Raw genomic sequence first — 72,089 nt, 5'->3', positions numbered from 1 at the left:
GATTGGAAGGAGAGTGGAAAGAGGGGTGGGGAGGGAGCATGGTGAAATGTTATACTCAGCGATGGTTTTGGGCCACACTAACCTGTGGGCCTCGTATCCCATGGGTTCTGTAGATTGTACTTCTTGTGTGTTTTTTTTTAGAAGGAAAATGATTTTTATACCGACTTGTTATAATGAATTGCTACACCTACTATTTTTAATTGATCATTTATTTCATAAATAAATGAATGAGACCCTCCACTTACTTGTATTTTGCATGATCAAGTAATTCACTCAAATCTTCAATGTGAGTAATACTACTCTAAATATCTAATTGTTTTATCTTGTTTTGTTTTAAAACTTATTGCTGAATTTATTATAAAATCGGTATGTACATCAAAATGATTTGTAGGTAAAATTAAATTTGGCACGTAGGCTGTCCTGAAGTCTTTGAATCACAATCATTAAGAAAATGCCTGAAATTGTATGTTTTTTTTTTTTTTTTTATTGGGGAAATCAATTTGTATGTTGTAACTTATGATATCTGCGATTTGATCCATGATCAATGTAATGGATTCTGAATCCAAATGGATTAGAATATTTCTTTTTTACATATACTAAGTCTGTTGTATCCGGATCAATACTGATTGAGAATTTCAGTCGTCAAAACATGGCATAGATAAGAATGTTATAAATTTTAAGGACTTCATTTGCATAATTAATTCTATCTAAGAGTAATTATAAGCATGATTTATCTGCAAAAATGTAAATTGCATGTTAATGATGATCATGGAATTAACGAAATCGGTTCCATCAAATAATTATATAACCAAGAATTTTGTACAACAACATTAAACAGTTCTTTTAAGTATAGACATGCTTTATTTATATATATATTTATTGACAAGAAACTCACACACCCATTTACTCTTATGGAGATACAACTAGACTACCTAACCCTCGGTAATAACAGAAACCACAATTAATATACTTGCTGCCAAAAATTAGTTGCTCCTAAATTACCTCAATAACAAAGGTCAAATGGCTTCTGTCTCACTAATTACAAATGCTTAATTTATGACGAATAAAAATCCCTGTAAATGAAAACAAATACCAACCTCCAGTATCTGGTGCCAACCCCTGACCATGTAAATCGACAACTGGAGCATATATTTTCAAGCAGCCAAACATGCCCAAATGAGAAATTAAGATTAGTGAAAACAAAATTAAATTATTTTTTATTTTATTTTTATTATTATTATTATTTATTTTTGGTGAGATGTAAATTTGTATTGATGTGTTAAAAAATATATATACAAAAATCAGGGGCATTCATTTCCCAGCAAACAACTTAGGTAAACACAAATCTTGGACTGCTTCCAACAGACCCCATACAGGTACGGGTGCAACTTGGCGAACCAACCCAACTCAAAAATTTTGAAATCTCAAATTGGGTTGGAATTACTCAAAACCCAGGCATGTTCAGGTTGGCATCAGGCTCAACCCGAACCCAACTCAACCCAACCCAACCCAACCCAAAACCCAAAAAAAAAAAAAAAAAAAAAAAAAAAAAAAAAAATTTCCAATATTTTTTATTTGGGTAAAGTACAGCCACACCCCCTGAGGTTTAGCAAAAGGACACTCAGATGAAACTTATCTGTTTTTTGGACAAAAATACCCCCTGAAGGTTCAAAAATGGACAAAGACACCCCTTTACATGAAAAATTGACCAAATTACCCTTTGACCGTTTAGGAGACTTTTTTAACTTTACAATTTAATAAATTGGACCAATCTACCCTCATAAACAATTTATGCATAAAAAAAAAAAAAAAAAAAAAAAAAGTAACAAACAAAAAAAAAAAAACTTTATATTGTTCACTTTTTTTTTTTTTTTTTGTTATTTACTTTATAAATGTCCCAACTTCTTAAAAAATATAAACGTCTAAAATGATATTTTAATCCAATACATATATTTCAATTAAATTATATTTTGTTATTCCTTCTTTTCTTTTTTATTTTTATTTTTAAATTAAGATGCTTAATTCTTTCATCTAAAAAAATTAAACCAATCTCTTTTTCTTAAAAATAAAAAATATGATACCAGTATAACTTTATGCATCTTAAATTATATATCAAATATTATGCATTTCCCAACATAAAAGGGAAAAAAAATTAATAATAAAACAAAGGGAAAAAAATAATAAAACAAAGGAAAAAAAAAAAAAAAACAAAGGCATGCATAAAGTTGAGATGCATAAAATTATATTGGTACCTATTTTCTTTTATATTGGGAAATGCATAATATTTGATATATAATTTAAAATGCATAAAGTTATATTGGTATCATATTTTTTTATTTTTAAGGAAAAGATATTGGTTTAATTTTTTTAGATGAAAGAATTAAGCATCTTAATTTAAAAATACAAAAGAAAAAGAAAAGAAGTAATAACAAAATATAATTTATTTAAAATATATGTATTGAATCAAAAAATCATTTTAGACGTCTACATTTTTAAGAAGTTGGGACATTTATAAAGTAAATAACTAAAAAAAAAAAAAGTGAACAATATAAAGTTTTTTTTTTTTACTTTTTTTTATGCATAAATTATTCATGAGGGTAAATTGGTCCAATTTATTAAATTGTAAAGTTAAAAAAGTCTCCTAAACGGGCAAAGGGTAGTTTAGTCAATTTTTCATATAAAGGGGTGTCTTTGTCCATTTTTGAACCTTCAGGGAGTGTTTTTGTCCAAAAAACAGGTAAGTTTCATCTGAGTGTCCTTTTTGTCAAACCTCAGGGGGTGTGGCTGTACTTTACCCTTTTTATTTTTTACCTTCCAAATCTTTGATATATATATATATATATATATATATATATATATATATATATATGAAGTGTTATATCCTAATTGATCTTTAATACATAAATATAAATATATATAACCCGAGCCAAAACCAAAACCTAAAATTTAAAAAAGCTTCTAATATTTTATATTTTTTTACCTATATATATATATATATGTGAAGTGTTGTATCCTAATTGGTCTTTAATATATGTATATATATATAGGGTAATGCTATTGTGAAAGCGCGCTCGCAACAGCAGCAGTTGCATATGAACCGCACGATTGATCAGGAAAAAAATGAAGGAAAAATAAAAGAAAAGAGAGCGTGAAATCAGAGAGGATGTGCTTGAGCTCAACGCCATACCGCTGCCCGCAGGAGGTACATAACTGGAATTTTCGTTGCCGATAAACACTCCTGTTTTTCCCTCAGCCCCGTCGGCCGGTTTCACGTCGATGGTGGTGGTCGTTCGCCATAAATCCCTCAAAGAAGATGGGCTAGAGCTTAGCGCGAGCGGCGTAGTTGGCCAGTGTCGATGATACAGAGGCGGATCCTCTCTCTCCTTCGCCTGTAAGAAGAAAAATTGAAGGGAAAAAAAAAAAGGGGAGAGAGAGAGAGATAAGAGAAAGAGGAGAGAGAAGAGAGACAAAAAATAATAATTTTATGAGTAAAAAAAAAGGCCTGGTCCGTTCGACCCGAAAATATTTTGGTTCGAGTTATTAACATTGTTCAGTTTTTTATGAAATCGGACCAGCTCAGCCTAATCCAACTTCGGGTCGAAATTGGGTTGGGACCGAGCTAGGCTGAGTCTGCCAAACTTGCAACCCTACCATACAAGATACAAGCCAAGAAGCAAGTCTAGATGCAGCCAAACCAGCATCAAGGCATATATGATTTTGCAAACTAGTGGTTATATGCAAAAAAGCCTCTTGAACTGCTTCAAAATTCTCACACTCTCAATTGAGAAATGAAATTCGCTAGAAATATCAAAATGTGGTGCCCATGCATAGGAATTAATTCAGAAAAATTATGTTGTTATGGTAAGTTTAACATTGAAGAAATTTGTATCAAAGTCCTATGAACAAAATCGTGCATAGTGATAACTAAACAAATCCTAAACTTTAAAACCTATATATTTTTTTTTTAGCATATGTATCAGTCCTATAGCACACGCACCATTTAAGTCAGGAGTGCAGTTCGAAAACAAGATCTCCACTTTAACGCAACCAAGGGATAAGAGAAAGGACTTACCTCCCGAATCTCTGTCAATGCCACTATGCCCCTAGAGGCAACCACACGCTTGAACTACTTCATTTTTTGAAGCACACCTTGGGATTTGATTCTTCCCCAATATAGGAATATAATAACACCACGGACCCTTGCCAAGGAGCCAACACATCAAATTTCAAGATACAAGAAGTTGCTACCACGGTTTTCTCCTTGCTTTAGCCCAAGTTGTCCTGGGATGAACACAAATGATTGTGTGCCAAGTCGGGAAAAATTCACAATTGCAATAGCATATTTCATTTGACGCAACCTTAATTATGTCAGTTACACCACAAAGAAGTTTCATGCATCCGAAAGTACGTTGACTTTAATTTCTAGTTTTTGGTTCAAATCAATTACAAATATTGCATGTGAATTAAATCTCGTGCACTCTCAACTCTCAAGAACTTTAATCTCACAATCCATCTCGTGCTGAAGTGTTTTAATTGTTGTTCCTCATGGCAAAGAAAAAAAATAAAAAGTTCTTCATCGCTTTCAAATTATACTTCCGATCTTCTCATCATAATCCGAGTAGAATGGCAACAAGGGTGACTTATCGACCAACTTTTCTACTATCACTCTCAAAAAATTAAACTCTGGCTTAGGTAAAGTTGTTAATATACGAGTGAATTTGTACCCTCTAACAAATTAAGTTTTCAGAACTAGTTAACATAATATTAGAATAAAAAATTTCGAGTTCAAATCCCATACTCATCTTAAGAGGAGCTAGGAATGAGCAAAGCATAGAATTATACTTTAACGAAAATTGACTTGGCAATCTAATGTTCATCAACCAGGCATCTTGAAAATCTCAATTACATTTGCATCTGAAAGCTCATTGCCTTAAAGCTTAGCTCTGCTCTCCCCTCTCTAATTAGCCTTTCCTAGAATGCTTTTGTTAAAGGAAGGAACATTTCTGATAATGTTATCATGGCACATGCAATATATTAAATCTATATGCAAAATCAAAAAATCATTAAATTGATAATGCAACGCTTAATTAATTGGATATTTTGTTAAGGAACATCAAATCAACGCTTCAATTCTAAATTCAAAGATAATAGCATCAATGAACTTTGATGTTTGATTTTGAAACAATTACGGCTCTAACCCAAAATGTTGCTAGTAAAAGACCCTACTTAGTTCTGGTTAGACCCGTGGCACCCGCTAAAACCGCCTTAAACACATTGCATTGACCCATACTTTATCTATACAAATATTTAATAGAACGAAGTACAGAAAATCCCTCTCAAGTAGTAACCTTAATTTTCAAATAAACTTCCTTATCTAATTTTTTACTAAAGAACCCCCTCAATTATTCAAGGGGGATAAAAGAGTGAATATTTGGACCAAAATATTTTTTTATTTAAATCATAATTCGCCCGAACTTCAAAAATTCATCTCTCATAAACCTTACATTAAAAAATTGTAAATAATATAAGCACGAAAAGTTAATGAAATAATGATTCCAAAAACATAAGATTTGTACAACAAACCTCCATAACCAGAGAAATAAGTAATCTAAAAATCTGCTCCAACAATCTTATCTTATTTTTTAAAAATTAAAAACTCCGGATATTTGCAAGAACGTTTTAAGACTTATTCATTTACATATGGAACATAACATATAAAAAATTTAGCTTCAACAGACACCGATTTCATGAGATATCATATTATGCGTCAAAGTATTTTCACTTTTTTATATACTCACCATTTAAAAAAACTAATAATATCAAAATGAATATTCGGTCTCTGTTGGAACTAATTTTTTTATATGTTATGTTTTATATGCAAATGAATAATTCTGAAAATTTTCTTACAAATATCCCAAGTATTTAAATATAAAAAAATTATTGCAGTAAATTCTTAGATTTTCTGTTGCTCTCTGGTATAGTGTTTTGTTGAACAAATCTTATATTTCTAGTATCCTTGTTTTTTTTTTTTTTTTTTTTTGGTTGGCACTAGAACTCACCTGGGCAGGGCCCCTTCCGGGCCCACCACAGGCTACAAACCGGGGATGTTGTCGACGGCCCCACACCTCAGCAATAATTTCAGTCGAGGGTTATAATGGCGATGGACGGGTTCGAACCTGGGACATGAGCGTTCCCAAGTCATTACCTTACCAACTTCTAGTATCCTTGTTTCATAAGCTTTCCATGCATATAATATTTGCAATATTTCAATGTACAGTTTGTGAGATATAAATTTTTGGAGTTCAAACAAATTAGAATTTATATAAAAGGCATTTTGGTACAAGAATCTACTCTTTTACCCACCTCAAATAGTTGAGGGAGTTCTTTGGTAAAAAATTAAATAAAAGAGATTTATTGAAAAAAGTTACAAGTCGAGGGGAGTTTTTATACTTTGCTCTATTTAATACACTAACAAAAAAAAAGTGCAAGTATATTTTTTTTCGATATATAGGTTAAAAAATAAAAAATAAAAAAAGAAATTCCTTAGGTCATGCAAGTATATTAAATCCATATGCAACATGAAAAAATAATTAAATTGATGATACAACACTTCGTTAATTTGATATTGCCTTAAGAGCATCAAATCAGGGCTTCAATTTTATACTAAAGCATCATTTGGGTGCTTTCATACATAGCATGACTATTTTTTTTTCCTTAATTTTGTGAGTGACATCATTATCATTCTCACTCCCATGGCATGCTTGACTTTCATGCCACTATTCTTAATTTAATAGAATTATATCATAATTTAATATTATTGTTGTGCTTCAATTTAATTGATGGTAGAACACGGAAGTGTAACCTTTGGGTTGATTTATTTTATTTTATTTTATTATTATTTTCCCCCCTAAGGATCAAAGATGGAAGCATAATGCAATGTGTTAATCAATTAAGCTTTCTAGCGAGGACCATTTTACCCTTAGCTTTCGCATATTGACTGTTTTGACCATAATTTTCGCATTTGAGGCAGATGCAGAGCAGGAGGAGCGCTTGGACGGAGCTGAAGCTGGCTCCTCAGGCTCCTCTATTCGCTGCCGGATCCTACGTGTGTGTATGTATCTGTGTGTATAAAATTCACGCCCTAGCGCCTTCCTTTCGTATCCTTCTGTCAATTTCACAGGTAATCGTCTCTTCTTTTGTGGGCCCATTATGTATATACAGGTACAAGGTATCTCTATCTCTCTCTTTCCCACTTGTAACAGACCCTCCGAAAGAATTCCTCAAAATTTCCTAAAATTCAAATTAGCATCTCCATTTTTTCCTCGTCAAGAGATTCAAACATCCTTTGATAATATTAGTATTTGTTGATAATTTTATAAAAAATTCCTGTGAAGGGTTTCATTAATGCATAATTTATGTCGAGCTAGTAGATCTTCTTGTTGTAAGAATTCTTAATTCATGAGTTATAGGAAGGGATTTATGTCACCACAAACAGAGACTAAAGCAAGTGTTGGATTCAAAGTTGGAGTTAAAAGTACAAATTGACTTATTATACTCCTGCCAATGAAACCAAAGATACTAGAGTTCAAACAACTATTACATACGTGTGTATATGTATCTGTGTGTATAAAATTCACGCCCTAACACCTTCCTTTCGCATTTCTGTCAATTCTTTTGTGGGCCCATTATGTATATACAGGTACAAGGTATCTCTCTCTCTCTCTTTCCCACTTGTAACAGACTCTCCGAAAGAATTCCTCAAAATTTCCTAAAAATCAAATTAGCCTCTCCATTTTTTCCTCGTCGAGAGATTCAAACATCCTTTGTTGATATGCTCTTGTTTTAAGGATTATGTCATTCTCTTTGAACTAAATTTTTATTAGGTTTTCTTTCCCCCAGGGGGCGGTAAATAACAAAATTCTCTTTAATAAATGATTAGGGCTTTCATTCTTCAATATACAATCATAAATACATACACACACACACACACGTGTGTGTGTGTGTGTGTGTATAGTTGTTTGAACTTAGGAATGAAGTTGAAGGAGGAAATAAATTTAGTGTAAGAATGAGGAAAGGAGAGAAGAAGAGATGGGTTTGCAGATTTCTATGGTTGGAAGAGGGTTTCCACAAGCAATGATAGCTATTGTAGTTGGTTATGCTCTTACATACAAGAAGACCAAGACCTTCTTGCAGCCCAACCTTAGGCCAGGTGATTTATCCATCACAAAACCCTAATTGGTTTGCAGATTTCTATGGTTGGAAGAGGGTTTCCACAAGACCTTCTTGCAGCCCAAGCTTAGGCCAGGTGATTTATCCATCACTACACCCTAATTGAATTTTTTTTTTTTTGGATATGTATTGACTCTCATTGTTTGTATTCTATTTTTTGGACACGTATTGACTCTCATTGTTTGAGAATGTATATGCACTTATAAATGCGTATATAGTTCTTTTGGACAAAAGTTGGGAGATTGTAATTTGTTGAAGTTTAGAGATGCTAGTCGAGTCTCTTCTTTCTATTTTTTTTTCCACTTTTTCCTTGTATGTTTACACACGCACACATACATTTTAGCTTGTGTGTGTGTTTCTTTTGGTTCTATGAAAGAATTTGTTTATCTTGTTCATAATTGTGTGCTGATATTCTTGGTGATTATTAAAGTGTCTTTAGCTGTAAGGAGAATATTGATTGAATTTGAAGTCCTTAGTTGTAATGGTTGATGGCAAATTGATGCATGTATGAGATATCTAAGATGTTTGCGTGGTGATTGCTATATCCTATTACATTTTTTATTTTTATTTTTCTTTCTTTTTTGTTGACAATATAATTATAAAACAATATGAAACCCAAACAAGGCGGCTCAATATAATTTGAGGTATTAGGCAGAAAACAGAAATAAATAAAGTGACATTTTAATAGAATTTACCCATGTTTTTGTTAGTAACATACTCATTAGTTGCTTCGTGAATTTTAAACATAGCATTGAGGTAACCAATTTCAATTTCAAAGCTCCAATTCCATGCAGCTGAATATAACCAAAGAATTTTTCAGTTTCTAATTCCCTAATTGACTTCTACAACAACTCGCAACAAAAACAAAACACTCTATTTAATTCTTTTGAATACATGAGCCAACATAATATGTAGCGAAAAAATGCGCAAAATTTTTATCTTTAGAAAAAATAAAATCATTAAGGGTGTTTGGCTACATACATGGAATTGTAGAAAATTTTGATTCAATTTTTTTAGTTGTTTTACTCCAATTCCATCAATTCTAATTCCAAGGCTCCAATTTCATTTAGTCAAACACTGCCTAAATCTAATTGGACCATTTGTATACTAATAAATTTCCTATTTTTTACAAATTAGGGTTGGTGTAATAAGGAGAAGAAAGAAAAAGAAAAAAAAAAATGAGACAAATTTGTAGGGAGGTTATTATATATAGAGAAAAAAAAATTGGGGCCGAAAAAAATAAAGGTGAGAAAGTATAGAATCATTTAAACCCACTAGTAAATATCTCTATTTGTTGAGGTTTAATAGTATAACAAAATAAAATTTTTACAAAGATTATAATATATAAGAAAATAAAAAAATTTGGTTCAAAAAAAAAAACAGGAAAGTGAAAGGATAATTTTTTTTGAGCCCACTATTAAATCTCTATATTCGTTGAGGTTTAAGAATAGAGAAACTAAAGTTATTTCTTTATAATATATAAAGAAATAAAACATTTTTGAGAGCGGTGGAATTTCAGCATATATACGTTGGGTCATCGTTCATTATTATTCCTATTACTTGAACACGAGCCAAAACTTGAAAAGACTCTTAAGCAAATTAGAAGAACATCTATGGACTCTAAATTGTTGAGGGAATCATCTAATAAAAATATGGATGAAAACACTAAAAATCGAGCTTTGGAAGATGCAAATGCACCGGCACCACCACCGATGCTTTTGTGTGATTATTACACTTTAACTACATACACATCTCCCTCATACCTTAGATTCTCGGATGCTAATGCAACCAATTTTGAGATCAAACATAGTATAATCTAAATGCTTCCTTCTTATTATGGGTGTGCCAATGAAGATCCATATAAGCATCTTGATGACTTTATAGAAATCTGTTCAACTATACTAAGTTGAACACTTTCTTCAATAATTCTTTTAGGATGCGTCTCTTTCAATTCTATCTAAAAGACAAAGCCAAGTATTGGTTAAATTCCCTTCCAAATAACTCAATCACTTCATGGGCTCAATTGCAACAAGAGTTCTTGAAGGAATACTTTCCTGTGCAGAAAAGCAATAAATTGAGGAGAGAAATCATCGCGTTCTCCCAAATCCCGGGGGAACAAATACATGAAATATGGGAAAAACTCAATGATCTTCTTCGAAAATGTCAATACCATTACATCCCACGATGGCAATTGGTGAAAGTGTTCTATGATGGTTTAATTGAGTAAGACTCATAAATAAATGGTTGATGCCTCTTATGGTGGCACATTCTTACTAAAGAGTGAGGATGAAACATTGAAACTCTTTAAAAATTTGAGCCAAAATTCTATTCAGTATGCTTCTACTTTTTATTTTAGGACTTCTACGTACCCCTAGTGTTCATCGAGTTAAAAGTCTCTTTGAAGTTGAGAATTTTAGAGAATTGTCCATCCAAGTGGAAACACTTACTCAAAGACTTGACGAAGTCTTAGCTTCCGGGTGTGTTCCTATTCCTTCTTCTCATTCAGTCATACCACTTGAGGTGTGTACAATTTGCTTTAACCCTTCTCATCTCATCAAAGATTGCCCTCTAACGAGACAATCTTATAAAATTTCTCAAAAGCAAGCGAATACAACTGTTGTGTTATATTGTTTGTGTTGTGCTTATGTTTATATTGTGTTCTATTGTGTTATGTTTGTGTTTGTGTTGTGTTGTGTTTGTGTTTGTGTTTCGTTGTGTTGTGTTGTGTTGTGTTTGTGTTTTGTGGTTGTGTTTGTGATTGTGTGTGTGTGTGTGTGTGTTTGTGTGTTGTGTTCTGTTTGTTTTTATGTTTTGTTGTTTTGTGTGTTGTGTTTTGTGTTGTATTTGTTTTTGTGTTTGTATTTGTGTTTATGTTTGTGTTTGTGTTTGTGTTTGAGTTTGTGGTTATTGTTGTGTTTGTGTTTGTGTTTGTGTTTGTGTTTGTATTTGTGTTGTGTTGTGTTTGTATTTGTGTTCTATTTTTGTTATGTTGTGTTTGTGTTTGTGTTTGTGTTTGTGTTTGTGTTGTATTGTGTTGTGTTTAGGTTTTTGTTTCTGTTTTTTTTATGTTATGTTGTGTTACATTACGTTTGTATTTGTATTGTATTGTGTTTGTGTAAATATATGTGTTTGTGTTGTGTTATGTTATGTTGTGTTTGCGTTGTATTTGTGTTTATATTTGTGTTGTGTTATGTTGTGTTTATGTTTATATTTGTGTTTGTGTTTGTATTTGTATTGTGTTGTATTGTGTTTATGTTTATGTTTATTATATTTGTATTTGTGTTGTGTTGTGTTGTGTTGTGTAGTGTAATGTTTGTGTTTGTATGTAGTGTTGTGTTGATTTTGTGTTTGTGTTGTGTTGTGTATCTGTTTCTGTTTGTATTGTGTTGTGTTGTGTTGTGTTGTGTTTGTGTTTGTGTTTGTGTTTTGTTGTGTAGTTTTGTGTTCTGTTTATTTTTGTGTTTTGTGGTTGAGTTTTGTTGTGTTGTGTTTGTCTGTGTGTGTTTGTTTGTTGTATTGTGTGGTATTGTTTTGTATTCTATTTGTGTTTGCTTTGTGTTGTATTGTGTTTATATTTGTATTGTGTTGTGTTTGTATTTCTGTTTGTGTTGTATTGTGTTGTGTTTCTATTTGTATTATGTTATGTTGTGTTGTGATGTGTTTCTGTTTGTATTATGTTATGTTGTGTTATGTTTATGTTATGCTGTGTTGTTTTTGTGTTACGTTGTTTAGTGTTCTATTTGTTTTTGTGTTTTGAGAATGTATTTTGTTGCGTTGTATTTTGTGTGTTATGTTTTGTGTTGTGTTTTGTGGTTATGTTGTGTTTGTATGTATGTGCATTTTTGTGTGTTGTGATGTGTTGTTTTCTGTTCTGTTTATTTTTGTGTTTTGTGGTTGTGGTTTCTGTGTTGTGTTTGTGGTTGTGTTTTCTAATTGTATTTGTGTTTGTGTTTGTGATGTATTTGTGTTTATGTTTATACTGTGTTTTGTGTGTTTGTGTTTGTGTTTGTTTTTGTTGTGTTGTGTTGGGTCATGTTTGTGTTGTGTTTCTGTTTCTAATTCCATTTTTGTTATGTTTTGTTGTGTTAATGTTTATGTTTGTTTTGTGTTTGTGTTGTGTTAAGTTTGTGTTTGTGTTAGTGTTAGTGTTATTTTTGTGTTTGTGTTGTGTTGTGTTTGTGTTTGTGTTTGTGTTTCTTTTTCTGTTTCTGTTTGTGTTGTGTTTGCGTTTGTTGTGGTTGTGGTTGTATTTGTGTTTTTGTTTCTGTTTCTGTTTCTGTTTCTGTTTCTATTTATGTTGTGTTGAGTTGTATTTGTTTTGTGTTTTGTTGTGTTTGTGTTGTATTGTGTTTGTGTTTGTATTTAGTTGTGTTTTGTTATGTTATGTTTGTATTTTGTAGTTGTATTTGTGTTTGTGTTTGCTTATGTGTGTTGTACTGTGTTGTTTTGTGTTCAGTTTGTTTGTATTTTGTAGTTGTGTTTATGTTTTTGTTGTTTGGTATGATGTGCATTATTGTTTGTTTTTGTGTTTTGTGGTTGTGGTTGTGTTTGTGTGGTGTGTGTCTGTGTTTGCGTGTGTATGTGTTTGTGTTTGCGTGTTGTGTTTGTGTTTTACGATTGTCTTTTTAGTTGTGGTTATGTTTATATTTGTGTTTCTATTTATTGTGTTGTGTTATATTATGTTGTGTTTGCATTATCTTTTGTTTATGTTTATGTCTTTGTTATGTTGTGTTTGTGTTTATGCTATGTTGTATTGTGTTATATTTTATGCTATTTTTGTATTCTGTTGTGTTTTTGTTTCTTTTCTTTTTTCTTTTTTTTTTTGTATTTCTATTTATGTTTCGTTTTGTGGTTGTATTTGTACTTGTGTTATGTTGTGTTGTGTTTTTGTTTGTGTTGTGTTATTTGTTATTTGTGTTGTGTTTTTTTATTTGTGTTGTATTTGTATTTGTATTTGTGTTGTGTTTATATTTGTGTTGTATTTGTCTTTGTATTTTGTGGTTCTATTTGTGTTTGTTATGTTGTGTTGTATTTGTTATGTTATATTGTGTTTGTGTTGTATTAATGTTATGTTGTGTTTCTGTTTCTTTTTGTATTATGTTGTGCATGTGTTTGTATTTGTATTGTGTTGCGTTGCGTTGTGTTGTGTTTGTGTTATATTGTGTTTCTATTTTTGTTTCTAATTGTGTTTTTATTTGTGTTTGTTGTTTTGCTTGTATTTGTGTTATGTTATGTTGTGTTATGGTTGCGTTTTTGTTTGTATTTATGTTGTGTTGTGTTATGTTTGTATTGCATTGTGTTTTTGTTTCTTTGTGCTTTTGTTTGTGTTTATACTTGTGTTTGTGTTTGTATTTCGTTATTTTGTGTGTTGTGTTTATATTTTGTTGTTACGTTTGTGGTTGTGGTTGTGGTTGTGGTTGTGTTTCTGTTTGTATTTGTGTTTGTATTTGTGTTTGAGTTGTGTTGTGTTATTTTGTTTCTGTTTTGTGTTGTGTTAAGTAGATGACCCTGAGTTAAAAACCTTATATCTTAAAAAACTTAAGGTATTATTGGAAAACTCAGAAACTGAACCCCCAACAGTTAGTAAACCTAATTTTAGCCTATATAAAACATTAGAAAGGTTTAATAACCAGCCTAAAGATATCACCATTCAGGACCTTCAAGCAAAAATTAACATAATCAAAACCGAAATTAAAAATCTCAAGTTAGAAAACCAAGAATTTCCCTTTTTTCATTCCTTACTTTATCACAAGAATTTGGGCGACCTTGCTTCTAAAGCCCCGAACGCTACGACGATGAGTTACTTACAATTCTTCAAAAAACCCTATTTTGGTGGTGATGATTAAGATGGTAGGGCCCCTAGTGTAGATGTTAATGCCGATATTGGAAAGAGAAAAAAGTCCCCCTTTTTTTGGAATAGGTCTGTAACCCCCTTCTTCAAAACGTCAGAAAATTGACGCCGTTGGGGCGGAAAGTAAAAAAGGTAGGGATATAGTGGCCGTTGTGGGAGAGGAGTCTATGCTTTTGAATTTTGTCTCGAAGAAGGCTATCAGGTGGAATCCGAAGTTCAAGAAGCCAGATGGTGAGTTCGTCCCCATCGAGGATTTGATTGGGGATGACCTTACGGTTAACTTGGCGATAACGAGGAGTGTGTAGACTCCTAAGGTTGAAATGTTATAAAGGGTTGTTGACAGAGGCACTCTAAGTGCTCATGCATCTGTGTATACTATGCAAGTACCTTTGGTTTGACTTTGTGTTGGATGTTGTTATTGTATACTTTATTACTTGAGTTCCAACCCTTCTTATTTTACTGCAGAGCTTGTTATGTGTCAGTGCTTTGTGCAAAACTATGCAAGTTGATAGCTTCAAGCTTGAAAAAACGGAGAAGGAACTTGAAAAGGCTAAATAGACCAAGGACCATTATTTAGCCCTTAAGATATCGACCGCTTTAAATTCATAAAGAGTGAAGGCCGAAGCTGCTGAGAGGGAGTTAAAAGAGTTGAAGGCTGGTGCATCTACAAAGTTGGTCAAGTGCAGGATTCTTGGCTTTCATATGAAAAGTTGGTTCTTAAGGATTCTCAATACCAGGTGTGCCGAAGCTTATAGGTAAGGCCATAATGACACTCTGGAGCCCAACGAGAAGAAGAGATTGGTAAAAGATTCGGACACATATAAAGAAACCAGTCTCATTTCCTTACGAGGAGGATCCTAAGCCTAGTCCTCAGGAGGCGGTTTTCCAGAAGTTTCTTGACGTTGTTCTTCCCAAAACCCCTTCTGCAGACTCTTTAAATGTCGTTTCTTCTGGGGCTCCATCCCCCAACATTGTGAATTCCTTTGAATCTACCCCCAAGGAGGGGTAATTTGAACAATTTGTAACTTAAGTATTTTTGGTAAACAATGGGGGTTCATAGTACTCTAAACATTTTTTTTTGTATCGATGTTTGGTTTACTTGCTGCAATCTATCTTGCTTTGTTCGAATTTTTCTTTATTCTAATATCTTATGTTAATTTTTTTTTTTTTTATCAAGTCCTGGCGGTGGGCCTATGGTGCCACTTGCCATTTGGACTTGATGATTTTTCTTGCCTTTGGTGATCGGCTCTTGGAGCCACTTGCTACTTTATAATGACCCGAACCCGGGGGTTCGAATCATTATCTGGGTCCTTACCAGAAACCGAGGTCATCTAAGGGTATTAAGGTCATTCCCAATGTCAATACATAATTTATACATCATTATATGCCTTGAAGTACATCATAACATTATTATTTAAAAGGGTCACAAGGGTGGATGGGCCGAACTGTGTCGATTAGTTGACAGCTTTGTGTCGGCCGGCCGAAATAGTGAGGTCGGTTGGCTGACAGTGTTGGTTAGCCAGCCGAAAAGATGATTCTAGAAACCCACCTCTTTGTCTATAATCGAAATGCACTGTCGGTCGGTTGGCTTGTCTCGCCGGCCGGTCGACATGCCCTGGAAGCTGAAAAAAAATTATACAGGTTTTAGTATCGAAAGTCCCAAATGTAACCGAGCTCATTTGTGAGCCAAATCATGATATAATATAACCGTCTCACAATCTTAAACATCAACATCGGCAATAAGATAGTCCATATTTTATTCATCCTTAACCTTAAAACAAATGAGTCCCCATCCATAACACACATCTCTTGAAATATACATGTACATGTCTCAAAGAACATAGTTATATTTACAAAGCCACAATTTACAAAGCTTATACATTTTATGTGCCAAGGCTTTACAAAAAAGTAATTTTGATTACAAAAGATGTCAAAAATAATCCTTTAGTACCAACTAAGCTTGTGGAGGAACGTCGTCCACCACTTCTTTTTTTGTGACCTGAAAATAGTAACAAAGGGATGAGCACAACGGCTCAGTAGAAGGCACCTAAAACACACATCTTGATGACCCCGTGAATCCAATCAAAGCATAGAAAATAGGGAATACAGTTTCTTTTACTTTCTGGTACATAAAGGCAATCTTCTAATAATAAACTGCTACCATTTATTTTTAAAATAACCAATCCTACTGATATTGCTGCTACCTTTGCTTGTGAATCAAGTTGAAGATAAATCTCCCCATCACTCAGCTTTCTGGTTTCCTAGAACCCTTGCAATTAATTGCAAACATGATTAGTGGTTCCAGAATCTACACACCAGGTATCTGTAGATCCCGCCACATAACATGTCTTAGTAACAAGTGAATGAAAAATATCTTTAGGGTGCTTCTTAACAAGATATACCGAATTATTCATTTTCTTGTGTCCTTCCTTGCCACAATGGAAACAATTCCCTTTGGACTTATCCTGCTTCTTGCCCTTAACCTTGACAACCCTAGCATTTGAATCAATTTCTTTGTGCTCCTGGATGTCATTAGGGCTAAGCGCAAGAGGGCACTCTTGAGTGAGCACAGTGTGAAGATTTCTCTTCAGTTAACATAGTTCGACCTGGTTAATTTGTTGTCCTTAAGTATGGAAGTAAGCGGGTTGAAAATATTCGACACCTGAAATATAGACATTCATACATAAATAAAATGGCATACATTCAGAAACAAAAAAATAAACTTTAGCTTTCATATAGATTCTCTGTGGGTCTTTCTAAACCACTGATGTAGTGAAAACATCGGTAATCATAATCCCTGTAGGTATTCACTCGTTTCTTTTAGGGGACAATATGAACATGGCACTACCAAGAGATCATGTCACTACCTTGATTAGACGGAAACAATTTCCACCATACCCGACTATCTAGACATCTCATGCCTAATGAAATATGGCAACTAATTTAACCTTGGTCTCTAAGTGAAAATACCCTTTAAGGTGAAGCGTATTTCCACTTAGTCAAGTGTACACCATTGTTTAGAAGTTGTGCAATTAAATGAGATCCATCTCCTAGTGGTGATCATCCCCATTTACCTGCCGCTAGTTCTATCATGTGAAATCTATATCTGGTAACCATTGAAACAAATACCTTCCGGAGGAGCACCCAAGATTGGTGGCAAGGTACTTGTTACTCCTTGCAACAAATCAACAATGGAAGACTGTGGAATTTAAGATTAAATCCCGTTTTTACCTGATTATTCTGAAATTATAGAGTTTTCTTTAAATTTTAAACCTCTCGTGCATTATACCATCATGTTAAAATATGAATTTTAATCTAAATAATATTGGAATCATTTAAAAAATTACTTAAGGCCCAATGAGCCTAAACCATTTGGGTCAACCTAGCTCAATTTCTTAAGCTTTACTATAGACTAATATTACACTTTCCACAAATTTTAATTGAAAATAAATTTTTAATTTTCAGAAAAACATATTTTTTGAAAATATTTTGAAATATGTTAATTTTTTCAAAACTACCCAAATAAATCATTCCAATTTTATTTAGTTTAAAATTAACCAATAAATAAAAAGAGCTATTCATGGATAAAATAAGGCATTCAAGCATATAACCATCACATGAATATAAGCACAACAAATAAAAAATATATTACACCAAAAAAGTGATAATCCACTCTCATGGCTAGTTAGATATCATCTCATGATCGTCTTGTGCTTCTAAGTCCTTTATTGGAAGTCTTAACTCTTTATCTTGTCTGAGTATGTTCTTAAACTTTTCAAAAACTACAACCCTAAATTTAAAAAATATAGTAGAAGGCTTTGTCCTATACCCAATTTAGGGCTTACAAAAATTCTAAATAAGATAAAATAAAATAAGCTTATTTGGCTAGAAAAAACCAATCCTTATTAGATCAATCTTTTAAAATGTCACTTCTATTAATTAATTACATCACATATAATTAAATAACAAATTAGCCGAACCATGAGAGAGATTAAATTAATTAATTCATACCTGCAATAAAGCATTGATATAGATACAAATACATGTATTATTGAAAAATATAATAAAATTAATTACAACAACAACAGCAGTAACACCACCACCACCACCACCAACAGCAGCAAAAACATCATCAACAATACCAACAACAGTAGCAATAACAACAACAACAACAACAACAGCAACAGCAGCAACAACAACAACAACATCAGCAACAGCAACAACAAAAACAACATCATCAACAACAACAACAACAGAAACAAAAAGTAACAACAACATTAACAACAATAACAATAACAACAACAAACAACAATAGTAACAACAGCATCAACAACAACAACAACATCATCATCATCAACAATACCAACAACAGTAACAACAATAACAATAACAACAACAACAGAAACAACAAGCAACAACAATAGCAATAACAATAACAACAGCAGTAGCAGCAGCAACAACAGCAACAACAACAACAATAACATCAACAACAACAGGAACAACAACAGCAGCAACAACAGTAATACCACCAACAACACAAACACAAACACAACACAACAAAACACAATAGAATAAATCACAACACAACAAAACACAACACGAACATCACACCAACAAACACAACACAACACAAACAAAAAAAAGAACATAAACACAAACACAACACAACCCAACAGAAACACAAACACAAACACAAACACAAACACAAATACAAACATAACCCAACGCAACACAAAAATAAACACAACACAACACAACAAACATTAACATAAACAACAACACAACACAAACACAACACAACACAATAACCATAAAACACAAACATAAGTAGCTGCAACAACAACAATAGCAATAACAACAACAACAACAATAAATAAAAAAAAACAGCAACAACAACAACAATAGTAGTAAAAACAGTAGTAGCAACAACAACAACAGCAGTAATAACAGCAACAACAATAACAAAAGTATCAACAACAACAAAAACAACAACAACAACATCAAATCAACAGCAACAGCAACAACAGCAATATCAACAACAACAATAAACATTATTAACAGCAGCAACAACAACAACAAAAATAACAACAAAAACAGGAACAACAGGAGCATCAACAACAACAACAACAGTAGCAACATCAACAAAAAGCAACAACAAACAACAACAGCAATAAACACAACACAACATAACACAACCAAAAAACAAAACACAACCATAATCGTAAACACAAACACACATTGACACACACACACACAAACAAAACACAATATCAGCAGCAAAAATAACAGCAGCAACATCAACAGGAACAATAGCAACAACAACAAGCAACAGCAGTAGAAGCAACAATATAACACAACACAACACAATATAACCACAACACACAACAATACAACCACAAAGCACAAACATAACACAACAACAGCAACAAGGAACAACAACAACAATAACAGCAACAGCAGCAACAATAACAACAACAACAATAAGGAACAACAACAACAACAGTAGTAGCAGCAACAACAACAACAAACAACAATAACAATAGCAACAACAACAACTGTAATGACCCAGTCATTTTCATTCCTTTCCTTTTCTCAGATTTTTACGGATATTTTTTTTCCGTTGATCTTTTCCTTTCTGAGTTCGGTTTCTCGTCACTTAGTGTCATTTTGAGTGCTTGGGAATGGTTTCCGAGATTCTTTCTTTTGAATTGACAACTTCCTTAAATGATTGCGTTATTTTCATATTTTCACTTTTTGAACACTATTTACTTTTCGTCTTTTTCCTCGTTTGTCACTTTGTTGGCATAACCTCACTTTTTGTATTCAGAGTTGGTTTTTGACTTCACGTGCCTTTATTATAAGTGGTTTCCACGAAATACGTATCTTTACTTTTGGAGAAAAGTACTTTGGTTGCTCCCTGTGTCCATAGGGGCATGGATGCATAGTTCTTCAGAAATATTCTACTTTCTTGGGGTGTTTTTCATAAATATTTTTTGAAGATATTTTATTTTAGGGGTTTTTAAGAAAATATCTTTTGGAAGATATTTTCATTCTGGGCCAGTTTTGCAGTTATCACTTTTGTGGGGCCATTGTGCAATTAATGAAAGTTATTGTAACGTGCCTCATTTTGAGCCTGGATCCCTGTACGGGATTCATTTTTACTTTTTGTCGAGTCGCGTACTCTTAGAATTGTCTTCTGGTCGTTTACTCCAGTTTTATGGTTTCTGACCCCGGTTGCCGCCAAACTTGTTTGGGGGCATATCTTTCTCCTTAAGACTCAGTTTTCGACACCATTTCTTCTTTTGTTCATTTTATCTTATTTTAGTTTTTTTTCGTTCACGGTGTTTTACCGTTTGAACGTGTTTGCTCAAATTCCACTTTTCCGGACCTAGTGGGGCCTGTTCGGGGCACTTTTTGAGTTTTTCTATAAATAGGGTGACTTAAGATGAAAAGTCAGATATTGTCACCTTTTTCCCCTCTCTTGGCCGACAGCCATGGCAGCCAAGGGGCTGCCACCATTCTTCTTCTTTTTTCGGCCACTTCCCTTTAGTAAAAAGTCGTAGTGCCTTAGTGTTTAATGTTCGCCTTGGCGAGGCGGTTCTTTCCCCCTTATTAGAATCTATTTTCGACCATTTTTAAGTTCAAGTTTGAGTTCAAGTTTGGATTTTCATGGTACCTCCTTGGTGTTTAATGTTCACCTCGTTGTTCTCAACATAACCTAAGAGTATCGTCGAATTCAGATCACTTTTCTTTCGGTGGGAATTTGAGATTTACTCTCAAATGGAGGTAGGGGTGTTATAGGTTTATATTTTTATTGTCTTGCATGCTATTGATGCTTATACAACTTGTATGCATGCTTTTGTTCTTAATCTAGAGTTTAATTTAATTATTTTATTTGTTCCATGGATTTTAATTATGTTGTAGAAGTTGTTTATATATTTAAATCATGGATTTGGACTTGTTTATATATTTTTTTTGAGATAGTGCGCACTAGGGTGGTCATCCCAGCGGGTTAATGCCCGGAATAACTGTTTTGTTCTTGGTTTATTCCGAGACGTGATGTCCAAGTCATCCACTATTTGATTTCGCATTCAATTCCAAGTTGACAACCAATGTTTAATTGTGACTTGTGGTTTTGGTTATTGAAGATTTAATGTTGTTAAGTACATTTATGCATTGTGATTTTTAATGAATCATTACAATTTTGATGTTGTTTAGTACATTTATGCTATATTGTTCAAATGTAACTTAGGAATGATCCTATAGATTCATTTGGAATATAGACTTTAAGTGGCATGACTCACTTTAATTGTTTTAGCATTTTAGATTTCAAGTTGATAACTTTGAGAATCTATGTCTTGATGCCTTGTATAACATGTTTCTATGTTATTTAAATTGCATAAAAATGTGGTTTATGCTAGCAATGTCTCATGGTAGCTTAGGATACTCCCTGGGTCTCACTCTTGACATAGATGCTAGGTGGAATGAACCACAATGATTAAATATGCAAATTTGTCAAACGTTAGGTCCTTGCATGCTCATCTCATACGAGTAGCTTTATGTTATTCACCCTAAAGTTACCGGAGTTATTTTTCAGGTACATGATTCAAGATTTGGGGATTTGCATTTGCCTTGGGTGATTTATAGATTTAAAGTTCCTTTAAATGTATTCTTGTTCACATGCAAGTATTATCATGTTTAAATTTTGATTATAAAGATGTAATTCTTAATTAGGTTCAATTATACCGTTTTTGCCTTATGATATGTAAAGTGTATTTAGATACACTATTTGTAACCTATTTGATATGTATGATTTGAGGCCAAAGGCCACAAACTTTTAAGTTCAAGTGTATGCATTTAAATTCCAAATTTTGCCTTTGAAATGTAATTTTTCTAACTTGGAGGTTTGGCATGTGATTTGGTGTAAATGATATGTAATGAGGCCATGGGGCATTATAACATACTTCAATATGTAAAGTACATTTATTGACATGCTTACATAGCTTAAAATCTTATTTTTGGACCAAATTCATGTTGGGGTTCGAGGCTTGGGTGAAGCCTCAACATTTCTTGTGCATAACAGGTCCTTCAGCACCATTTCGAGTCATTTCAGCCAACCGAAATGTTATTTCGGTCGATCGATGGCTTTTGGATTTCAATTGCATAGTAAATCTCGCTTTCCAGTAGCCAAATGTACAGTTTGGGTTCATTTCAGTCAACCGATTCTTTATTTCGGCTTACCGAAGTGACTTTTTCCTTACAATTCAGTTTTTTGTCAATTCTAGGTTCATTTCGGTCTACCTAAATAGCTTTTACACAAATGTCTTCTAGCTTTGTTTCAACTTTGTTTCTCTAACTTCAGATGGTCATATCTCCTTCATTTCTAATCCAAATGGGGTAATTCTTGAGCCTAAATTCAAGGATTTTGAGTCAACTTCCCAATGGTACCAATTCCATTCTCAGATTCAAATCATAGTGGGAGTTATTCATATTTTAGTGAGATAGTGTCAGTTTTTACTTAAATTGGGAATGGGCGTTTTGTGGGATTCTTGGTCAAAATTCTTAGAACCTCTTGAAATATTGTGAAATGATTAGTTTAGGTTGTGTAGACCTCATTTGACTTGCTTAGAGTCAAATCTCCCTTCTCATTTGCAAATTGACCATTTTGCCCTTAATTAATGATTTTTTCCCGTTTCAACTCTCGTTTGCTCATTCGCTTTTCTTTGAGTTCCGTGACTTCATGGAAGGTTACATTGGCGTCTTGGGGATGATTTATATCTCTATAGACTTTGGTTTTATCTTTCAATTTCGCATTTCGGATCCGTTATCAGGTTAACTTTCGGTTCATCACTGACGCACCAAGTTGCAAAACTTGGGCCGTCACAATAACAACAACAACTGCAACAACAGCAGCAGCAACAATAACAACAACAACAACAACAATAGAAAAAGCAGCTGTAACAACAACAACAAAAAAGCAGCAACAACAATTGCAACAACAACAGCAACAGTAAACAACAGTTGTAGCAATAACAACAACAACAACAAAAACAACAACAGCAACAGTAATAATTGCAGCAACAACAGAAACAACAGCAGCAACAACATCAATACCAAAAAAAAGCAGTAGCAACAACAAGCAACAACAGCAGCAACAACAACAGCAACAGTAACAATTGCAGCAACTGCAGCATTAACAATGGCAGTAGCAATAGTAACATCAACGACATCAGAAACAACAGCAACAACAACAACAAAAATAGCAACAGCAGCAACAACAACAGTAACAACAACAACAACTACAACAGCAACAACAATAGCAAACACAAACACAAATACAAACACAAACAACTACAACAGCAACAGCAATAACAAACACAAACATAAACACACCCACAACACAATACCGAACACAAACACAACACAACCACAAAAAAATAAACACAAATACAATACAACCCAAACATAGACCCAAACACAACATAACACAACACAACAAAAAAAAAAAAAATACAAACACACAACACACACGCAAACACTAACACAAACACAAACACAACAACAAATACAAACACAAACAACAAATACAAACACAAACACAAGCACAACACAACACAAAACACAAACACAAACACAAACACACAAACACAAATACAAACACGGCCATAAAACAAAACACAACACAAAACACAAACACAACCACCAAAAACAAAAAAAAAAAGAAGAGAACATAACAGAACACAAAACAACACAACACACACAATTTCTTAAGCATTACTATGGGCTAATATTACATTTTCCACAAATTTTAATTGAAAATAAATTTTTAATATTTAGAAAAACATATTTTTTGAAAATATTCCAAAAAATTTTAATTTTTCCAGAATCACCCAAATAAATCATTCCAATTTTATTTAGTTTAAAATTAACCAATAAATAAAAAGAGCTATTCATGGATAAAATAAGGCATTCAAGCATATAACAATCACATAAATATAAGCACAACAAATAAAAAGCATATTGCACCAAAAAAGTGCTAATCCCCTCTCATGGCCGGTTAGATATCATCTCATGATTAGAAGTCTTAACTCTTTATCTTGTTTGAGTATGTTCTTGAACTCTTCAAAAACTACAACCTTAAATTTAAAAAATATAGTAGAAGGCTTTGTCTTGTACCCAATTTAGGGCTTACAAAAATTCAAAATAAGATAAAATAAAATAAGCTTATTTGGTTAGGAAAAATCAATCCTTATTAGATTAGCCCTTTAAAATGTCGCTTCTATTAATTAATTATATCACATATAATTAAATAACAAATTAGCCGGACCATGAGAGAGATTAAATTAATGAATCCGCACCTGCAATAAAGCATTGATATAGATACAAACACAAGCATGTATAATTGAAAAATATAATAAAATTGATCGCAACAACAACAGCAGCAACACCATCACCACCACCACCACAACCGTCACCATTACCACCACCACCAACAACAATAGCATCAGCGACAACAACAACAACAACAACAACAATAGCATCATTAACAATAACAACAACAACAACAATAACAATAACAATAACAACATCATCAACAACACCAACAACAGTAATAAACACAACAACAACAACAAACAACAATAAACAATAACAGCAACATCAGCAGCAGCAACAACAACAACATCAACAACAGCCACAACAAAAACAACAACAACAACAGAAACAACAAGCAACAACAACAGGAATAATAATAACAATAGCAACAACAGAAAAAACGACAACAGCAACAACAACAATAATATCAACAACAATAGCAGCAACAACACAACACAAACACAACACAACACAACATAACAAAATACAACAAAAATACAACACCAACAAACACAACACAAACAAAAAAAAACGGACATAAACACAAACCACAACACACAACAACACACAAACACAAACACAAACCCAACACAATAAAAAACACAACAAACAAAATACAAGCACAAACACAAACATAAGTACAACTATAACCCAACAAAATACAAAAACAAATATAACACAACACAACAAACACGAACACAAACAACAACACAACACAACACAATACAACACAACAACCACAAAACACAAACATAAGCAACTGCAATAACAACAACAATAACAGCAACAATAGCAGCACAAACAACTATAAAAACAATAACAACAACAGCAACAACAACAACAACAACAGCTGTAGAAATAACAGCACCAGCAACAACACAGTAAAAACAACAGCAACGACAATAGCAACAACAACAACAATATCAACAGCAGCAATAACATCAGATCAGCAACAACAGCAATATCAACAACAACAAACAACATCAACAGCAGCAGCAACAACAACAAGAACAATAACAAAAAAACAAAAAAAAACAAAAAAAACAAAAAACAAAAAACAAAACAGGAACAACAAGAACATCAACAATAGCAACAATAATAGCAGTAACATCAACAAAAAGTAACAACAAACAACAACAGTAGCAAACACAACATAAATACAATACAACATAATAAAACACAAGTATAAACACAACATAATATAACCAAGAAACAAAACACAACCATAATCGCAAACACAAACACAAACACACACGGACATAAAAAAAAATATATATATATATATATATATATATATATATATATATATATATCAGCAGCGAAAATAACAACAGCAACAACAACTAGCAACAGCAGTAGAAGTAACAATACAACACAACACAATACAACCACAACACAAAACAACACAACCACAAAGCATAAACATAACACGACACAACAGCCACAACATATAAACACAAGCAACAACAAAAACAACAATAGCAGCATCAACAAAGCAACAATAGCAGCAACAACAGCAATAATGAACAACAATAACAACAGCAACAACAAAACAACAACAAGGAACAACAACAATAGCAGCAACAATAGCAGTAGTAGCAGCAACAACAACAACAATAACAACAGCAGTAACAACAACAACAGCAGCAGCAACAACAACAACAAATAACAATAAACATAACAGAAACAATAAACAATAACAACAACAACAATAGCAACAGCAACAGTAACAGCAGAGCAACAACAACAATAGAAAAAGTAGCAGCTACAACAACAACAACAGTAAACAACAGCAGTAACAACAACAACAACAACAATAGAAACAGTAGCAGCAGCAACAACAACAACAATAGTAGTAACAGCATTAACAATAACAACATCAATAGCAACAAAAGCAGTAGTAACAACAAGCAAAACAACCACAGCAACGACAACATCAACTGCAGCAGCAACAATAGCAGCAGCAGCAACAACAACAACAACAACAACAATAACAACAACAACAATAGGAGCAGCAACAACAACAACACCAGCAACAACAGCAGACACAACATCAACAATAATAACAAAAATAGCAGTAACAATAACTACAACAGCTACAACAATAGCAAACATAAAGACAAAGACAAAGATAAACACATGCACAACACAATACTAAATACAAACACAACACAACCACAAAAAAATAAATACAAACATAACACAAAACAAAGACAAACAGAAACAGAAACATAAACACAGCCACAAAACACAAATACAAAAACAAACATAACACAAAACACAAACACAACCATAAAAAAAATAATAATAATAAAAAAATAAAAACAAAATATAAAACAACATTAAACAGTACAATACACAAAAAAACATACACAAACACAAACAGAAATACAAACACAACCACAAGAAATAAAAACAAACACAACACAGCACGGTACAAACACAAATACAAACATAACACAACACAAACATAAACACAACACAAGACAAACACAACACAACACAAAAAAAAAAATACAAAAACAAACAAAACATAACACAACGTAACAAAACATAACAGAACCACAAACATAACAACAAATACAAAAAGAAAAAGAAACACAACATAACAAAACATAACACAACACAAACAACACTACACAACATAACATAACACAAACATAAACATAATATAGCACAAACACAACACAACAAACACAACTACAATCACAAACACAACACAACAAACATAACAACAAAACACAAACACTAACAGAAAAAGAAACACAAACACAAACACAACCACAAACACAATAGCAAAACACAGACACAAAAATAAATATAACATAAAACACACAACACACAAAACAACAAAACACAAACACAACCACAAAATACAAAAACAAACAGAACACAATACAACACAACACACAAACATTAAAACAAACACAACACAAAACACAACAAAACATAAACACAAACACAAACACAAATACAGTAAAAATACAATACAAGCACGACACAACACAAACATAAACACAAACACAACACAAACATAAACACAAACACAACACAAATAACATAACATAACACAACACAAACACCACAATACAAACACAAATATAAACACAATACAACACAACACATCATAACAAAAACAGAAACAGAAACATAAACACAACGCATTACAAATACAAATGCAGAACACAACACAAATATAAACACAACGCAAATAACACAATACGAACAATACACAAACACAACATAACATAACATAACATAACATAACATAACTTTGCTAATTAAATCAATAAGTAGATGCTCTTGTTCATCAGTTTTTGTGAGAACATTAAGTGACTTATTGGGATTACAGCAACTATCTTTACATCCTAATGTAATGTTGGGAGAACTAGGAGAATTATCAGATGACTGGGAGGAAGAACTGACTTCTGGGTCACTACTACTATCATCAGTGTCTCTTAACTGGAGTATTTGGTAGATAGAGTCTTTGATTTCATCAGAAATATGCAACTGACTGATCTTCTTTTTCGCATAACAGTCTTTTGCAAAGTGACCTAGTCGACCACATTTGTAACATTTAATTTTGCTAACATCTTTGGTATCTTTGTTATCTTTTTGTCTAGTAGTGTTTTTTCGGAATTTCTTTTTAGGTCTAGGCTTTTCTTTAGAATAGTATTCATTTTTGGGGAATACTGATTTTCTATTCTTGTAATTCCTACGATAACCTTTGTGATTGTTGTAGGTTTTCTTGGAGTTTTGTCTTGAGGGAGCTATAGGAGGAAGACCATATTGTTCGTTTCCTATCATCTTGTAACTGGTTACTGATTTTCATATCAATACACATCCTTAACCTTTCTTTTTGGATTAAGCTAATGATATTGCCATAAGTGAGGTTATCATAATCAATGTTACATGTGGCTTTGCTGAGAGTATCTCTAATTTTGTGGGCAAAGAGATTGGGCAGGCCATTAATGAATTTTTCTTTCCAAAATGGTTTATTACTATCATCTCTAAGCATGACTCTGGAAAGGAATACATCTTTATACCACCTAAAATCACTCATGGTTGGACAAGTAAGGTTGGTAAGATGGTCATGTATTCTGGAAGTGATGTTACTTGGAGTGCCTATGAAGTGTTCAACTATGGTATAGATTAGTGTGTTAACTCTATCAGGAATACCTCGTCCTATGATTTCATCAAAGATGGGAAGTCTATTGTTGTCTTTTTGGACAGCATTTTTAATCTTTTCACGAGAATCTTCAGTGAGATGTTTTTCCCACCATGATTTTAACATTCCTGAAAATCCCGAAGTAAGTAAATCAACTATTTCCGGCTGACTAAGGTTATGTGAAGTAACATAATTGTTGGCTACCATGGATATATGACTGAGTTTATTGAGAATTTCTTATTCAGACAAACCATCTATATTCCATTCATAAAGTTTATCCGAAAAGATGGAAAATTGATTTTGGATATTTCGTTCTTCATATTGGAGATCAAGAGGCGTCGGTCTTAGGTACCAATTTTTGGTAAAACTAGTAGGGTTGACTCGTTTGTTAGTTAAACGATTTAGTTCTAGGTTAGAGAAAGCATTCTCAATCTTTTGGATGTCAGAGGGGTAACTAGAATTATCAGAGGAGAAACTATCAGAATTATCAGTATTATTGATTACAGTGATAATTTTTTCGTCTTTGACTTGGGATTTACCTTTTTCGAGGGTTTTGAGGATGGTCTCAATCTTTAGGATAACAGAAGGATCTGGCAAGGCTTTTGGAAAACCTTTTCTCTGTGTAGGCGTAGAAATAATGGGTGTTTTCATGGAAGAAGTAGTAGGGGTTTTTACTGGAAAATTGGGAGGTTGGGCTAACGAGAGCTCAGTTTTGTCTAATTGGGTACCAAGAGTATGTAAATACTGGTTAGTGAAGTTATTTTGTTCAATTATTTGCATCAACATCAGTTGTGGTACTGACTTTTAAGGGAGAGGCAGTAATTTCAGCTCCCATGTGATCAAGAATCACGTTTTCCAGGGGAGGATGGGAAGAGGAGATTGTTGTTGTATCAGAGGTTTTCCAATTAACTTTAGTTAGGACATTGACTTTGTTATGACAGTTTTCTAGATAATCAAAAAAATTGATTTCGAGTTGGTGTTCTATCATGAATGTTTGCCAATGACGGAGAATTTTATTTTGTTCTCTTTCAGTATGGGTTTTACAAAAAGATTTTCGCTTTTCTTTGTTACTTGGGGATGAGTAGTCATCATGTAATTTTGAAAGATTATACTTAAAAGGTTTACGAATATTATTTAATTGAGGGTTTAGGGCATTAAGGTTTGCAATAAAATCAAAAGGTGTAGGAGAGGTAGGTATAGATCTAGATTTGTTAGATGTGGGAGTAACATAACAAGAGTGAGTAACCTGTTCTTCTATTTGAATACCTTTTAACTTAGTATCTTTTGGCGGGGGACAAAAATGAGGATTTTTCCTATCTAGAGGAGGAGCTTCACTTTCCTTGTCTAATAAACTACCATCTGGTTTATCCAAGGAAGTAGAAGGACGTGAGCGAGTCAGAAGGCATTATTCATCAAAGCTTATTCTGACTGTTCCATCAAGAAATTCCTGCACTCTATCAAGATTACTAATATCATTATTTATTTTGACTGGGTGATTTTCATTCTCAAGAACCTATTCATTGGGTAGTGAAATATCTTTCCAAGCAATAGTTTTCTTTATTTGAATATTAGCATCAGGGGTACTGCTCTCAATCAGTAGGGTATAACCTTTTATATCTTTCTTAATGGCTTTGACATTAAGATTAGTTTTCCTTGTTTTATAATAAATCTTATAGATCAAACCTAAAGGTTGTGATCCTGGAAACATAGGATAACCTGATGTTTTAACATTAAGGGTTAAAGCTTTCAATAGATGAGGATCACTTAAACTAAGAGTTAAATCTGGGTAACAATTAAAATGAACTGGGCCATTACAAAGACTAGTTTCAGCTACTCCTAAGAGACTAGTTTTATAGTCAAAAAACCTAGCATCTTGGAGGGCTAAAAACATAGAGGCATTAAGTCCTGTATTGGTAAATGGTTTGACTGCTACTTGAACTAGACCTATATGAATGAAGTTGTATCCATGATCTCTATGACTTTGGATTGACTTAACTGTGAGTAACTGGCATTTTTCATGTTCTCTAGACAGGGAATAAATTTGTTCAACTGTCTTGACTGTGTAATCACTAAGAAAGGTAGACTTAAAGAAACTGGTTTTGTAGAATTCTCTAGTTGGAACTCTAGGAATATTCCAATCACTAAAGTCTAAATTAGTATCTTCAATTCGATACTCTTCTTCATTGACTATGTTTGGAATTGGAGGAGGTAGACTAGTACTGGCTCTGGATCTAGAGCTTATTGAAGAGGAAGATCTAAATAACCTATTCATTATTGATGGACTCAAACTAATCACGTTGGCTGGTTAAAACATACTATGGTCATGATTCTCTCAAAGTAGTATCTATATCTTATCCACGCTCTCATCCGCTCATGCCGCACCGCTCAGGCCCTTTCTTGGGTCTTACTGTTTGGATTTAGGACTTACTGTTTGGATCTGGACTCACAGGAAGAAGGTAGAGTACTACAAGCTAAGAATCAATCAAGCTGAGAATCAATTAGCCTATATATATATATATATATATTAGTCTATTAGAAGGGACTGATTTTACGTGAGTGTTAGAGAGAGAGTAGAGGGGAGCCGAGAGTTTGGGAGAAGGAAGAAGGAGGCCGCGAGGAGGAAGGAAAGCCAAACCCTAAGATGAAGCAAGGAACTGTTCATGTGTGTGTGAACCAGACCTACAAAGGACGACAACGGCATTCAGAGGCTGTCGGTATTGAGGTTTTGGCCGGAAAAGAAGAAGTTTAAGATCTTCAATCCGAAACCTTGAAGGCAAGTTCTTCTTCTAACTCCTCCCCTTTGGTCATGTGTTCTATACATGCCTAGGTTGATTATAGGATGATTAAGCAGTAAAATCGAACTTGTTTGCATGCTTAAACGGATTATGAGTATGATTATGTATTGATATTTGCTTAATCTTGAATTATAATGACCCTGGATTTTTCAACCCAGTGTGTTCTGTGATGACCCTAACCGGATCCGAGATGTGGAAGCGAAAGAAACAAAATGTCCTCAAGAGATGTACGTCATCCCTAAGGCACCAAGATGACTTCCCAAGAAGCCATGGAACTCAAATGAGCCAAGCAAATGAAGCAAGAATGCCTAACCCGAAAAGAAATGAACCAAGAGTAAAATGGTCATTTCACACTGAAATGGGTGCCACCGTGTACACCATTGGAAAGACAACAAAAAATGAACAAAGTTAGACTCAAGAATCGCCTGATTCTGAGTCCAGACGAAAAAGTTATGAATTTAAAACAAAGTGGCCTTCTCCGTTTAAGAGTTACTACGACCCTATCTTACTGAAACTATAATAGCTTACACTATAGATGGAGTTTTGATGAGTGGTTATTACCAATGGAAAGCTAACTTTAAGCTCTTGAACTTAGACTCAAGAATGACCAGGCTTGGATTTAAAATGAAAGAGATGTGACCCTCTGAAGATGATAGAAGAAAACTGTCCAAGAGAAGTTGAAAAGATAGGGTTCCAGGGAGGATCGGTCGACCGACGGCAAGGATCAGCCCATCGAAAGTGCATCATCAGCCAGCCGAACCCCCATGGTCAGCCAACCGAAACGCCATTTTTCATAAAAAGGCTACTAGAATGGTCTCGAGGGAATCGTCAGCCGACCAATGGAGCTTCGTCAGCCGACCAATGGAGCTTCATCAGCCGACCGACACTTCTGCTGCTGCTATGAAAAGCTGCTGCAATGGTGTGTGTGATACTAGGTTCGATTCTAAGGCTTTCTATGCTTTCTACATGATCCAGACATGTTTCAAAACATTCCCTAGCGTCATACAAGCATCCAAAACATGACAAAACCAAGAAGAACCTAAAATGATACCCCAATGCATGAATTTTTCATAAAAATTCAAAAAATCACCCAAAAATAAGTCAAAAGTTGAAACCTAAGAGTTTTGTGAAATGTGGACATGCACGCAAACGTAAAAAGACATTTAAGATGCATCCCAATGGTCCACGGCTTCAAAATAACCCAAATGCAAAATATAACCTCTCAACGGCCAAAAATGCCTAAAAATGCTATAAATGAAACTAAAATGCGAAACCTAGAATGAAATGGTGTTTGGCCATTGGCCACACCTCATACATGACCATAGGAACCCTATAAAAGAAAAGGAATGGAATTCCCACACCCAATACAGAAGTTATGAAGCAATGACTTAGCATTTTTTAATATTTTCATAGTATTTCATGAAGTTAAAACTATATAGGATACAAGATACATGTTATTGGCCTCCAGCCTCATCTTATACATATCAAATACAATGAAAAGAGTGTACTTATGTACACTTTACATATATGGAATCAAATAATACAAGTTTTGATACACAAGGCTATAAAATAATATTTCATGCTAACATTTGCATGAAATGGAAACCTAAAAGGTACAAGTCATCCACGGAGCGATGAGCATCACGAACCAAGTCTTCGTACCTGAACAATACCCCCAATAACTTCGGTGTGAGTAAACAAGTTTACTCGTAGAGAATGAGCATGTATCGACTTGATTTCTTTCATATTTTTAGACTAGCATGATACAGTTCAAAAGGGTTATGCCACTTAACGTCTATGTCAAGATGAGACTCAGGGAGCATCATAAGCTACTCATGCAATTGAAATGAGATACACGACATATAAGCATACGGATTACAAGTGTACTAAACAAAGATGAAGACATGCGAGGTAAGTATACAAAACACAGATATACTAATCAGATTGGAAACACACACGGCAAGTATACAAGACACGAGTATGTTGAATAGAATCTAGATGCAAGAATCAAGTGCACAGTTTTAAGTATATTGAATGAGGTCTAGATACACGAAGTAAGCATAATGTCTATGCAAATTAAACAAGGTAGGAAATACTCCATATAACATGACAAGGTCCTTATATCTTCAAGAGATATCACTTGAAATCTGAGGGTTTAGAGAGTTTGCATGTTGATATAAATCATTACATATGGACCATGCCAACTAGAATCTAGGTCAAGTTACACGTAGAGGATCATTCCTAAGTCACGATAGCACAAGGTAACATGAAACAAGATAACTAAGAAAGTAACAAGATTGAAACAATTCAATTAACACGACAAGGACAAGGCGTAAAATCAAAGATAAGGCATAATATCAATGCAATTGAACAAGGTTGGAATATTACATATAACACGAAAAGAGTTTTAAATCTTCAAGGAATAGCAACTTGAAATCTAAAGAGTGAAATCAACCAATGTGGATACTTAGATATCGCCCGAATTAAAACCGTACTCATGGGATCACTTTAGGGCTACTAACCCGTGGGTACCTTCCCCTAGTGCGCACCATAGAAAAACCGTTCCTTTGGGATCACTTTAGGGCTACTAACCCAACGGTACCTTCCCCTAGCATGCACGATAGTGTAGGGAGCTCTCTATCTCCCGTACTAGAACCAAGTCCTAGCCATGTCACTTCTTGATTGATATCCCCGAGTTTTCAAAATCAACAAGTCATGCAAGTCAAGATAGCATCAAGATACAAGTAATGCATTATGCACATTTCTTGCACAACCGAGATTTTGGAAACACACAAGTCATGCCTTAAGTTATCAACTATCATGGCATGTGAAATGTTAAGAAATCATAGTATACATCTACATGGACTACCAACTAGGATATATAGCACATAGAATTCATTGATGCAAGTATACCACTAATATAAGACACATGATTTAATTATTTACCTAGCCATACATGAATAATTAAATCACTCCAAGACAATCGTGTAAGTTCAATAACTACATTAGTGAAACCATGATACAAGTCATGATGCATGATAAAAAGACAAAAGCCACATGAAATAGATGACTAAATCATTATAACACTAAGTAGAAATTAATTAACCTAATTATTTAATTTCTCTAAAAATTAAAGTTGTCTAAAAATTCTCAAAATAATATATATGAAATCATATGGCATGCACATCAATAATATCAAGTCAAAATCTCAATAGAGTGAATAGTACACATGGAATAAATTAATTAATCAAATTAATTAAATATTACTAGATTTCAAAACATCACCGATTTCTCTCAAATTCACCTATATTGAAGAGTATGCTAGGGCCTAATATAATATGCTAACACATATTAATTTCTAGCTAGTTAAGGCCACGTGAATTAAATATTTACTCAAGATAAATATTAAATAAAAATTTTAATACTTGTCCAAATGCTCTAAATTTAATATATGTCAATGACCATATCAAGGTGTACTATAATGCCATGCCACAAGTTTAAAACATACTATAACCCACCAGGAAAATCAAATCTCATACAAGAAAATAAATAAATAAAAATTCTAAATTTGACATCCAAGCATGTATATGAGTTGTATAAGCATCACAAGCATGCAATATAACAAGAAAATAAATTATAATACCCCCTACCTCAATTTGAGATAAAAATCTCAAATCCCCACCGAAAGAAAAGTGCTCCGAATCCGACAATACCGAAGGGTTTTGTCAGGGACAACACGGTGAACAAGAATCCCAAGGAAGCCCGATGAAAATCACAACTTGGCTTCAAACCCGAACTCAAAATTTGGCCAAAAACGGGTTCTAATAAGGGGGAAAGGTATAACACATCAAGGCCTACGATAAATGTTAAGGCCGAAGACTTTTCACTAAAGAAATCAAGTGGATGAGAAGAAAGAATGAAGGCAGCCCCTTGGGCTCCCATGGCTGCCGGCCAAGAGGGGGAAGAAAATGAAAAAATCTGACTTTTTGACTTAAGACTCCCTTATTTATAGAAAATCTCAAAAAGTGCCCCGAAAGGGTCCCGTCGGGTCCAGAAAAGTGGATTTTGAGCAAACGCGCTCAAACGGCAAAACTCCGTGAACAAAAAAAATTTGAAATGAGAAAATATGAACAACGGAAGAAACGGCGTCAAAAATTGAGTCCCGAGTAGAGATATATGTCCCGAACAAGTTCGACAACAACCGAGGCCAGAAACTCTGAAACTGGAGAAAAATGACCAAAAGAAAATTCTAAGAGTACACGACTTGACGAAATGTGAAAATGAATCCCGTACCAGGATCCAGGCTCAAAATGAGGTATTTATGCAATAACTTTCGTTAATTGCACAATGGCCCCTCCAAAAAGTGAAAACTGCACTAATGCCCCAGAATTAAAATATCTTCCAAAAATATTTTCTTAAAAACCTCTGAAATAAAATATCTTCAAAAGATATTTATGAAAAACACCTCAAGAAAAGAAAAAAATTCTGAAGAACTGTGCATCCATGCCCCCATGGACACCGGAAGCAACCAGAGTACTTTCGTGCAAAAGTAAAGATACGTATTTCGTGAAAACCACTTAGACTGAAGATACGTGAAGTCAAAAACTAATTCTGGGCACGAAAAGTGAGGCTGTGCCAACAAAGTGACAAATGGGGAAAAGACTGAATAGGGAAAAGGACGAAATAGGAAAAAGGACGAAAAGTGAATAGTGTCGAAAAAATGAAAATGCGGAAATGACTCGGCCCTTAAAGGAAGTTGTCAATCCGAACGAAAGAGTCTCAGAAACCATTTCCGAGCACTCAAGATGACACTCAGTGATGAGAAACAGAACTCAGAAAAGAAAATTAAACGGAAAAAATTTATCCGTAAAATTTCAGAAAAAGAAAAGGAAGGAAAATGACTGGGTCATTACATGAATCTTCTTGCATGTAAAATTGTTTTAAATTGTGTTAATGATGCATAATGACTTTAAATAATTAATTGGGATCTTTTGGGACTTAGTACGGACCATTAGGACCCTTAACGAAGATGATCGGAGCGTTTTAAGGTCGCCGAAGACGAAGAAGATAGAGGTAACAAGTCGAGAGTTGGCTCCCTTTCAAGGGAGCCGGCTCTCTTACTAGGCAAAGTGACAGAATGGGTTTTGGGGTTCTGATTTTATTTGCGGTGGTTTCTAAAGCTACTTAGCTCGTATTGGGTGATTTAAATGATTTAAATGGACCTAATTAACTCCCATAATGCATAATATAAATTAATACGCTAAGGATTGAGGATATAATGGAATTTTAGTTAACTTATGAGTTAATTAATTCATAGAATACATAATATACAATAATATGCAATGACATGAAGATTTATACAATTTAATTGAGATGTAAGTTAATTACTTGTTTGTAAGTTAATTACATGTTACTTAAAGTTGTATATTGAAATGCAATGGATATTTGTATGGTAATTATCATGTTTTTTCCTGGATCATTTGATGTATTTATATTCTTGCATCATTTATTGGATTGTGTGGGAACCATTGTCAGGATATGGTTTCGAATTAACGCACCATTGTTAGGATATGGGGGCATATTATGAATGGGCTGGCTAATAAGTTTAGTCTCATCTATTTGTGTTAGGCCATGGAACCAGTTGATGATATGTCATTGAAAGACTATGGCGGATAGTTTACTTTTGTTTCAGTTAGGATGGATTTATATATATATATATATATATATATATGGATATGTGCCACGATATAAGCTTGAGTCTTAAGATCGGTGGTTAGGAAGCATATATTATCTGGGATGCATAGCTGGATATAATGGATAGTTGTGTGCCCTGGTAGGTCGTGGTGCTTATGCACATTATATGTGCGTTTTGCATATTACCTACTATTCAAGTTGAGGCCGCTGTATAGTTCAGTGAGAGTCCTTTAGTGTGTATCTATATATATACGGGCTATGAAATTATTGCTAAGGGAACTAACATGTATATGTGTATCAGGTCTCTATTTGGGATGTAGTAGAGTATAACTTATTTGTGCGCCTAGCCCACTATTATTTTTTAGGTGTTCGTCAAGTGTAAAGATTGTTCGTGCTGAGCACAAACTAATCTGCTTCACTCTTTCGATTCTTCATAGGAATTTCATTTATGTTTCTGTATTCTAATGTAGAAAGTTATTGCTGTTACTTGTTCAGTTTGAGATTTTCTAGGGGTCCACACAATAGGAATTCCCCAATTGTATTTTTGAAAGATTAGTTGTATTATTTAATGGAAATCTATTCCGAGGATTTAAATATTGGATTATCATTTTAGTTTTCATTTCAGCATTTTATCTATTCTTATTTCTCCTTTTGTATTATGTGTTCGTTTATTGCCAGTTTGTTTTTGATATCCCAGGTCTTTGAACGTGGGCCTGATCAACCTATACGTGAAAATTTTGAAGTATCACAACCATCTACTCAGTAGGTAAGTAAGTCTTAGTTCGGAGAATAAAAAACAAAATTGTGTTTGCCGCTCAGCACAAGAACACCCCCTATTAGGCCCAATCCACAATCAGATGACTATATTAGTCCTCAATCTTAGGTGCCTCAACTCTAGTCCTTCATTGTATGTAATTGGACAAAATAGTCATTTATTATTTTTAGATATTTCAATTTTTTTAACAGTATAATAATAAGGGTAGATAAATAAAACTGGCGTAAAAAAACATGTAATCAAATCTTACAAAGGGTCTCCATAAGAAAAACAAAAAACAAAATGACAAATCTTTAATTTATTTGTAATTAGGCCTTATAATTTACTTTTTTTTTATAGTAAATTGGTTAAATCTTACAAGGGGTCTCCATAAGAAAAACAAAAAACAAAATGACAAATCTTTAATTTATTTGTAATTAGGCCTTATAAGAGCATCTCCAATACTAAAACCTATTTTTGCATGCCAAATCTATATTTTGACAGGTACTACAGTGCCAAAAGACTACATTTTAACAATTCTACTCCAATGGTACATTTCACGCAAAATACTATTTTTTAACATAACCACTATTCTTTTTAAACTACTATTCTCACCATTCATATTTGCATCAGTAATATTAATATTAGGCACATTCTAAGTCAAGTTGTAGATTTTAAAAGGAAACTAAAATTAAACCTAATTAAAAATAAGTACAAATCTAAAATATCTAGTCAAAAAAGGACAAAAAAAAAAAAAAAAAAAAAACAAAAAAACAAAACAAAAAAACAAAAAACAAAAAACAAATTTTTTATAATTTTTTTACCACTATTTGTGAATTAATTTTTTTATATAATTTTTTTTTCCAAAAATTTATATATATTATATATAATATATATGTATATTACTATATATGTATATTATATTATATTTTATATATATATATATATATATATATATTATATTATATTATACATATATAGAGATGCGTGTGGGTGATGACTGGTGAGAAACGATACCGTTTTGGGGAATGAGAGACTTGTCAAAAAAATTTGACAGTTGTCATATATGAGAAGTCTCAAATTTTGAGGAATTAAATAATAGCTCATTGGAAAGGGTTTTTTTTACTTAACTTTCATATTTTAAGTTTGAAAGGTCGGAATGAGAGAGCATTAGAGTTGCTCTAATTTACGTTTTTTTTTTTTTTTTTTTTTTTAGTAAATCATGAACTGTCACGTATTTTATCATCTATATATCTCCTTCCTAACAGAGTCTCCGAAAGAAATCCTCGAATCAAATACTTTCTTGATCTGCTCTTTTTTAAAGGATTGATTCATTCTCTTTCAATTATATTATCTTTTGATTAGGGTTTCGTTCTTCAACATACAATCATAAATAAATATAGACACACGTATATATATATATATATATATATATATATATATATATATTTATTGTTGTTTGAACTCAGGAATGAAGTTTAAGGACGAAATTGAATGTAAGAATCAGGAAAGGAGAGTGGAAGAGATGGCGTCGCAGATTTCTAGGGTTGGAGGAGGGTTTCCACCAGCAATGAAAGCTATTGTGGTTGGTTATGCTCTTACATCGAAGAAGACCAAAAGCTTTTTGCAACCCAAGCTTGAAGTTTTGGCTAGGTAATTTATCCATCACAAAACCCTAATCGACATGTCTCTTTTACTGTTCTTTTTTTCGATAAGGATTGTTCTCATTGTTCGAGAATGTATAAGTCCTATAGATGTGTATTTCTTTTGGACCAAAGTTGGGAGATTGTTAAGTCCGACGAATTTGAGAAAATTAAGCTTTTTTAATTACAAAAAAAACGATGGAAAATTTTGAAATTGTGACTGGGATACATTGTAATAATTTGTTATAGTTTACAGATGATAGTCAAGTCTGTTCTTACTGTCTTTTTTCTCTTTCTTTGTGTGTTTACACACACACACACATATGAGCCTGTGTGTTTTTCTTTTGGTTCTTTGAAAGAATTTTGTGTTTCTTGTGTGCTAATCTTCTTGGTGATGATTAAAGTGTCTTTAGCTGTGAATCGAATATTGATTGAATTTGTATTCCGAAGTTGGAATGATTGTTGGCAAATTGATGTCTAAGCTGTTTGCATGGTGGTTTAATTCTTTTTTCCTTCTTTTGTTTCGATCTTGGTTCTAAATATCTCAGATTGGTATATCCTTGGAATTTCTCAATAAGCATCTGAACCAATATGTACTGATTGTGATTTTTTTATATTGTTTTTTGTTTTTTATTTTCATACCCTCTGTTTTCTTGGTAACCAAAATGTAGAGCACGGTACTTCCAAGTATTAATGTGTAATGGGATATATATATATATATATATATATATATATAAGTTTGTCATGTAGGGCCTCTTAGAGTATCCCATAGTCCACCATGAGGCACATAAACTCCTCCCATTCCACATGCACCCCAGAATTCTCTCGGTTCCTCCAAGGGAATTTGAACTCCCAACCTCCAATATGTGAGGTCAGGGCCTTACCATTAGGCTACCTCTGTGGGTTTAGTGGGATAAATAATTTATATGTAGACAGTACTCTTGTTGTTTTTTATAATCTCTAATTTAGTTATCTTATTTTGTTTTAAATCTATTGCTGAGTTTATTATAAAAATCTTTATGATCAAAGGGATTTGTCGGTAAGATTAAATTTGATTGTAAATATTGTTTTCATTCCTCAGTTTCTTTCAATACTTGTACTTAGGAGTTATATTTTCTGTGTACAAAATTGTCGCTTTAGGCAAGTCTGATTCATTTGTCTAGTTTGTTTCTTATATATAAATATTTAATTCTCACTCGGAGTTATCTTGTCAAAATGTAAACATTCCCTATCCTGGCAACCTCTCAATGTTTGTTGAATTTCAGTTTGTATGGGCCAGTTGATTGAGTTTATATTCTGTTGTTTTATGGGTCATAAGACTGATACCTCTTTACTAGTTCACTGTGAAAGGAGAAGCTTTTGGCATGTTTGGATGTCTGTGGAATTTGAATTGTCCTGTATTTTGTTATTTACTAATTTGCTGTTGTGAATGGGGTTGGCATCTTGATTATTTAAAATGAAACTATCATCAGATAAGATGGCAGGCGCTAATGATTGTAAAAAAAGTTGAAATAGTATAATTTCCTCGGATGTTGTTGACCTGTGCTATTGATTTTTGTTTTATTCTATGATTTTGTTTTTTTTTTTTTTTTTGGATTTTCATTGTATACATTAAGAAAACGGTGCCTGTATAATTATAATTCAATCCATCTTTAGCATGTTCACTATATTTCTCTTTGTTTTCAATCATCAATAAGAAGCTAATTGCATAAATGGTTCCATGCAGGAACAAGGGAATTTTATTTGTTGCTATTGACCAAAATAGACCTCTCTCAGATCAAGGTCCTTTTGACATTGTTTTGCACAAGGTTAGTGGAAACTTATGTTTGTATTACCACATCCTCTGTTGTCTGTGTATGTTAATTTTATTTTTACCATGAAGGTCCCAGATGCTTTTCATGTTTTATGAGTTGCTTGTTCTATTTTGTTGTGTTATGACTTATGATTGATTACAATTATTACCTCTCATGGGGTTGGTGATGGTTATTATGTATCTCTTTCTAACAGACACAATTACGCATTCTTGCGCTCACACACATTCACGTGAGTGAACATGCAAATATTTTGTCAATATATTTTTATTCTTACCTTCTGCATATCTTTTAGGAAAAATATTCATCGATGGGGATAAGATGACGATCATTTTCTGAAAAAATTTTCTCTTATTCTTTTAATGCAGTTATCAGGAAAAAAGTGGCAGCAGATTCTTGAGGTTGGTCCATTTAAACATCATTATATGTTCAAGTTTATTATAAGAACTTGTTAGTATACTAGTATACTGTAATCCCCTGCTTATTGCTTAGGTCTTCTTCTAAAACTTTTTCCTTCCTGTTTCCTTTCTTCTGCCAACTATATTGTTTTTTTTTTAATTATTATTATGCCTCACCTTTGGTGTTGATTTTCATTAGAATGCCACTTGATTGGTATACTATTTGATTTATTTAGACATAATATCGAATTTTCTCATGCGGGGGTTATAAAAAATTGCATTTATAATGTCTGCTGTGCAATCAGATTTCTTAATGCTTGAACTCTTTCATGCCTGACATAATTTGTAAAATACTGGCTATTTAACCTATCATGAATCATTGTGGTCAAACCTACCCATGGACTGTTTTCTAAGCCTTTTCTCTTTTCTTTTCTTTTTTTCCCTATTTCCTTCGCAGAAGATTTTCAGTTTCTTTAAATAATTTCATTTTTTCAGGTTATATTGCTACCCTCTCATATCATCTGAGCAGGGGAGACCTAAACTAATCTTATATCAACAGGTTAATCTTAGTCATTTTTTCAGTATAAAGTAGGTCCTATTATTTTCCTTCTTGGGTAAAAGAGATTTGGAGATTTTGCAGGGTAAAAGTGTTTTTTTGAGTGTGAAATATAACTTTTTGTGATTGACGTGATTAAAGTGATGGTGGAATATTTGTCGAGTGATTGTAACTGTCAAAATTGAATTGCAAAGATTTGGAGATTTTGCAGGGTAAAAATGTTTTTTGTGTTTATGAATTATGTTACTTTTTGTGATTGACATGATTTTAAAGTGCTCGTGGAATATTTGTCACGCAGAAGTGATTGTAACTGTGAAAGTTGATTTTACAAATTTGCTTTTGTCCATTTGCTATCAGTAGTTCAGTACCTATTTGGTGATAAGGTATCTATGATGCTGAATGTTCCCCGTCAATTTTTTGCACAAAATAGTATCAATAATACACAAGGAATTGTAGTCTTAATTCCTTCTGTTTCTTCACTCTCTCTCTTCCTCCTCCCTGGATGTTATCCCATGTACAATTCTTTTTCTTTTTTCTTTTTTTTTTTTAATGTACTTCCATACTTTTTCTCTTATGTGATCTTATGTACAGTTACTTGTTTTTTTTATACTCCTTATCATTTTTTGCCAATATTTGAAGGACTACAGGCTAACACACCCAGAAGTCACAGTCCTTGATCCTCCAGATGCCATACAGCATGTATACAATCGCCAGTCCATGCTTCAGGATGTTGCTGATCTGAACTTGTCTGATGTCTGTGGTAAATTTTCTACTATTTTTCTTGGAAATTGGGCATGTGGAAAATAGTTATCTTCCTGAAATTTACCCAGCAAGCCTTTGGTCCTTGATGTTGGGTTGATATATTATAAGAGTGGCAACTGAGGTAGTTTGCCTACATTGTTGTTTTTGTCATTCTGTATAATCAATTGACATGCTCAACTCTTATGCAGGCAAAGTTCGTGTACCAAAGCAATTGTTTATTGAAAGAGACCCATCCTCTATTCCTGATGCAGTTAATAAAGCTGGGCTGGTTCTACCTCTTGGTATGCTTGTATTTGCTGTTTGTTGATTGCATTCAGTGCATAGGTTCCTGGCATATGCTTCAATTTTTGCTAGCACTTCATTAATAGGTTCCTGGCTTATGCTTCAATTCTTGCTAGCACTTCAGTACAAAGTACACTGTAGTTAACATTTCTAAAATCAGATGTAGAAACATGTTATCTAAGATTAACCTATGCTCTATGTTTTATGCTTTTGTCTTGGTTGACTGACCTATATGATTTGTTATTGTCAAAATTAGGAAACTTAGGAGTGTTTTATTATTTTCATGAAAATTTTGTAATTGCGTACTTCTTTTTATTCCAGTTGCAAAACCTTTGGTTGTTGATGGAAGCGCAAAGTCCCATGAACTATCACTGGCTTATGATCAATATGCCCTTCAGAAACTTGAACCTCCACTTGTTCTACAGGAGTTTGTCAACCATGGTATGCAACTTTAATTCATGCATCGTTTAATACACTTACTATTGTCATTGAGTGAATGAATAACCATGGAAGCGGCATCACTTTGGTTGTCCTAGGAGGTGTTCTCTTCAAGGTTTACATCATTGGGGAAGCTATTAAAGTTGTCAGGCGTTTCTCCTTACCTAATGTTTGCAAAAGGGAGCTGTCCAAATATGCTGGAGTATTTCGCTTTCCAAGAGTATCTGGTGCTGCACAATCTGCTGATGATGCAGTTCTAGACCCAGGGGTCGCAGGTGAGGTCACCCCTCCAGCAGAAAACCTTCTTTTGTTGGCATTTTTTTTTTTTTTTTATATATATTTTAATCCTGACAAATAACTCGCGTACTCAGTTTGTTCCTTTGGAAACTGGAACTCTACTTTGCACTTTGGGAGGTAGAGGAAATACAATTAAGTTATGACCCTTGGTGATCCTTTTGTTGCATGCATACAGTTGTGAAATGTGTGCGTGGGTTCTCATGAGCGGACACGTGTATGATATAAGGGGTCAGCAATTGGTGGGGGTGGTCTGGAAGCTTGAGTCCCTTGGCCAATTTGCCTTCCTCCTTATAGGTTGCGTTTTAGCTTAACTTTGTTATTGCACATATGATTGTCCTGAAGGCATCAACAGTGACGTTCACTTACTTTAAGATCTTTAAAGTTAGCTGTTCATGTTTAGATCTCAGCAGGGCACTTATTAGCCAATTTCTTTTCGCCTACAGAGCTTCCCCCTCGACCTTTACTCGAGAGACTTGCCAAGGAACTTCGTCGTCGGCTGGTATCTTTTGAATATTCTCTAATTCTGCAGCAGTATTAACTTTATATTCATTTCAGGGTTATACATGCAGTATTTGTATTTTATCACATTCTTCATATATACTATTTTATAACTTCTATCATTGTCGTCTTCTTATAGGGCCTTCGGTTATTCAACTTAGATATGATTAGAGAACATGGGGTCCAAGACCGGTTTTACGTCATCGATATCAACTATTTCCCTGGTAAATGAAAACCCATGTCTTACATCTTGCCACCCACGTTAAATTTTTATCCTTATCATATCTTTACTGTAATTGGTTCTCCACTTCTGCTGGTAGAGGTCATTTCTGCTAATTTTGTGTTAGCAATACTGCTTTTTGCTATCTAAGTGTTCTCTAAAATCACTGGATATCTCTTTCTTCTTTTTATGCATGCTATCTAAATGTTCTCTGAAATTGGTGGACATCTTTTTCTTTTCTTTTTCAATGCCTAGACATCTAAAAGTATAGCCTTTGTAACTGAATTTCTCCCCCGCATTGATGTGAAACTTAATTTTCTTTGTTAACATTTGAAGGCATGAGCTTTTTTATTGTTCTCATATTGGTATCTAATATATTCTACAGGGTATGGGAAAATGCCTGAATACGAGCACATATTTACAGACTTCCTATTGGGCCTAGCGCAAATCAAGTACCGCAAAAATAAAGTACAAGATACGCACTGTTAGTACTTATCGAAGAGCCTTTGTGGTAGTAAAAGGAACACACTTGATTCGAAACGAGTATCAGCCCAACGAGTACATTGCAGGAAAGAATGCTATGCATATTTGGGTTGTACAATTGTGCGCTTAGGCTGGTGGTGCTTGCACAAGAATTGTAGGAAGTTGCTAACTATCAGTCTATTATTGCAGCCCAGCCAACAAGGATATAGTTCCTTCAGAAAAAACTATACTGTAAACATCTCTATTTAATAAGTTTGAGAGCACCTATTCGTTTTTAAAGTTTTTATTATTATTATTTTTTAGTTTTAACCCCTTTGCTTGGTGCAGTGGTAAAAACTCGGGATGCCAATTGTGAGAATGTGGCTTTGAGACTGGGGCATGTCAAAGTTAGGTCACTAGCTGGATTTAGTGGTGACCATGCTGGATAATGCCTTAATTGTAGTCTACCTCCAGTTTTGTGTTATTTCTAGATGATTTTGAGCAGTTGTTGAATTCACAACCCCATTTTATTACATTTCATATAGAGTGGCTAATGTTTGTCCAACTTGTTAATTGTGGGGTGTGTAACAACACCACACTTGGTTTGTTATTAAAGCTAACCAGCTTTTTACATTCTTTGCCAACCTCAAGGGTGTGCTGCCCTCATTCCAACTTATTGAGCCCATTTATTTGTACTTCACTTGAAAGGTTTGCTCATCATGGGGGATATGAAATTCGCTACTTATTGATAAAGTGCTTGCTAAGTGACACAGAAAGCGGAATTTACAGGTCATGGTACCCAAATTACATTTCTCATGACGTGTCAGCCTTTGTTTTTGCAACTCTTGCCATGTATGCTTGTTATGGTTCCTCTTTGTTTCCACAATTCAAAAGTTGGAAGAGGGGTTGTTTTTTTTGGCTAATAAAATTGATATTCGAAATCAGAATTGATAAGATGGGTTAAGGTAATGTACGTATGTGAAATGATTGAAGGAAAGGGACAAATGTTAAATGTACATATGTGTGCGAGGATTGAGACCATGGCCTTGCAATGAAATGGCACAAAATCTTTTTAATTATTGAGTTGGATATGTGACAACTGAGTTATTAAATTCCGATTATTGTCATAATAACTTGTTTTCTAGTTTAAGTTAGATAGTCATCATATTTTCTGCAAAATGATGCGGGCATGACGGACGATTATTATAATGTTGATGGCACCAAGTTCTCCTTTGTAGCCCTAGACGCAAGATTTGGCACAATTGAAAAATTAAATTACAGGCGCGCACAACTAAAAAATTAAAGGGGGCACCTGCGCATGTAACAGGCACAAGTGTGCCTGGAGGCTACGTGTGCATTTAACAACACTGAATTCCTCTTATCTTTCAGCAATACTCATTTCTTCTAGGATTAACATCAAACAGATTATGGGCACTCTCTCTCTATGTAGTCAATTCTGTTAGGATTAACGTCAAACAGATTGTGGGCAACGAAAATGAGCTATGAAAGATTCTACTCAATTACATTTCACAATTTGATTCATCAAAAACCAAAACAACACAGACAAACACACTGGCATACATGAAAAGAGGCAACATAAAGGATCAAATGTCATAAAAATAAAAAAATAAAAAATAAATAAAAACAGAGTCGACTCAATTATAACATAGAGTACGAATTAACGAAGAAGATTACTGGGTTACGAGTGGCTGAGGAGGAGGATCGGCAACAGCAACAGCGTCATCGCTGACGAGGAAAGTCCAGTCAGGAGGGAGGGGTGGGAGAGGAGGGTAGACAGTGGGCCCACGTTTGATGTCCCAAAGCTGAGTCTTCTTCGGCCTTGTCTTCCTGTGGTGTGCCGTTGCCTTCTTCTTCGGCCGCGACGAACACTCTATCACTAACCCACCGCCGCCGCCGCCGCCGCCATTAGCGCCTACGATTGGACTTAACTTGATTGCACCACTGCCGGCGACGGAGGATGAGAAGGAACAAGTGTTGGGCACCACCGCCACTCTGCAACCGAGAATCGCTGAAACTGACATTTTCTCAATACAAAGATTGATTGCTGGCTCTTCCTCTTCTTTCGCAAGAGTGAGAGTGATGATAGAATGAGTTGCTTTTTGACCTTTCAATTTGGATTACATGCATACATTATCCTATTGAGCTTTTAGTTTGTACGACGTCGTTTGCTGTAGAAGAAGGAATACTTAGGAAAAAAAATGTCCTTTGATGATTTTTTGCGGATATTTAAAATAAACACAATGAAAAAAAATTACACTCTTTTTTTTAGATAGAGTTTAAAAGTTATGGAGAAAAAAGAAAAGAAAAGAAAATATTAGAGTATGAATATAATTTCTTTATGAAAATGATACAGTTAATATTAATATTGTTTTTGAAAGTGATAATGATAAATAGAAGTTTAAACTTGTTTTGTTAGTACTTAGTAAATGAATTTTAAATTTGTAACTACACTTAGAAATTTAATCCAAAAAATAATTGTTGTGAGATTTATTTATTTTGCACCATTTGAGTTTTGGACTAATGAGAGGCGTTTTTTATTCTTACTTTAAGTTATACAATTCTTTTAAAGGGATATTGCTCTCGCTATCATTTCACTTTGTGTAATCTAAGTTTTGTTATTTCGACAATTTCCAATTTCGCTTTATATGACTGAATTATAATCAGTTAGATGAGTAATCGTTATTGTGATGATACAAGTGAACCATTATGATTGAAATAATTGTGAGATCCACAAAAACTCGTTCTTGAATTTGCAAGAAAAAATTCAGGAAAAAAATAATTGCAAGAAAAATTACTAATCAAAATGGCAATAGCTTATACTGAATTTTCTTGTGTGTGTGTGTGTTTTTTTTTTTCAAGGCAAGAAAACTTTCATTTGATTACAATCACTAGTTGCCAACTCATACTAAATGAAAGCATGAATTTTTCTTGTGTGGATGTCAGGATGTGTGGTAAGTTGCTCTATTGTGTTATTTCTGACTGTTTTATTGTTTGGCTTATTTTAGTGTTTTTTTAAAGGGGCTTTCTTAATTTGAAAGTGATAGTTCTTTAATTAATAGATATTTAAGCCCCAAAAAGAGTTATTATCAGTTGTTAATTGTTTGATAATGTGAAAGTTCCACATGCTAACAGCAATTTTATCTCAAAATTAACTAGGAAAAATAAAAATATCTCCAAATTCTATTTGTCCTATAATTATTATGGTAAATTCTCTTAAATAGAGCATTAACAATTGAGTATTCTTACAAATATAAAAGGGGCCTCCTTTGCTACTCAGTAACTTTACCCTAAATTTTGATTTTGACATAATCTTCTATTTTTTTTTTTTTTTTTTTGGAATTTTTTTGAAATTTTGTTATAAAATGACTAAAATTGGGATACGGCTGCTAGATTTCAAACATTTAAAGCATTAATAAAAATTTCATGTTGTCAAATAATCTTTGATCTTATGTTTGTTTTTCCTTGGCCAAATTTTAAGCATGTGTTTATCAATTATAGAAGAGAATAAAAATTCAAATAATAAAATGGAAAAGAAAAAGAAGTACTAATGCTTTAAAAAATAAATAAAGAAAGAAATAAAAATTTGGAGAATTGCAAAATATAATTCTCGGAATTTATATTCTTTTATATATATATATATATATATATATATATATATATATATTGACTGTCAACCAAATAAAAGTTTTGAATTATTTGAATGAATGGAATAATCAGTTATTGCATTATTTGAATGAATGGAATAATCAGTTATTGCTCTAGTTCCCTGTTCCGGGATGAGTATTTTAGTTAATGTCCGTTGTGATTCGCTCCCAAAGAGCATTTTTAAGGGCTCAGGCCAATTCATGTAAGATGTCTAACTTTCAAGACGATGATGGTAAATAGTTTTTGGCAATTGAGCCAAAAACTTGAAGGGTTGCCCGGAAGTTCAGAATATGCTAACACTTTTTTGTCTAGTCGGACTACAACCCTTTCCTTCTCTTAGAAGATGGGAGATTATACCACTAAGCTACATGTCCTTTTGGAGCTTGAACTCCTTTCCTCTTTGAAGATGGGGAGGTTATATCATTGAGCTACATGCCCTTTTCGGAGTTGAACTCCTCTCCTTCTCTAGGAGGATGGAAAAGTTATACCATTATCATTGAACTGCATTTTCTTTGGTAAGTTTCTTACTAGAATAAAATAATAATAATAATAATAATTAATATTTTTTAGTTATTGAAGGCTCAAAAAAAAGTCCAAGGGGCATACCGGTATTGACAGGGATTTGGAAGGTAAATTCTTAAGATATTTGCACCCCTAACTTAAATAATGTGTGTGTTATGAAATCGATACACGTATTCTAAAAAAAAAATTCAAAAAATAAACTAATTTTTAAAGTTGAACCGAGTAATACTTAGAGCTTTAAAAGTGTTCATAATTTATCACCGAAGTACTCTCCTTCTCCTTCTCCTTCTCCTTCTCCTTCTTTTTTTCTTTTTTTCTTTTTTTTTTTTTTTTTTTTTTGGAATCACCGAAGTACTTGAATGGATGGGTATGTCTTTGAGAATTCAAATCTTAGGGTAACACGTGCGTACAAATATACTTACCATTATAAATGAAAATTATATGGCCCAAGTCTTCCAAAGCACATGCATTGGTTGAAGACTTGGGCCTGAAAATGAATTATCCATAGAAAAAGGAGTTTATGATTTAAAGTGAAGTCTTCTATCCAATCAAGACTTTGGGTCATACAGTATATAATTATAATAAGTACATGTGTGTGAATATGCCTAAATAAGTTGTTTTATGAAGCACACAATTAATTCTCGGTGCATAATTCTATCAATTAATTAAAAAATCCAAGTTTATAAATTGAATTGACTTTTTATATTACTAACTTTTTTTGTGCGGTGGATCATATAGAATAAGATCCAAATTCAATGTTTTAATTATTTTCAGACTCTGCAACATTCATAAATTTATTATGACAAAAAAAAAAAAAAAAAAAACATTCATAAATTTATTAAATTATATAGGTTCTTAATTTGAATTTTCAAATGATCCAGTCAAAAATTGATATATATATATATATATATATATATATGTCACTGAACTTTTCAAAGGCTAGCTGTCTTTCAATTTTTCAATGAAAAAAAGGACCTCTTGGTTTATAATGCCATATATATATATATATATGTCACTGAACTTTTCAAAGGCTAGCTGTCTTTCAATTTTTCAATGAAAAAAAGGACCTCTTGGTTTATAATGCCAAATTGTATTAAATTATTAGCATATGTGTCATGGATGAATAGGTCTAGCTTTATGCTTGAAAATAATGATCATAGAGGAAAAGAAAATTAAAAATAATTATCACAGAGAAAAACAAAAATTACAGTAAAGTCTTCTATCAAATCAAGACTTCGGGTTATTGAGTGTAACTAATATATATATACAGACACACACACTAGTAAAAGGCACGTACGATACATGTGATAAATATTTTGTAACTTATTATATTATTTGGGTTGAATTTTATTAGGTAATAATTTTTAGAGTTTTATAATTTAAAATATACAATTTGAAATATATATTAGTCAAAAGACTGAGAAAGGTGTGATTAATATTTCTTTAAGTTTATAGTTTTATAAGAGGCTTTCATCTATGTGAAACAAGAAAAATGAATTTTATTAGGTAATTTGTAATTTGAATTAAACTCTTTAAATAATTTTTAGGTAAATTTTTTTTTTATATATAGAAACTCTTTTTTTATATTAATAAATAAATATTGAAATACTGAAAAACTGAAAAAGTTTAGCCAAAAGGTCGACAAAAAAATTTAGTATTACACTTAATCTTAGTCAAAAAAGACCAATAAAGGTTAGCCAAAAGGTTGACAAAAAAAAAAATAGTACTACACTTGATCTTAGGCAAAAGGCCGAGAAAGGTTAACCAAAAGACCGAAAAAGATGTGATTAATATTTTTTTAGGTTTATAGTTTTATAAGAGACTTTCATGTAATCCTTTATAACTTAAAATCAATATGGGATAAGAAAAATAAATTTTATTAGGTAATTTGAATTAAAATCTTTAAATTATTTTTTATGAATTTTATTAGGTAATTTGTAATTTGAATTAAACTCTTTAGATAATTTTTAGGTAATTTTTTTTTATAAATTTTTTTTTTTTATATTAATAAATAAATACTGAAAGACCGAGAAAGGTTAACCAAAAGGCCAATAAAGGTTAACCAAAAGGCTGACCAAAAAAAATTTAATACTACACTTGATCTTAGCAAAAATAAAAGACTGAGAAAAGTTAGCCAAAAGGCCGACCCAAAAAATTTTAGTACTACAATTGATCTTAGCCAAGAGGCCGAGAAAGGTTAGCCAAAAAGCCGAGAAAGGTGTGATTAATATTTCTTTAGGTCTATAGTTTTATAAGAGATTTTCATGTAATCTTTTATAACTCAAAACCAATGTGGGACAAGACAAATAAATTTTATTAGGTAATTTGTAATTTGAATTAAACTCTTTAAATTAATTTTTATGAATTTTATTAGGTAATTTGTAATTTGAATTAAACTCTTTAAATAATTTTTAGGTAATTTTTTTTTATTTATAAAAACTCTTTTTTATATTAATTAATAAATAAATATGAAAATACTGAAAGATAGAAAAAAGTTAGCCAAAAGGCCAAAAAAAATTTAGTACTACACTTTATCTTAGCTAGAAGGTCAAGAAAGGTTAGCCAAAAGGCCGACAAATGTGTGATTTTATATCTATAGTTTTATAAGAGGCTTCTATGTAATCCTTTATAACTCAAAACTAATGCAGGACAAGAAAAATGAATTTTGTTAAGTAATTTGTAATTTGAATTAAATTCTTTAAATTAATTTTTATGAATTTTATTATGTAATTTGTAATTTGAATTAAATTCTTTAAATTAATTTTTATGAATTTTAGTAGGTAATTTGTAATTTGAATTAAACTCTTTAAATAATTTTTAAGTAATTTTTTTTTTTATAAAAACTCTTTTTTTTATATTAATAAATAAATACTGAAATACTAAAACTCTTTACACATTTAATATCTTGATTATAGCCAAAAAGCCGAGAAAACTGTGATTAATATTTTTTTAGGTCTATAATTTTATAAAAAAAATTAGTACTACATTTGATCTTAGCCAAAAGGCCTAGCCAAAAAAATTTAGTACTACAATTGATCTTCGCCAAAAGGCCGAGAAAGGTTAACCAAAGGTCGATAAAGGTGTGATTAATATTTATTTAAGTCTATAGTTTTATAAGAGGTTTCCATGTAGTCCTTTATAACTCAAAACCAATGTGGGACAAGAAAAATGAATTTTATTAGGTAATTTGTAATTTGAATTAAACTCTTTAAATTAATTTTTATAAATTTTATTAGATAATTTGTAATTTGAATTAAATTCTTTAAATAATTTTTAGGTAAATTTTTTTACATATATAAAAACTCTTTTTTTATATTAACAAATAAATATTGAAATACTGAATGACCGAGAAAGGTAACCAAAAGGCCAATAAAGGTTAGCCAAAAGGCCAACAAAAAAAATTTAGTATTACACTTGATCTTAGCCAAAAAAGACCAAGAAAGGTTAGCCAAAAGACTGAGAAATGTTAACCAAAAGGCCGAGAAAGATTAGCCAAAAGGCCAGCCAAAAAAAATTTAGTTCTACATTTGATCTTAGCTAAAAGGCCGAGAAATGTTAGCCAAAAGGTCAAGAAAGGTGTGATTAATATTTCGAAAAATGTGTGATTAATATTTCTTTAGGTTTATAGTTTTATGAAAAGGTTGACCAAAAAAATTTTAGTACTACACTTGATCTTAGCCAAAAGGCCGAGAAAGGTTAGCTAAAAGGCCGACAAAAAAAAGTTTAATACTAGACTTGATCTTAGCCAAAAGGCAAAAAAAAGTTAGTCAAAAGGCTGAGAAAAGTGTGATGAATATTTTTTTAGGTTTATAATTTTATAAGAGGCTTCTATGTAATCATTTATAACTCAAAACCAATGTGGAACAAAAAAAATGAATTTTATTAGGTAATTTGTAATTTGAATTAAACTCTTTAAATAATTTTTAAGTAATTTTTTTTTTTTTTTTAATAAAAACTCTTTTTTTATATTAATAAATAAATACTGAAAGATTGAAACTCTTTGCACATTTAATAATAATATAAATATAGATATAGATATATACACACACCTGTGTGAGTGAGTATGCCTAAATAAATTATTTTATGAAGTAAGAAGCATAATTAATACTCCTCAGTACATACTACTACATAATTCTATCAATTAATTAAAAAACCTAAGTTTATAAATTGAATTGACTTTTTGGGTGCGGTGGACGGTTGTAACAAGGGTTATTTGTTCCATATCGAATTTGAATGGAAAAATAAATGGATATAAATAGATTGGTATATAACATTACCGAACAACTTGAACTTTTGGATAAATGAGTAAGTTTCCACCCGTTTTAGTAATATTAGAGCCATACCCAATCATCAGGTTTGCAGCCCGTGCGGCCCAAGCCGTAACGAGGGCGTTGCAAGTTTGGGTGAGAGAGAATGTAACAAGGGTCATTTGTCCCACATCGGAATACCCAGAATTATTTATATTTTCATTTTATACCTCAATTTTTTAGAATTTATGAATATGTCCCCACTAAAATTACAATTCGCCCCTACTAGATTCTTTCTTCTTCTTCTTCTTCTTCTTTTTTTTTTTTTTTTTTTTTTTTTGGCATTTTATACTTTAAATTTTTTAGAATTTATGCAGATGCCTCTACTAAAATTTTAATTCGCCCCACTGAATTAATATTTTTGCATTTTATACATTAATTTTTATAAAATTTATAAAGAAAACCTATTGAAATTATAAAAATAGACACACTATATAAATTTACCCTCACAAATTAAAAGACCGCTCCCTCACAAAATTTTCTGGGTCCGTCACTGTCAACAGTGGTCTAGTGTATTAAATAAGATCCAAATTTTATGTTTTAATTATTTTTTAGACTATGCTACATTCATAAATTTATTAAATTATATAAATTCTTAATACGAATTTTCAAATGATATAGTCAAAATCATACATATATATATATATATATGAAAAAAAATTGCATCTTCTTATTGCTTTTGTGACTGAACTTTTCAAAGGCTAGCTGTCTTTCAAATTTTCAATGGAAAAAAGGACCTCCTGGTTTATAATGTCAAATTGTATTAAATTATTAGCAATGTGTCATGGATGAATAGGTCTAGCTTCATGCTCGGCATTACTTGTTGTGTTTCATTTTAATTGTTCCTTTTAGATAATTTATTTTACTTTTTTATTTGATTTTTTAAGACAATCACTTATAATAATTTTTTATTATATTGAAATTGAATAAATTATCAAATTTATTCTTTTTTTTTTTTTTTTTCAAAACAAGAAGTGTTAGATGTTAAATAAGTAAATGCAAAGGATGGAAACATGACATTTCGGTAATATTTAAAGAAATATTAAAGTAATATTACATTGACTTTACAATTGGTAAAACTATTTTATGACTTTAAAAATAAAAAGATGACACTTATTTAGAATGAAGGGAGTATTATTATTATTATTATTATTATTTGATAAAAATGCTGGATAATAGTGGAAGCATTAAAAATTATAGTTAGATCATCATTAGTCATTACAGCTAGTATTTGTTTTCTTTTAAAAAAACTTGCATCGGATGTATATTAAGAAGCACAAATACTTTTACTATGTCGACATATTTGTATGGTGTTTATATTGAATATTCATAAATGCGTGTTCGACATTTTTTAAATAAATTTATAATTTTAAGTTTTATTTTTTAATTATTAACACGTATATGATATTTTTTAAATACTTTGATCATGGATTCGATATTTTTCATATAAAACCCGATTTTAATAAGTTTTGAATTTAAAATGTAATTTTTCTATCAAAAATATTATAAAATAATTATTAAGAAAAGTTCAAAATATACTTATTTTATGTTTTGTGAAACTAACTCCTATATTATAATAGTAATTATATTTAGATTTATAATATTTTGAAAACTAAATTAATTATATATATATAATTTTTCATTTTTTTTATTGTATCTTATATATACTTGTATTTATTTAATATTTGTCTTATTAGCATATCATATCTTATTATATTCATATTCGTACTTTCTGGATGTAGAATGTATTTATAAATTACTTAAATTAAATAACATGAAGATGACGTTTGTGGGTCAAATCTGTGAAGGAAGGGCAGATCACGGTCGTCTCTTTCGCACGTGACATCTGAATAATCCTGACGGCCCACGTAAGCCAGCAGCCTTATATCAGTATCTTTCTTTGCTTTCTTCTACGTGCATCACCACCCATACCAACTGAAAATTTGATTCACTAATTTTGATGACTTTTCCACCGCTTCTGCAATCTTATCGCAACAGCTATACATCGGATGGCTGTGACTCATCCCACTCAATATCTCATTTTAGCTTAGTCAAGTGGGACCACTTATGAGTTGTCATGTGCTATATAATATAGTACATCATAATGTATATTTTTAGCTCATATGATATTAAATTACAAAATTTATCAAAAAATTGGAATTTTTATTTTTATTTTTTATAAAGGCATGTGTATATTATTAGTGTGTTTCGAACTTATTTCTAAGCAGAGCGGAATGAGATTACTTGTGAAATAAAAGTATACTTAGGATCAAGTGAAAAAACACCCTTCACGTATGAATATAATGCATATCACATTCTTTACGTGCAAAAAACACTCCTCAAATTTCAATTTGATGCAATTAGGTCCCTCTAACAAATTTAAAATTTAAATTGACAAAATTGCCCTTATTGAATAATTTTATAAAATATATAAAAATAATTTTTTTTTGTAAAAAGACCAAAAAGGACATTGGGAAATGATGAAGTCAGTAAATTTGAAGTTGGATATTTGGAAATAATGGATAAATAATCTGCTCAAATCACGGGCTTAATATTGTAAATGCGTGCTAAAATTGTGTTTGATTTATGTTTTAAATCTCAAATGGATAAAAATATAATGAGTAAATTGTGAGGTTGTGTTTGGTTTGTTATTGAAATGGTTTTTTCAACTTTTGTCAAGAGGGTTAAATCACATTTATTAGTTAAGCACAAAATATATATATATATATATATATATAATATCCAATACTGAGGCTGTTGCAAGAGATCAACGGTTGCAGGGCAGAGCCTTAATCGAAGGTGCAGAGGGCGGGGAAGAGATCGACGGTTGCAAGCATGATGGCGGAACGACGGCAACGAGTTCTGGTGCCGCCGAAAGTACTGGCAGCAACAAAGACCAACGAGCGAAGGTACTGGAGGCGCTGATGGTGGCGATTGGTGGCAGCAGCATGCTCCTTGGGGATTTTAGAGACACGGCTATCATACACACCGTCGCTTCAGCCGAGAATCAGATCGGAGAAGCTTTTTCGCTTCGGCCAAACTACGGTCTTGAAAACACCAACGATGACATCGAATTCGTAATTGGATTTCGGCCAGAGACCGCGCTGGTTTCTGAGGCTGAGAAAGTGAGGTGAGTGTGTGGTGTAGTGGTATCTCGGCGGTCCTTAGCTGAGAAATTGTGGTGAGTGTGTGGTGTGATGGCATCTCGACGGTCCTCAAAGGAAGGGAAGGGGTGAGTGCTATGAGTACCCTTAACCACCCACTGATTGTGATTTCATTCTTGCTATATGTGTGGTTTGATTAATCTTAAACCAATGAACATGTAATTTTGAAGAGAAAGTAAGGGTGAATGCTTTGATTAAGCTTAAATCTATTGGATTTTGTAGAGATGGAGCAGGGTTGGACGAGTGAGAAGAGAATGGTGATGGCGAGAGTTGAGACTTGATGGTAGAGAGAGTAACACTGTTCCTCTGGGCTTTCGCCTTAGTCCGTGGTTCTCATGGTCAGGTTTGAGGCGGACGGATTAGCAGTGAGAACACTGAAATTTCTGGTAGCACAGAGGACAGAGGTGATTTCATGGGTATTTTGGAAAAAATAAAAGGGTAAAATGGGTATAACATCTCTAATTTATGTAAGATTTCTGACAAAGGGGTTGTAATGACCCTGTCATTTTCCTTCTTTTCCTTTTTCTGAAGTTTTACGGATAAATTTCTTCTGTTGAATTTTCTTTTCTGAGTTTGATTACTCATCACTTAGTGTTGTCTCGAGTGCTCAGAAATGGTTTCCGAGACTATTTCTTTTGGATTGACAAGTTCCTTTAAGGACCGAGTTATTTTCACATTTTCATTTTTTTGACACTATTCACTTTTCGTCCTTTTTGTGTTTGTCACTTTGTTGGCACAACCTCACTTTCTATATTCGGAGTTGAGTTTTGACTTCACAAGGTTTTATTCCAGTTGATTTTCTCGAAACGAGTAACTTTACTTTTGGAAAAAAGCTCGCTGGTTGTTTCTTTCTTCCGTAGGGCCGTGGATGAAAGGATTCTTCAGAAACATTGATGTTTCTTGGGGTATTTTTCATAAATATCTTTTAAAGATATTTATTTCAGGGGTTTTTAGGAAAAATATCTTTTGATATTTTCATCCTGGGTAGTTTTGCAGTTATCCCTTTTTGTAGGGGCCATTGTGCAATTAACGAAAGTTATTGCAAAATGCCTCGTTTTGAGCCTGAATCCTCGTATGAGATTCATTTTCACTTTTCGTTGAGTCGTGTACTCTTTGAATTTCTTTCTGGTCGTTTTCTCCAGTTTTAGGGTTTTCGGCCCTAGTTGCCTCCGAACTTGTTCGGGACATATCTTCCAGCACAAGACTCAATTTTCGACGCTATTTCTTCCGTTGTTCATTTTTTTTTATTTTGGTTCTTTTTCATTTACGGTGTTTTACCGTTTGAGTGCGTCTGCGCGAATTTCACTTTTTCGAACCTGACGGGGCCCCTTTCAGGGCACTTTTAGGGTTTTACTATAAATAGGGATTTTTTGTAATTATGAAAAATAATTATTTTTCTTTTTAGGGACCTTTTTACAATTTATTTTGGTAGATATCTTCAAAAAAGACCTTTTTGTAGTTACCGAAAAGTGTGACAAATGTCGCATTCTCATTGGGCCACTTGTAAGCATCTCATTGGTTAACACTTAGAAGCCTTGAATTATGATACTCCTCGATTCTAGAGCCACAAGTGATCAAGTTCGAGCACAGATCCGAGGGATACCAAACAATTAAGTATATAAACAAGCATGAGTACAAAAGAAATAAGAATAAATAATTAAACTGAAAAGAATCTAAATAATAATCCTTGAATTACTAATTAAATAATCCAATATTACCAAAACCTCAAATATTATTACAACTCGGGAATCCACCTAGTAGACCCCTAATAATAATTGAACTAAAAAGGAAAACTAAAATATAAATAATAGTCATACGTAGTCGAAGGAGTGAATGACTGTCTCTGCTCAATACGAACAAGCTCTAAGCCTGGAACTGTCAAACACCTGAAAAAATAATAGTGGGTCAGGCTCACGAATAAGTTCTACTCTAGTACAATCCAAATAGAGACCCGATACGCAGATACATCCTAGATAACTCAATAATAACTAAATAGTCTATAAATATATATATCCACACTAAGGGGCTCTCACTGGACTACAAGGCGGTCTTAACCTGACTAGTAGGCAACATGCAAAACACACCTGAAGTGGGCATGAGTACCTAGAACTAGCAGGGTACACCTCTAACCATCATAGCCAGCTATGCATCCCAATGCATATACGCTCCCTAACCATCTATCCTGAGGCTCAATCTCATATCGTGGTACCATAATCATATATAGATATATAAATCCATCCAAAACCAAGGTAATGTCATTCAACTATTCGCTGACCTGACACAAATATAAGTAGGACTTAACTTTTATAGTTAATCCATTACCTTATTCCAGAATAGATATGATTTAGTATTTTGAACTAATCCATCCATAATATGCCACCGTCCCATACCGGTGCATATAATCCACAAAATTCAATAATTGATAAAACAGAATAAAGTAGTTCATCAATTAAAATCCAGAGAATGATATAATGAAAATTAAATAACTAACTGAGCACATTATATTGAATTATACAAGAGTATAATCATACTAATCCATTTAACTTGCTAGAACAACACAAGCAATTAAATCTTCCATAATTATTGACACCATGCAAATCAGCGTTTAAATTTCATGATATCCAATAACTTAGTATAATAGCATAGACTAACAATTCTGGGATTTTAATATGTTTATTTAAATCATTTAAAAACCCTTATTAAAGTCCAGAATTCCATTTTAGCCCCTGAAGTTTCCAAAAATACACCTACTGGTGTATTTCAACAAGGGAGCCGTCTCCCCTAAAGAGGGAGACAACTCTCTCTTTTGTGGAGCCAGCTCTCTCTCATGGAGAGCCGGCTCTACCCTTTGTGATGCCGGCTCTCTCTTTCCTGGAGCCGACTCCCTCCTTTGGAGAGCCAGCTCTCTCTATCCCAGAGAGTCATATGTTGAACCCCTTCATCTTCTTTGCCTCCGGCGATGTTAAAATAACTCTGTAACCATTTGTTAAGGTTCCTAAGGGTTCAATCTATGTCCTGAATTTAATAAAAAAAACTCATAAAAACTCAGTATGCATCATTAACAACAATTAAAACACATAAGATGAAACAATTGATAAGATAAATCAATTTTCAATTAACAACACCTAATACAGTTAAAACTCTGAATTAATATGTATACAAGATCAATTTTAATATCCAATTAAATCCTGGAGATTATCTAGGCATTCACAGAACACAAATCTAAAGGAATGAGTAAAAGGAATAACTTACCTTTGAGATTTCGAATTAAAATATCAACGTCGTCTTCTTAGCTTTTTCGGCAATTCCTTGACCATTCTCAACTCTTCTGTTGCCCTTGGTTTAACCCCATGAACAACCCTTCTTCCTTCTTCTTTGGTTCGACCTTTAATCTCTGGCCAAAACCCTACATTTTCCTTTCAGTTTTTCTCTCAAACCCCTCTGTATATTTTTCGTCCTCTATGTGTACGTGAATAGGGTTTCTAACCATTGGCAGACATATTACATATATTTATAGGCAATTTTAATTTTAACCTAATTCTAACTACCTAAGGAAAAGGAAAAGAAAAATAAAATAAATACATATTATATACATCGACACCCTAATCCAACGTGAAATCATATACATATATATATATAGGTATATATGTATATAAGATTATGTTAATTATTAATTATAATCTTATATACATATATACCTATATATATATGTATAACTATCCAAGGATAAAATCGTACCCATTTAATCTCCAATCTAAGTAGTCCATGAGACCAAACGGTTAGTCCATTACTACTATCCAAGTCCATCCCTAAATAAAAATAAAAATTTAATTAAAATCAATTAATTGCTATTAAATACTTAACACATAAATCAGATAGCACACATCATTTAATCACCTTATTTAATGAATCAATTTATTCAAACAAAATAATTAGTTCAATTTCCACATAAGCACACAATTTAAATAACAAATAATTCAAGTAACAATTAAACAAATAGCTAAATAATCAAATAATGAATTTAAAAATGCAATAAAACCATAAAATAACTACCAAGACTATTCTTTTAAAATTAGAGATATTACATGAATGATGACATATGGAGGGTGGAGATTCACCCACTTGTTGACCTAGTATTGGTGCACTTGTTGGCTTAGATTACTAACAAGTGTAGACTTTAGATTAAGCCTAAAATGAATCATTCGATTAATGATAAGTGTAGGTTCCTAATTAAAGTCTAACTTTTGTGTGTGTGTAGGTATAGTGCAAGATTATGTGTAATTGACTTACTTTGACCAAGTGAGTGGAGGATTACACCAAAGGGAATTAATATTTCATTTTTACATCATTTTAATTTCATCATCTTCCTCACATAAAACCTTAGCCACCATTGAAGGAAACCATTAACCTAGGCTTAAAACCTTGGTTTTGATTTCCTTCTACTCATCTTTGACTAAAAAGCTTGGAACACAAAATACTTACCTCACCTTTCTCTATATAACTCTTTTAAAATTCCTTTGTTTGCTTTGGATTCAAGAGGAACAATCCTCTTGTGATCGAGTTAGGGGGTGATTTATGTTTTTAATTTAGGTGTTTTAGTTGTTTTTGTGGCCTACTATAAATTGTTTACATATCTTTTACTTAATTTTTAAATTAATAGGTTGTTGTACCTTGTATGGAATTAAGCTAGGACATGATATTCTTGAAGGCCATGTCTTGATCTATAACTTAATATGAAGTTAATTGGAGTAGTTTTAAAATCTAGATATTTAATCATTTTAATTTAATTATTTTTATTTAATTGCTCCAATGACTTGTTTAAGTTTCTAACTAGATATTGTTGATTATCTTGGCAAGTTCTTTCATATATATTAAATAGAGACTATTTGAATGAGTTTTCAGAAATTTATTTAATTATTTTCTTGATATTGATCTTAATTTACCTCATTGTAACTAAAGTAGAATTGGCTTGTAACTTGAAATTAAATTAGACCTTGCTATGACCTTTGACATATATTATATTTAAAATTTTTAGAGTTGCTTTGTAATCTTAAGAATTTAATTATTTAATTTAATTAAGTTCCATTTGTATGCTTTCATTGAGGTAATTAAGTATTGATGTTATATTCTTGCTTAATTTATAATTTGTTTAATTTAAGTATTGATGTTATATTCTTGATTACAAGATGGTATTTCATGAGTAGAAGTTATGATTTAATTTGTTGTATACATATTATACTTATATGACATTTAATATGCCGTTGTAGCTTGAAGGCCTAGAGCGCATCTTGTGTGTATTCCATGACTTGGTTGTGCATGGTAATTGACAATGTGCATTTTGTATATGTGATATACTTGTTGCACAACTTGATGATTTTTGGAAAGCTTGTATGGACATTGTAATATGTTAAGGCTAGAGTATGTCTCTAGTACGGGGGATGAAAGTTCCCTCTACAACATATAGTGTGCACTAGGTAGTTTCTTAAGGGCTAGTAACCCGAGATCACTTGTTTGGTCATTGAGACCATATGTCCTTTGTCTTTCCGCCATTGGTTGATTTCGCATTCAATTCCTAATTGTAATTGTGAAATTACTTTTAACTTGTGCTTGGATGCATGGTACTTCATTTCTCGCTTAGTATACTTGTATTTATATACTTGTACGCCTTGTATATCAAAAATGCTTTGTATACTTGGATTTGTATACTTGTACGTCATGTATGTCAACATTGCTTAGTACACTTAGAAATGTATACTTGAATATATATGTTGTATTCTATTCCAATATTGCTTAGCGCACTTGGTATGTATACTTGTATATTGATGATTTACTTTTTAGATAACCTAGTATACTTGTGTCTTGTATACTTGTCTTAAGTGCATTCCAATATTTATTGTATACTTGTGTACGTATACTTGTATATTGAATATTTTGTTACGTGTACTGCATGCTTCTATGTTGCCTAAATTGCAAGAATGATGTGGTTTATACTAGAAATGTTTTAAGGTAGCTTAGGATGCTCTTTGAGTCTCACCTTGGACATAGACGCTAGGTGACATGGACCTTATATATTGATTTATATCAACTTAATGAACAGTAAAATGTTAAGTCTATGAATGCTTATCTCATACGAGTAACTTGTTTACTCACTCCAAAGTTATTGGGTTATTTTCAGGTACGGATACCTTGATTCGGGATGCATAATATCCCTAGGTCGTTTCGTTGGATTGAAGTTTTTTTAAATATATTCTTATTCATATGCAAGTGTTAGCATGTTTGAGTTTTACTTTTCAAGTTATAATGTATAGTTAGGTTAAAAATGTCATTTTTACCTTGAGACTTATAATGTGTGCCTAAGCATACTTTTTGATACTCATTTTATGTATATGAAATATGGTCAAGGGCCAAACTTTATTTGGAATCCATGTTTATTGATAAATGTTGAAATTTGCCTTTAATGTGAATAATATGAAAATCATTGTCTTAGCATGTCATTTTTGCACCGGAGTGTACTTTAGGTATGAAATTCATTATTTGACCTTTATTTAATATGTATGAGATGAGGCCATAGGCCAATGACATTTAATTTGTATTCTATGCATTTTCACTTTCAAGGTTTATTATGAAAAAAATAGAAAAATGACAAGTCATTGCTTCACCATGTTTGTATCGGGTGTGGGAATTCCATTTTTATTCTTTCATAGGGTCTCATTAATCATGTATGAAGTGTGGCTAATGGCCAAACGGTAATTTGAAATCATTTGTTTATTTTGGTTTTCAAATTTTCCATTTCTAGTTCACTTTAGCCATTTTTGGCCATCGGGGGGGTCATATTTTGCATCGGCCTTTTTCAGGAGCCGCGAACCATTCCCGCAAGCCCAAAATCATTGTTTACATTTGCATGCATGATCGTTTTCAGGTTTAGAGTCATATTTCACAAAATGAGCATTCTACGGATTTATTTTTGACGTTTTCTGCACAATCTGATTTAGGGGCATTCTGGACATTTCATAACAGTTTTATTTTTTTCTTTCAATGTGGTCGGGTGGAAAACGTAATTTTAGGGGGGTTTCTTCTTCGTGTTTTTCTAGAAAATGTCGTCTTGGTACCGGAAATCCCTTGCGAAGTTCAGTTTTCTATTATGCATGTAGTAGCTTTTTAACCCTCTTGACCTATGCTGATCTAAGGGCATTTTAGAGATTTTGCAGCGTGTTTTTATCATTTTCTTTCGCGAAACCGGGTAGAAAACTTGATTTTAGAGGGGGTTTCTTCTTTAAGTTTTTCCAAAAAAAGCCTATTTCAATGCTCGTTTTTGCTCTCAGTTGCAGGAGCAGTGGGCTGACAACAACAGTAGCTGTCATGGCTCTTCGTCGGGCCGCTACGACATCATTTCTTCTTTTGGGCTTTTCTACCTCGTCCAGACTCCGAATGGGCTAATTCTTTTTTTGAATCTTATTATTTTTTTGTATTCTATCCAACGGTGTACTCGGTTGCACCTGAATATTTCTGGATAATTACCAGTTTAACCTTTTAGTTTTATTTTCTCGTTTTTCTTTGTTTTGCCGTTTCGTCTTCGTCTGGATTTCGAATCATGCGATTCTTGAGTCCATCTTGATTATTTTTTTGCTATCTTTCTAGTGGTGTGCTCAGTAACACTCGATTTTATATTTTCAGAAACGACCATTTGGCCCTTCGAGCTAAATTTGTTCGGTTTTCTTTTAATCTGCTTCCGCTACTTCTTTTGAGTTCTGTGACTTCATGGGAAGTTACGGATGTGTCTTAGGAATGATGTACATTCTTAGGGACGTTTCTTCCATGTGAATAGACTAATTTGCCCTTGGAGGCCTGTTCGGTCTTTTTCTGATCATTCGATTCCGCATTGTTCTCGTTGAGATCCGTGGCCTCATGGAAGGTCACTCTGGCTTCTTAGAGGTGCATTGCATACGACCCTGGTTTTTTTAAGCGAGTGCGTCATGTGATGAATCGAACTATGACCCGATAACTTAGAATGGATCGAATCAGATGATTTTGTGATCAAATGATTCATTTTTTATTTTTATTTTAAAGATTAAATCATTGTTGATAATTAATTGGGATTGAAATCTCGAACCAACAAAATCGTGATAATTTAACACGATATTTAATACACATGTTTGGTTTTATTAATAAAAAATATAATTTATTATTTCCCATCATAATACAAATATAAGAAAAGAAAAAAGGTTTAAAATTGTAGAATCAAATCGATCCAAACCAATTATTTCTGGTTTGGGTAAGGATTTATTAATTCAAACTGTTTGGATTTTAATGTTTCTAAAATTATTAAAATCGATTTTGATGCTAAATAATTTCAAAATCAAATTATCATAAAACCGTGTGCAACTTACTCGATAGAGAGATACACCAAGTTTGTAAAATAAGAGTGTGTAAAAAATTATTAGAATAAAAAAATCAAACCGGATTTAATTGAATGGTTTTGTGAACGAATGATTCATTTCTAATTTTAAAAATTAAAGCATTGTTGATAATGAGTTAGGATTGAAAACAATCTAATTGAACAAAATTGAAGCATGATAATTTAATATACATTATATTTTAATACAAATATTTGGATTTTATAAATATAAAATATAACTTACTACACATCACAAAACAAATATATAAAAAGTTTAAAATATACATTATTTTCGGTTTTATTCGGATTTACTAATTCAAACAATTTGGTTCGATTGTAATATTTTTAAAATCATTAAAATTGTTTTTATTCTAACTTATCTCAAATTCAAAACAGCATGGACGTGGGCAACTTACTGGAGAGGGGGGCAAAATGGTCAGAAAATGAATATGAAAAGCAGCCTAGGTTGTAGTTGGTCAGGACCTCAGATACCGTCAACTTCGGTCTAGCTGGCACTAAAAACAGCCTGTACACAGCTGTAGTCCAACACTGATAGTTGTGCAACTAACGCTTCTCTCTCTCCCTTCGTACACGTAAATATAGAGAGAGAAAGAGAGAGAGTTTTTCAGTTACCAAGAACAAGAGAACCATTACCCCCTCTCCTTCCCTCCACAGTTCAGATACGAGTTGAAGAGAGAGAAGATAATAGTAGTGTTGGTGGAGCCAGCGCGCAATGCGCACCAGTTCATCCATTCCCGGCGCACGCATCCCAATGGATTCTTCTTCATCTGTTACAGCCTGTTCTAACCTAAACAGATTAATTCCCACTCTCTCTCATCAACACTCTCCTACGCGCACTTTATCTTTCTCTCTCTAAACCATAGCATAGCATAAACTGGTTTGATTTTGTTCACAGCAATCTGATTTGACTCGTCTCGCCTGAAGCGCACCAAATGGATCCGTGTCCTTTCGTGCGCCTCACCGTAGGCAATCTCGCCATGAAGATTCCGGTGGCGGCGAAGCCTGCTCGCTCCGTCGTTCACCCGTCGTCATCGCCGTGCTTCTGCAAGATCAAGTTAAGTAACTTCCCTATCCAAACAGCGGTGATTCCCTACATTCCGGCGGAGAACCAGTTCTCCGACAGTCAGGTGCAGAACCTAGCGGCGAGCTTCCACTTGAGCAAGTCCGATCTGGACAAACTCGCCGGAAAATCTCTCTTCGCTGGAAAACTCAACCTGAAAATCTCGATCTACACTGGCCGTAGAGGCACCACTTGCGGAGTGAACTCTGGAAGGCTGTTGGGGAAAGTATCGGTGCCGTTGGAACTGGCGGGAACAGAGTCTAGGGCTTGTGTGTTTCACAATGGTTGGATAAGTGTGGGCAAAGACGCTGCTAAGAATTCGAGTACTCAGTTCCACTTGAATGTGAAGGCAGAGCCTGATCCGAGGTTCGTGTTTCAGTTCGACGGCGAGCCGGAGTGCAGTCCTCAGGTGTTTCAGATCAAAGGCAACATTCGTCAACCGGTGTTCACTTGCAAGTTTAGTTTCAGAAGTACCGGCGACCGGAATCAGCGATCCAGGTCAGTTCCTGCACTCAAATTAGGGTTTACTGGTTATTTGAATTTTTTTCGTGTTTGATTCCTGTTTCCTTTTGATTTTCCCTCGAATCAAACATATCTTACAAGATATGATGCTTTACATTGTTTTACGACAACAATTTGAATGTTCGAACTTTTAAACCATTAAAGCTTCCTCAAACTGTACGGCAAAGTTCAACTTGGTATCAAGTAACATAGACACTTTAACTTTACTCTTATGAACACAATTTTAAAGTGAAAAAGTAGCTCTGTATTTTTCTAATCCAAACTGTTCTATATTTTTGATTGTTAAGTGAAATCTTCAAACCTACTAAAGTCAATTTGATTCAGTCCCTTTCTCAAATTAGGGTTTCATTATTCGATAAAATTTGTAAAGAACAAATAGTTAGATTCTTTTATCGCTTTGATTCACTATGTTCTTTGCTTGTTAATTAATTCTCCTTATGTTTTGCAGATCGTTGCATTATGATCAAAGCAGTTCAAGGAGCTGGTTGAGTTCGTTCGGAAGCGAGAGAGAACGACCAGGAAAGGAACGAAAGGGATGGTCGATCACGGTCCACGACCTCTCCGGTTCACCAGTCGCCGCCGCGTCAATGGTGACGCCGTTCGTCGCCTCCCCCGGTTCAGACCGGGTCAGCCGGTCCAACCCGGGCTCCTGGCTCATCCTCCGCCCCGGAGACGGCACGTGGAAGCCGTGGGGCCGTCTCGAGGCGTGGCGTGAGCGCGGTGCTGCCGACGGTCTCGGCTACCGCTTTGAGCTCATCCAGGACTCCGCCGCCGCCGGCATTGTCCTTGCCGAGTCGACCCTCAGCTCCAAAAAAGGCGGCAAATTCGTCATCGATCTCGGGGCAAACCAATCCTCCAATGGAAGGTCGACACCTGGGAATTCCACATCACCGGCGTGTAGTCCGAGAAGTAGCGGAGACTTTGGCTACGGGTTATGGCCTTATTGCATGTACAGAGGATTCGTGATGTCGGGGAGCGTGGAAGGTGAGGGGAGGAAGTGTAGTAAACCGACGGTGGAGGTTAGCGTGCAGCACGTGAGCTGCACGGAGGATGCAGGGGCGTTCGTGGCATTATCAGCAGCCATTGATTTGAGCATGGACGCTTGCAAGCTTTTCTCTCAAAAGCTTCGGAAAGAGCTTTGCCCGACCCAGGATTCACTCAACTGAACCGAACCGAATCATTTGGATAGGACCGGATCTCTTTGGTCATCTTTTGTATTTACCAACTTCTTTTTTAATTTTTTTGTGGGAGTGTTTTTTTATTTTCGATGGAAATTTCTTTTTTTAATTTCCGTCCCTTTGTGAGCTGGTTACTACTAACACGGTGAGAAGAGTGAGAGGAGGGGTTTAGACAGGGCACGCTTTGTTTTTTTGAGTCGTGTGGCTTCTGTAATTTTTACCATTTTCTTAGTGGGGGATGGTTTTGGTGATCATCATCCTATCATGTGTAGTCTCAACTGACTTGAGTTCTCTTTAATTAGAAGGATTGTTGAGTTGAATTCCCTAATGTTTAATTAATTAATTTATTTTTATTTTTATTATCCTACAATAAACCATCAAATTGGTGTTGAATTGCAAATTGATATATACTTCCTACAAATGTGTACTCTCTCCTCCTCAGTATGGTTGTTTCTCTCTCCTCCCCGGTTTGTTTTTTATTTTTTTTTGGGTTGTCTTGAAATATTTGTTCATTTATGAAGTTTAAATAATACATTCCATATCTGTTTATAAAATATTTTTAAAATTTAAAATTTTAAAATTTGATTATAAAATTTGAAAAAATAATTTTGTAATTTTTAAAAGAGATGATGTAATAATTACATATATTTTTAAAAGTTCTACTCTCAAAAAGAAAAATCTAATAAAAAGAAAAATCTAGTATAAGGCGGAGAAAATATTATCATGGTTTTGTTGGTGTTCTCTCTTGCTTTTAGGCCAAGTGTTTGTGTTCTCACTTGCTTTTAGGCCAAAGTTACTTATATGGGTTTTATTTTAAAAAAGCATACGATGAAGTACATTATTAAATGTTTATTTATAACTAAATTACAGAATATATAATAATACTACTAGTAGAATTGTTGGGGGGATTGGGCCAATTGGCAAAGGTATGTGCGTGCACGCAAGGGTTGAAAACTGGCGTTTTGTTGATAATTTATTGAGGGTACGATGAGATGATTGTGGATGATAGCTGTAATGAATTCGACAGTTTATGTGCGCCCATGTGGTGTGAGATGGGTTTGGTTTGGATTAGTTGCGTAGAATCATCATCCGTTAGCTCTTGGAACCCTAATAATTAATTTATACTTATTTGAGAATGATTTGACGTTTTTCGGGGTGACGCCATTTGTAGATGCTGAATATATGGTTGGAAAATCACAAATTTTTGCGAATAAAAATATTGAATCACCTGACTGGTCACAAGTAGGTACTCCGTATATTGGTAAAGAATAGATAAAAAAATATTTAAGTAAAAATAAGCATGATGCAAATAAATTGTTCTTTTATGGGCTACCTTAGCTGGAGTTCCATTCAATTTGTTTACTTATTAATTTTCCTTAAAACAACTGGCGGGAATGGGCACGAACTAGGTTTTAGAGGCTCGTGCGTGCGTGGGACCAAGTGTCAGTAGTTTTTAATAAACCAAAACCATCTTGTATTCAAAACAACATTAATCCCCAAAAAAAATAAATTAATACTAATAAATGTTAAAGGTGACATATTATGATACGATCACAGTATGAAATAAGTGTGTTTGGAATAACTTTAAATGGATTGACACTATTAATTTGTTTATTAAATTTTATCGGATTAAGATTAAGGGATTTAACCTATATAATCTTTAACTCAACATGTTATAATCTTTAATATGACATATGTAATATGTTATTTGTTTAAATCCAATTACTATAGACATTCAAGTCATTTCAACGTAAATCTTTATTACCATTTATGATTTTTTTTTTTTTTTTTTTTTTTTTTTTTTCTGATTTTGAATATTTGGGTTAATTGTGACATATTTCATTTGAATAAATAGCCTAAATACGTTAACCCGTTTAATAAACAGGTCTGGTTAGTGTTGATGATTCTTAACACGATTATTAAATAGGTTGGGTTTGATTTTATCTGTTTAGTAGAATATCCTTATATCGAATACGATATGATTATGACGCACGAATACGAATTGTCACCCCTAACAAATACCATAGTTAATGTTAAAAAATTATTACCCCGTCTCTAATCCCAGTCGATTATCAATTGCTACCTAAACAAAAAAATGAAATAAAATTAACGCAACACTTACATATTTACTAGTTAAGCGACCGCGAGGATTGACCCAGGATTAATGTTCCCGTGAGCATGTAACAATTTTCTGTCAAAGTTTAGAGTTGCATAGGACCAGAGCAGACCTAATGGGTCTGGGTCTGGAATGGGTTGACGGGTTATATTGATATTTGTCATTCTCACAAACTTTTTAATTGAAAGCGGAGTGAGGGTTTTGAAAGTGGAGGGTCACTTTCAGGGTCACGTAGATGTCCCAAGCAAGAGAACATAAGCGAATGGCAATAGGGGCTTGTGCCTCCTATGAGTCCTACTGTGAAGGCTAACAAAAATGGACCAGGCAAGGGAACGGTTTTACATGCTCCAAATAAGTAATGACCAATGTAACCCAGAGCAACTACTACTGTTTGTTCACGAGCCCAGTACTGGTGAAATTCAATTTAATGCCCATTTCTGTCATAAATACCACTTTGTAATAATTTTGTCGGCGCCAAAAGAGGGACTCAGACTGGCAGTCCCACACCCAATTCTCTCACCGGTGTTCATAGTTTGCAATTAACTTCACCATGTATTTCTATGTAATTTTGATGGATAGATGTACCTATTTTTACTTTATGAGAAATTATCATATGGTCTCAAATTAAAAATTACACAAATCGAGTATAGGAGTAGGAGTGAATGCCAAAGCTGGAGTGCAAAAGCTAAATCATAAATAATAAAAATTATGTGATTTAACTAAGTCCCAACTTTTCATTATACGACGCATTAGCAAAAACACTTAATAAAGTTTACACATCTCTAATGTGTTAAGAGATGTGTCACATGGTCATTAGCCTATAATCATGTAATAATTTATTCTTATAATTGTATTCACACAATAAAACAATATTATTGTTGATTTATGCGATCATATTAAAGTAAAGACAATAGTAAAATTGTGTTGTATGAGTGTATATGTGGATGTTAAATGAGTGTTGAGTATTGATTGTACACTATGAATTCAACGTTTTACATTCTATAGTAGAGGATTGAGATCCTTATAAAATATGTGAAAAAATATAGATTTAGCTCCATATAGTGAGGTTAAACTAACCTACAGATTGAGAGTCTATCCTATGGCAATCACTTTGTATAAATGACATTAAACATTAAATTTGCATCTAAAAACTTGACAGCACATGATATCATGATATATAAAATGTACTGTGATTTTATTTTTTCATAAAAAAGAAAACGAAAAACAATATTTTTTGAAAAAGTGAATTATTACAATAATTTTACTCCATCTTATGTTGGCCCATCTAGCGTGGCAAACTTTGTATTTTCCTTGAATCCTAAAAATAAGCAACTCACACAAGTCACAAGCAAACGAGAATCCAACTGTTTCATAGGTTGTTGCCGTAAAGCATCCTATGCAAACGCTGCTTACAATCACATGTCATTTTGAAATCTTCCGTACACAACCTAAATTTTAATATACAAAGCAATTAGTATAAAATAAAATGAGGACTGTTAATTATAATTGCATTTTTAATTGGTTATAATTTTTAGAATTTCGCGTATGGAATATTTAAAATATAAATTTATAAAACAAAAATACCCTTTTAATTACTATTTATTATCTCCTAAGTTGATCCGTATACATATATAAACACGTGTATATATATGTCAATGACATTATCATTATGGATTATAATTATTTTCTTTCTATTTTTTTTTTTATGATTCTTTTATTTCTTTTTTTAATTGACTTTTAGTTATATACTGAGTGTGTATATAATTACTATATATATATATATATATCATTTAATCTTTGCTACTCTCTATTATGAATCCACATATATATATATATTCACACACACACATAAAAAGAAAATTTGTTGTTTGTATATATAGATACTTAATCTCAATATATACACAAA

The 72,089-nt window shown here is 33.1% G+C and overlaps 3 protein-coding genes across 7 annotated transcripts; 2 read left to right on the top strand and 1 right to left on the bottom strand.

Moving 5' to 3' along the window:
- The first annotated feature begins 39,012 nt into the window (after positions 1-39,012).
- On the top strand, positions 39,013-46,877 carry LOC132276790 (inositol-tetrakisphosphate 1-kinase 3-like). 5 transcript variants are annotated; one of them, XR_009470926.1, is made up of 11 exons: positions 39,013-39,518; positions 41,235-41,316; positions 41,688-41,720; positions 42,921-43,033; positions 43,224-43,316; positions 43,639-43,758; positions 43,854-44,030; positions 44,496-44,551; positions 44,690-44,774; positions 45,156-45,484; positions 45,581-46,877. XR_009470926.1 is itself a non-coding variant. In XM_059778401.1 (10 exons), exons 1-10 carry the CDS (start codon positions 39,337-39,339, stop codon positions 45,257-45,259), a joined length of 1,053 nt encoding a protein of 350 aa, XP_059634384.1. In that variant the 5' UTR covers positions 39,013-39,336; the 3' UTR covers positions 45,260-46,877. The 5 variants fall into 5 exon arrangements, 1 of the variants encoding a protein (XP_059634384.1); XR_009470925.1 differs by having other exon boundaries at positions 42,913-43,033; XM_059778401.1 differs by having other exon boundaries at positions 42,913-43,033; positions 45,156-46,877.
- Positions 46,729-47,365, bottom strand: LOC132276791 (large ribosomal subunit protein cL38). The gene has a single exon (XM_059778402.1). The coding sequence runs from the start codon at positions 47,272-47,274 to the stop codon at positions 46,924-46,926; it is 351 nt and encodes a 116-aa protein (XP_059634385.1). The 5' UTR covers positions 47,275-47,365; the 3' UTR covers positions 46,729-46,923.
- An 18,478-nt stretch (positions 47,366-65,843) lies between these two features.
- On the top strand, positions 65,844-68,387 carry LOC132278588 (uncharacterized). Its single transcript, XM_059780416.1, has 2 exons — positions 65,844-66,865; positions 67,338-68,387. Exons 1-2 carry the CDS (start codon positions 66,240-66,242, stop codon positions 68,053-68,055), a joined length of 1,344 nt encoding a protein of 447 aa, XP_059636399.1. The 5' UTR covers positions 65,844-66,239; the 3' UTR covers positions 68,056-68,387.
- Positions 68,388-72,089: the final 3,702 nt, after the last annotated feature.

This window comes from Cornus florida, unplaced genomic scaffold, assembly GCF_030987335.1.
Source record: "Cornus florida cultivar Cherokee Brave unplaced genomic scaffold, ASM3098733v1 CherokeeBrave_3.0.0_Hap2_Chr10, whole genome shotgun sequence".
Taxonomy (NCBI): Eukaryota; Viridiplantae; Streptophyta; class Magnoliopsida; order Cornales; family Cornaceae; genus Cornus; species Cornus florida.
Note: the sequence above shows the minus strand (reverse complement) of the source record. Positions and strands in the feature narration are given on the sequence as shown.

What these genes read in the sequence shown, in the direction of transcription:
- LOC132276791 (XM_059778402.1), bottom strand. Translation starts at nt 47,274, where the DNA reads ATGTCAGTTTCAGCGATTCTCGGTTGCAGAGTGGCGGTGGTGCCCAAC.
- LOC132276790 (XM_059778401.1), top strand. Translation starts at nt 39,337, where the DNA reads ATGAAGTTTAAGGACGAAATTGAATGTAAGAATCAGGAAAGGAGAGTG. An exon ending in GAACTTGTCTGATGTCTGTG is followed by an intron (nt 43,034 to 43,223) that starts GTAAATTTTCTA and finishes ACTCTTATGCAG; the next exon opens with GCAAAGTTCGTGTACCAAAG. An exon ending in TGGGCTGGTTCTACCTCTTG is followed by an intron (nt 43,317 to 43,638) that starts GTATGCTTGTAT and finishes TTTTTATTCCAG; the next exon opens with TTGCAAAACCTTTGGTTGTT.
- LOC132278588 (XM_059780416.1), top strand. Translation starts at nt 66,240, where the DNA reads ATGGATCCGTGTCCTTTCGTGCGCCTCACCGTAGGCAATCTCGCCATG. An exon ending in GACCGGAATCAGCGATCCAG is followed by an intron (nt 66,866 to 67,337) that starts GTCAGTTCCTGC and finishes TATGTTTTGCAG; the next exon opens with ATCGTTGCATTATGATCAAA.